This window comes from Rutidosis leptorrhynchoides, chromosome 9 (genome assembly GCF_046630445.1).
Source record: "Rutidosis leptorrhynchoides isolate AG116_Rl617_1_P2 chromosome 9, CSIRO_AGI_Rlap_v1, whole genome shotgun sequence".
In the NCBI taxonomy this organism is placed as follows: domain Eukaryota; kingdom Viridiplantae; phylum Streptophyta; class Magnoliopsida; order Asterales; family Asteraceae; genus Rutidosis; species Rutidosis leptorrhynchoides.
Genome location: NC_092341.1, coordinates 186518052 through 186590140, shown reverse-complemented (window position 1 = coordinate 186590140; position 72089 = coordinate 186518052).

The following is a 72089-nucleotide window of genomic DNA, read 5'->3' as shown; positions in this document are numbered from 1 at the left end:
ATATTCGCATATGGTACTATTACAGAAAATTGAAAACGGTTCAATGGTTAAGTATGGTGTCGAGTTAGCTAGTGGTCACGGGTTCGAGCCCTGTCTGTGACAATTTTTTTTCTGAAAAGCTTACACTTGAGGTAGTTATTAAATTTTTATTATTACTTCCTTATTATTATTATTGTTATGTTATTATTATTAATTGTGATTTATTATTATTAATTATGATTATTATTATTATTATCATTATTAATATTATTATAAATAGTATTAGAATAAGTGTTATTAGTATTATGATTAGGAGTATTGATATTAGTAAAATTATTAGTAGCATCATTATTATTAAACTTATTTTTTTATAAAATTTTTAGTGTTACTAAAAGTATCATTATTATTATTAGTAAAATCATTATTTTTAAAGTTATTATTATTAGTATTCATTATTATTAAAATTAACATTTTTATTAAAAGTATCATTTTTACTAAAGTTATCATTTTTTTTATCATTAATACTAAAAGTATCATTTTTAACTCTATTATCATTATTATAATTTTAACTACTAATATTATTTTAGTATTATTATGATATAAATATATACAAAGATATATTTGATACACATAACATAACAAAATTTATATTTTACTTATTTTAAATATATAAAATGAATATATGAAAACATATAGGTTATTAATATAAAAAAAATGATATAACTAATAAAATTTATATATACATATATAAATTTGTTCGATTACAATATGAGTGTTAATATATACATAAATGATATAGGTTCGTGAATCCGAGGTCAACCCTATATTTGTTCAATGACGTCATATGTATTTTTATTACAAAATACAGTATGGTGAGTTTCATTTGCTCCCTTTTTAATTGCTTTTGCAATATATATTTTTGGGCTGAGAATACATGCGCTGCTTTTATAAATGTTTACGAAATAGACACAAGTACTTAAAATATATTCTACGTTGAGTTGTACCACCCTGCATATCTTCCCTGTAGCTTGGTAACAACTATTTACATGGGTATTGTAAACGCGAATCCTGTTGATAGATCTATCGGGCCTGACAACCCCAACCGGACTGGACGACCAGTATTCAACGGTTGCACAGTACTTCGTTTCGTGACTACTCTTGGTACAGTGTAGTGAGATTTCATAATAAAGGGAATATGCGATGTTGATTATATTAAGTATGGTTACCAAGTGCTCAACCACTTAGAATATTTTTATACACTTGCGAGTGTACATATATTTATAAATGGAAATCTTGTGGTCTATTAAGATGTTGAAATGATTGTTATGATAAACCTATGAACTCACCAACCTTTTGGTTGACACTTTTAAGCATGTTTATTCTCAGGTACGAATTAAGTCTTCCGCTGTGCATTAGCTCATTTTAAGGACATTACTTGGAGTCAATCATCGCAATGGAACCAAATGTTGATGACTTCGTCCAGGTGGATAAGGACGGGTCTTCACAGGTGGTATCAGAGCGTTGGTCCTAGTGAACCAGGTCTTGCATTAGTGTGTCTAACTGGTAGTTGTTTGGATGCATTAGTGAGTCTGGACTTCGAACTAGTAGTTGTTAGGATATATTAATAAGTCTGGACTTGAACCTGGTCTGCATGTTAAAAGTTTTGCTTATCATTTCTAGTGGAAAATTACCTGCTTATCATTCCTAAGTTTAGACACGACTTCCTGCACTTATTTGATGAATAGTGTATTGACAAAATTCATATCTTAGGGTATTTGCTAAATATGTTACTGTAGACCTTATCTGACACGTTTCCTTAATACCCTTCGTAATCTACGGGATCTTCTGTACTATGTATAGGTATTCTATGTAATTAGAATATCATCTGATATCCGAAATTCTTTTAATATCGAAAACCCTTTATCTAATCGTACGAAATGGAACTCACCACTAGTTCAAGTCCCTCGAATTCCTATATGGAGTCCCACTCCAGCCCCAGAAGCAGCGTCACCGGAATGGATCAACCAATCATCCATCCCCAATTCATCTGATGTGTTCGTAGTTGACTTAATCAATGGAGACGAGAAGAAGGCGATCCTTTCCTTCCACCCACCGAATTCACCTCTTGGCGAAAAACCTGAATCACTTACCGACGAACCAGTTCGAAACACCATCTTCACTCTCATTTCCAGAATATCTCGCAACGATTATATAATATCTCAAATTCTAAACCTTATCCATCCCCTTGTTCAAACCGCCAATCATCCCGGAATAATAGAAGAAGTCAACGAATTTCGCGCTCGAATTGTAGCTTTGGGAAAATATAGTGCAGAACCTACCAGCTTCAGCAACATCACCGGCAGCAACAGTACCATCAACAACATCAACATCCGCATCCCACACCTCATCATTAAAACTCTTTACGACGAACATCAACATCATACGCACCATATATACCAAGGAGTACCAGCAACAATGAACAATGAAGTATTGAACCATAACTTCATTAATATTCTGCGAACAATATGTGGTTCCTAATAGTTTTAGAGAATACTTATTCTAGCTCAAATCGAAAAGCAAATGAGATTAATATCATATTAACTCATTAAATCCATGATTACATCTGAAGAAAATATATATGTATGTATATTTTCATAAAGATTGTAATTAAAAATTCTTTTGTACAAACTGTTAATGGTGAAAAATATTTTAACGGGTAGGTAATACCCGAGGAATATTTAGATTTCACATTAATAAGTTACACTGTACATTCTTCGAATCTGATTCAACAAATCATTTACTATACTACCTACATTCACAGATATATGTATCCGTTCACTGCAGAATAACCATTGCTTTTCAATTTTATATTTGGATTTTGACCTATCAGAATCTAACAAGTGGCATAATGAAGAAAACATTGGACAAAAAAATAAAATTTGTTAGAAACAAACGAATTAACTAATTGAAATATTGTTAAGAATCCACGCTAACTGTTCCTAGCTAACTGGTTACATTTTATTTACCGCAATTTAATTATCGCAATTTATATTCTCGCAATTTTATTTATCGTCATTTAATTTCTGTTATTTACTTTTACGTACTTTAAATAACGGGACACGTATACAAGGTTTCGACATATCATATTGACCCATCAATATATCTATCTTGGAATAACCATAGACACTCTATATGCAAATGATGGAGTTAGCTATACAGGGTTGAAGTTGATTCCAAAATATATATATAGTTTGAGTTGTGATCAATACTGAGACCGGTACACGGGTCACGATACGTATTAATTAATTTGAATGTTATATATTAAACTATATATGAACTATTGGACTACTAACTTTGGACAATTAAAAAGAATTAAAATATCAATTATAACATATGAAACTAAACAATTCTTCAAGTTTGCCAATTGATTTCATCTTAAACCTCATTTGTATCTTAACGATTATAATCAGCATTCAAACCTTTCACGATTCTTGAAAACACCTCAATCGAGAGAATGAGCCAACCGTACTTCATCTATGAAAGAAAAGATTGATGCATATAGTTATGCACCTAAAAAACTCTCGAAAACTGAGTAATCGTTTAACACATAGCTGTGCTATTTCTTTTAGTGTTATTATTACCCAAAATAATTTGGGTAATCCCTTTCAAATTAGCCAATTTTGTCACAGCTCCAGCAGAGCAACTTCGACCTTTCATTCGAATAAGTCTTATTATAACTTTGATATATACGATTGGCTTTCCTCATCGTTACCGGAGAACCTTTTATATTCCACCATATTACCATCAGCGTTTAATCATATAAAACCAAAATTCTCCTGAAACCACCTCGGTTTGATAACCGATGACCCAGATCCGTTAACTTTGAAAATGCTGACGAAGCAGCAAAAACTGTAGATGGTCTTAATGGCCAAAAGTTTGATGATAAAGAATGAAGTGTTGGAAACGCTCAACAGAAAATTGATACTTGAAAACGAATGGAGCAAACCATGAAGGAGACTGTGGACAAATCACAAGGGTAAACATGTACTTAACGAATCCAGATGATTCAGTATCTGCTGAAACCTTTAAACGAATATCTTGCTCCTACTTATTCTAATCCATGCGGAAGGATTTTCTTTATCAACCTTCGATCTTTGAAATTCCAAAATATCGTTATAAATATCTTCGATATTTCTGAAAATATATTTATAAATATTCTTGTCCGAAATTATCTATCTCTTCGTGCTATCTGTGTTACATCCTAAAAGAAACTGTTTTAGTTTGTATATTCTTTAAAATTCAAGTTAAATTATGAATGATTTCCTAGAGAAGTGTTGGGAATTGAAGCATGAGTTAGTATAATATAATGACGTCAGGCCAACGTGGTTATATTACAGTAAGTCATGCTAAATTTCTAATGGAATGTGATGATGGTTCACAGATCTTACCCTCATCATGTGCCATGTTACACGACTCTTTCATTCTATTTAATCTCTAAGCATATCACGAAGATATTTCCTTGATATTTTTGTTCTTCTGTAATTCCAACAATTGCTAATAAATCGTGCTATCACATTTTCTTGCTGATTAGAATATTTCTTTAAATTTCTTGAATTTCGAAAATCCACTGTGACTACGTCAAAAAGTTAAATCTCTATCTCAATCTTTTGTGACAGCTTCATTCGTACGCTTCACATGATCGAATCATTTTATCTATATTACTCAATGATGATAAAACTATTTTTATCAACTCATATTCGTCATGAAAAACACTTTTATTGTTAGCCATGACCACCTCTATCAAATTTCGTGGACGAAATTTCTTTAACGGGTAGGTACTGTGACGACCCGGGAATTTCCGACCAAATTTAAACTTAATCTTTATATGATTTCGATACGATAAGCAAAGTCTGTAATGTTGAGTCCTGAAATTTTTGAACTGTTTAGATGGATTCATTTGACCTTTGACTACTCTCGACGGTTCACGAACAAATATTTGTAAAAAGATACATATATAAGTAAAAATATAAGTATATGAAATATAATATAATAATAGATAATTTGATTATAAAAAAATTAAGTCGTAAATTAATAAACGATATAATTAAGTTATTATGAATCTATATATATGTAAGTATATATATAAGTAGATTAAAAATAATAATTAATTGATTGTAATATTCGTTTGACGTTTCGATTATTATTTAGGGAAGTTTAAATGGAACTTATATGATTTTAAAATAAACGGTGATCCGAAAATGATATTTTTCTGCAATACTTTTATCCGCCACCGATTAACAGCGGAATACGAAATCCAGTCCCTAAAAAGGCGACGACTATTATATTCTCATGTTCTTATTCTGAATTATATTATATTATTATAATTATTATTATTATTATTATTATTATTATTATTATTATTGAGATTGAGATGTAGAGTCACGGATGTGTACTGTGTTACTTTTCCATCTATTTCCATCTTATATATGCACAAACACAACACATTCATATAAGATGTATCTATATATGTCATTTACATGCGTTACAACTGTCATCAATTAGTCTAAAGTTCTTCAAGGAACATCTCCATCTTCATTTTCTTGTATCTTCAAGTACACTATGTCCATCACCATTCAAAACCAACAATCGTCGAATATTAATTACTTTCCACCATCATCTATAACCACGGACCACTACGTAACCATAATTTCTTCCGGGTTCTTCTTGTTTGTCAAAACACCACTCTACAACCACTTGCACACACAACAACCATACACGATCACAAACACCACCATGAACATCACAGCTAACCTGTTTGACTTATTTACATACAAATCAAACACCCTTACCATGAAAAAAGCACTACATTGTACGTGTTCTTCTTTCTGTTTCTGTTAGGGACTCAACGACCATCACATCACCACCGTGACGCAACCTTAGTTATCTTAAACCATATCACCACTTCCATCCCTACCATCACCCACTCCACTGTCTAGTCACCATGAACCTTCCACCTTCATCATGTGAACCACCACCACCACGTAAACCATCAACCACCACATCATAAAGTCACTACTACTGCTCGCTGCCATGTTACTTTCTGTTTCTATCGAAAACAGCTGGTGTATCATCATTGGATATAATTGAAAACCACCATGATATTATTTTTCTTTATCCTGTAGCTATTGCAGCTGCTACAACGTTTTTACTTCTGTTTCCTGTTTAAAACCATCATTAGAACCTCCATTAAACCATTGATCACCTCCATCTTCAACCCACCTGTACACCATCGCCTCCGCCCTTATCATCAACCGCCACCTCAATCTCTTTCCTCTCTCTCTTAAACTTAATCATGAAACAAATCACCTTGCACCACCATAACACCACGTAACCCTGCAACTGCTACAACACCACTGCTATACCTATTGTTTTGTAGTTACTAATGTCGTCGGACTAAACTACCATCCAAAACCACCATAAACCCGTCACCCTTCTCTCTCTCCTTACCACTATATCTCTATCCTCTTCGTGAATTTCATCACCACCATGATCCGGTTCCTGTTTTAATTCACCAAGACACCTTGAATATTAAACCTTTGTTTCTTCCGTAACGAGTACATATGATCATAATGATCCTGATATATGATAAAATATCTAGGCATGACTTTATGATAACAAGTGGATAAATGATGATGTTTAATGATGCGTACATTTTTTTTCTTTAAATCAACGTGAGTGGGGACGAGGGGGTTCAAGATGTGGACGTGTGCTTTGGATTCCAATTCCCACGAACCACTGAATCAATTTCCATATTGTATATGCAAATGGATTAAAGTGTTAATAGGCTACACAAGTGGATTTAGATAATTTAAATGGTGGGCCGAGATATAAATCCTAATTATGGTGTCGATTGAGCTGTGAATGATGATGATAACGTCCAAGATGATGACGATACACAGCTATGTTAAACGATGAGGATGAAACATTGATTAGGGCATGTGTATATTTTTTTTATGTTCTGCCCATTTGCAATTCAATTACCAGATCAAAAAGCCACCAAGTTTGGTTTTTTGGGCCAAAATAAAATGAAAACGGGTTTTATATTCGCATATGGTACTATTACAGAAAATTGAAAACGGTTCAATGGTTAAGTATGGTGTCGAGTTAGCTAGTGGTCACGAGTTCGAGCCCTGTCTGTGACAATTTTTTTTTTCTGAAAACCTTACACTTGAGGTAGTTATTAAATTTTTATTATTACTTCCTTATTATTATTATTGTTATGTTATTATTATTAATTATGATTTATTATTATTAATTATGATTATTATTATTATTATTATTATTATCATTATTAATATTATTATAACTAGTATTAGAATAAGTGTTATTAGTATTATGATTAGGAGTATTGATATTAGTAGCATCATTATTATTAAACATATTTTTTTATAAAAATTTTAGTGTTACTAAAAGTATCATTATTATTATTAGTAAAATCATTATTTTTAAAGTTATTATTATTAGTATTCATTATTATTAAAATTAACATTTTTATTAAAAGTATCATTTTTACTAAAGTTATCATTTTTTTATCATTAATACTAAAAGTATCATTTTTAACTCTATTATAATTATTATAATTTTAACTACTAATATTATTTTAGTATTATTATGATATAAATATATACAAAGATATATTTGATACACATAACATAACAAAATTTATATTTTACTTATTTTAAATATATAAAATGAATATATGAAAACATATAGGTTATTAATATAAAAAAATGATATAACTAATAAAATTTATATATACATATATAAATTTGTTCGATTACAATATGAGTGTTAATATATACATAAATGATATAGGTTCATGAATCCGAGGTCAATCCTATATTTGTTCAATGACGTCATATGTATTTTTACTACAAAATACAGTATGGTGAGTTTCATTTGCTCCCTTTTTAATTGCTTTTGCAATATATATTTTTGGGCTGAGAATACATGCGCTGCTTTTATAAATGTTTACGAAATAGAAACAAGCACTTAAAATATATTCTACGTTGAGTTGTACCACCCTGCATATCTTCCCTGTAGCTTGGTAACTACTATTTACATGGGTATTGTAAATGCGAATCCTGTTGATAGATCTATCGGGCCTGACAACCCCAACCGGACTGGATGACCAGTATTCAACGGTTGCACAGTACTTCGTTTCTTGACTACTCTTGGTACAGTGTAGTGCGATTTCATAATAAAGGGAATATGCGACGTTGATTATGTTAAGTATGGTTACCAAGTGCTCAACCACTTAGAATATTTTTATACACTTGCGAGTGTACATATATTTATAAATGGAAATCTTGTGGTCTATTAAGATGTTGAAATGATTGTTATGATAAACCTATGAACTCACCAACCTTTTGGTTGACACTTTTAAGCATGTTTATTCTCAGGTACGAATTAAGTCTTCCGCTGTGCATTAGCTCATTTTAAGGATATTACTTGGAGTCGATCATCACAATGGAACTAAATGTTGATGACTTTGTCCAGGTGGATAAGGACGGGTCTTCACATTTAATATCATATTAACTCAATGAATCCATAATTACATCTGAAGAAAATATATATGTATATATGTTTTCATAAAGATTGTAATTAAAAATTCTTTCGTACAAAGTGTTAATCGTGAAAATATTTTAACGGGTAGGTAATACCCGAGGAATATTCAGATTTCACATTAATAAATTACACTGTACATTCTTCGAAGCTGATTCAACAGTCGTTTACTATCCTACTTACATCCACCAATATGTGTATCCGTTCACCGCAGAATAACCATTTTTTTATTCAAATTCATATTTGGATATTGATTTATCATAATCCAAAAAGTGGCATAATGAAGAAAACATTGGACACAATAAAATTTGTTAGAAACAAACAAATTAACTATGAGAAATTTTGTTAAGAACCCACGCTAACTGTTCCTAGCTAACTGATTACATTTTATTTATCGCAGTTTATTTATCGCAATTTAATTATCGCAATTTTATTTATCGTCATTTAATTTCTGTTATTTACTTTACGCACTTTATTTATCGTCATTTAAATTCTGTTATTTATTTTACGCAATTTAAATGTCAGGACACGTATACAAGGTTTTGACATATCATATCGACCCATCTATATATATTATTTGGAATAACCATAGACACTCTATATGCAGTAATGCGAGAGTTAGCTATACAGGGTTGAGGTTGATTCTACAACAATATATATAGTTTGAGTTGTGATCGAGTCTGAGACATGTACACGGGTCACGATACGTATTAATTAATTCGAATATTATATAGTAAACTATATATGAATTATTATTTGTACACTGCTAACTTTGGACTATCAACTGAGGACTATCAACATTGGACAATTAAAATGAATTAAAATATTGACTATAACATATGAAACTAAACAATTCTTCAAGTTTGCCACTTGATTTCATCTTAAACCTCATTTGTATTTTGATGATTAAAATCTGCGTTTAAACCTTTCATGATTCTTGAAAATACCTCAATCGAGAGGATGAACCAACCGAACTTCATCTACGGAAGGAAAAATTTATGCATATAGTTATGCACCTAAGAAACTCTCGACAATTGAGTAAAAGTTTAACACGTAGCCGCATCAGATCCTTTGACATTTATTAGCAAAAATAACTTTGCGATCCCTTTTCAAAGTAGCCAATTTTGTCACAGCTCCAGCAAGTCAACTTCGACTTGTCATTCGAAGTAGCCTTACTATAATCCTGATATATACGATTACCCTTTTGATACCGGAGAATTCTTTTATATTCCACCATATTACCAGCAGACGTACCAGCAATCTCGTTGCTTCTTGGCATAAATCTCTCTGACAAATCATTATATTTATTCATTGAAACCCTATCATATAATAATCTGTATCTTGTAACAAGAACTGCCATACCAATTACCGAGAATTAGCAATCAGTACTTTGAAAACTCACAGCATATCTACATCAACAGTTATATGTATGACATTTATCTCTAAGAATTATGATCTCTCATTCTGAAATTCTGAAAAAGCACTCAGTCACAAATCAATACTCTGAATGTTGAAAAAGCTGAATGAAGCAGCAGAAACCATAGACAACCGTAAACGACCTTAATCATCGGAAGTTTAATGATAAAGAATAGTATGTTGGAAAAGCTCAGAAAAATTGGAACTGGAAAACGGATTGAGCTAACCATGAAGGAGACCAAGGATAAATACAAGGACCATACCATATATTCAAAGAATCCAGGTAATTCTGGATCCGATGAAACCTTCAACGAATATCTTGCTCCGTACTCATGTTAAAAATCTTGCGGAAAATCTTTCTTCATCAACCATCGAACTTAGAAATTCCAAAATATCATCATAAATATCTTCGATATTTCTGAAGATATTTTCATAAATATTCTCGTCCGAAATTATATACCTCTTCGTGTTTTCCTGTGTTTCATTATATTGGAAACTTCTGTAAAATCTAAATTTAATTTATGAATGAATCCTGGAGAAATGTAAAGAAATTGATGCATGAATTAGTATAATATAATGACACTTGATCAACGTGATTATATTACGGTAAGTCATGCCGAGTTTCTAATAAAACTTGATGATTCACAGACCATAACTTCATCAGGTGCCATGTTACATAACTTCTTCATTCTAATTAACTTCTGAACATATCAAGAAAATATATTCTTGATAGTTCTATTTTCAGTGATTCAAGTAATTTGACAAATCAAATCGTGCGGTAACGTTCTTTCTTGTTTATAACATTAAGTTCATTCAAAACTCCATGCTTACGAATTCTGAACCGTTACTCGCTTTACTAGAGGTCGGGAGGATAATAAAAAGGCAAAGGGCTCCAAAATATAAGAGAAAATATAAAGCCCAATAACAACACGTAGGTTACAAAAGAATGGATATTAATAGGAATATCAAAATAAAGACACGACATAATTAATAATAGTATCACCCCAGGGTAAAAGTAAAAGTAAACAAATTTTTCTGGTGGAAGATTGAAAAGAAGAATGACAGATATGAAGGTTAGGAAAGTATCAAGGATTAGAACTGGACTAAGCATTTTCACAATCTTTTGGATGTATGAACTAAGAAAGGAAGTATAGGAATGGTGAGAATAATGGGACATAAGAGCTTAATTTATAATGAAAATAGCAGACAGAGTAATCGAGGCAGATCACCGTATTAAATAATAGAGATCTTAATTTCCTTACTCACCGAAGAATCAAATCTTTTAGATTTTGAAGATTTTCTTTAAATCCCTTGAATTCCGGAATTCAACCCTGATTCTGTCAAAAGTTAAGACGAATCTTTACTTTTCCTATCTCAATCTGTTGTGACAGTTTCATTCATACGCTTCACCTAATCAAATTTTTTTATCTGTATTATACAATAGTAATAAAACTCAATTTATCAACTCAAATTCGTCATGAAAACATTTTTATTGTTAGCCATGACCACCTCACTCAAATTTCGGGACGAAATTTCTTAAACGGGTAGGTACTGTGACGACCCGAAAATTTCCGACCAAATTTAAACTTAATCTTTATATAGTTTCGACACGATAAGCAAAGTCTGTAAAGTTAAGTCTCAAAATTTTGGAATTGTTTACATGAATTCATTTACCTTTCGTCTGCTCTCGACGATTCATGAACCATTAATTGTAAATAGATATGTGTGTATGTATATATAAATAATAATTCGAAATATATCTTGAAGTATTATAGGTTGTTGTTATTAAAAATTAATAAAATAAAAATAGGATATTATAATAATTATTATTTAAAATATATCCCTACATATAAATAAAATATATTAAAAATAAATATTAAATGATTGTAATACTCGTTTGATGTTTCGATTGATATTAAGCAAGTTAAATTTAAACTTAAGAAAATTTAAAATTAAAGGTGATCCGAAAATGGGTTATATAAGTCATAGGCTTATTAAAATTACATTTAGGATCTAATTATTTAATTTTAACACTTTTTATATTTCACCCATAAATGAGAAGGACAGTTGATGTAATTTTTGTTTAACCAATTTTGGATCGAATTTTATACCATAATAACCAAAATAAATAAATATAGTTAATTTAAAAATATGAATTTTTTTTCTGAAGACTTTTATCCGCCACTGATTTATCAACGGAGCACGAATTTCAGTCCGTAACAATTTACACGTTTATAATTTTAATATTATTATAATTATTATTATATTAATATTATTAATTATTAGATTACTTTTAGTTATATATATACATCACTCATTGCTGTACATGTTTAAAAAAGGAACTATCACAAATTTTCGTTTCTTTTTCCTTGCCTAATTGATACTTTATATCATGTCATCTATCATATTACTTTTAGTCACTGTATTTGTATGTGATATATGCATTTATAAATATAGATAACCTCCAGCTAACACCATTATTTAACATACTTGAAGACCACCACCTTTACTACTTGCAAGTCAATCTCCACACAATAACCAAATCATTCTTGCTATATTGCTCCTATTCTAGCCAAACACCAAACCATATGCAGCTCAATTTCGGAACCCATATCACTACCTCAATCGTCATCTCAAACCACCGGTTACCTCGCACTACCTCGCATCACCTTCTAGCCAACCAAGATTATCGTGGACTACTGTTATTACTGCAACTTCTGTTCTGTCACCACAAAAACTCGACATCAATTATGACTATTACTACACTTAGTATATATATATTTTTTCTTGTTTCTTTGTCTCCATCGCCAAAACCATCACCGTATGCTTCAACTACTGCTGTACCTTTTCCTGCTGCTGTTTGAAATCGTATCACCATCAAACCACCATAGGCCACTGCTACACTGCTGAATACTTCTATTTCTCTGTTTTATAACTGTAAACCACCACAACTCGCTGTTTTCGTTCATTCCTATTATTAATGATGATGATGATGATGATATAGTGGAAAAATGATGAAGATGCTGATGTCCGTCGCTGTTTCTAGTTTAGATAATGACTACCACTGAAAACCATCGTGTTGTTGCCGCTTTTTGTTCGAGGACCACCCAAAAATCGTACCTGTTGATATTTTCATTTCTGGTACTGTTTGGAGCCGAGACCAACACCTACACCATCATATTAGGTATAAGACTTGAAATTATATTCATGATTATTAATTATGATATGGTTACATTATTAAGTTAATGATTATGATTAATAAGTTTATAAAAATGATTATGAATATGATATACGAATATGATTAGAGTTATGTCATAATGATGATGATGTTAAGAAGTTGATGAACGCGATGAGAAATTAAGATAATGAAAATGGATCATGAAAATGTTGAGTTGATAGTCTATAAGAATGATGATAGTATTTATGAAGATGGTTATGATTTAATGCTTTAATGATAATAATATATAGAGAAGACGATGATGAGAAGAGGTGAGGAATTCATGAGGAAATTGATAATAGTTTGTATAGTTTAAATACATAAGAACGCAACTTAATACCTGAAATAAATAATGGTTCAACGGTTGGAGCTGTATTTGTGGAACGAGAGGTCGTGGGTTCGAATCTAGGCAACAACATTTTTTTTAGGATTAGAAGTTGTGTGGGTTATGTTGAAAGCTTGGGCCATTATTTAATTATTGGGCTACAATGATCCAAGTGTTTGTTGGGCCCTTAAATTGCTTTTAGACTTGAGGAGACAACGGGTTAAAGAAATATAGGGCCGAATTAAAACAGAAAGAAATGATTGGAAGAATGGTTGGGTGATGTGTCGGGTTAACGAGAGGTCTTAGGTTCGAGCCCTGTCTGAAGCATTCTTTTTAGGGAAAAAGCTTTTAAAGGTAGTTTCAAGTATTATTAGTTTTATTGTTATTATTATTACAGTATTATTATTACCACAAACAAAACAGCTATTATTATTATCAAAATTTTTTATTGTCATTATAACTAATAAGATTATTACTATTAATTTTCTAAATAAATAATCTATATATATAAGAAAAATATATTACATAACTACATTGGTATTTTTTTAATTAATTATCTAAAGTATATAAAATAAATAGAGATAACTAAGTTATTAATGAAACACATAATTTATTAAGATAACATTTACAACACTAAAAATATATAAACTTGCTCGATCACGATTATATGTTTTAATATATATAATTGATATAGGTTCGTGAATCCGATGCCAACCCTGCATTGTTCAGTTGTTCAATATAGTCATATGTATTTTTACTACAAAATACATTAGGTGAGTTTCATGTGTTCCCTTTTTACTCATTACATTTTTGGGCTGAGAATACATGCAAATGCTTTATTAACTGTTTTACAATATTTATATGCGTGAGTTTCATTAATCCCTTTTTAAATGCTTTTGCAATATATGTTTTTGGGACTGAGAATACATGCGCTGTTTTCATAACTGTTTTACGAAATAGACACAAGTACGTGAAACTACATTCTATGGTTGAATTATCGAAATCGAATATGCCTCTTTTTATTAAGTCTGGTAATCTAAGAATTAGGAAACAGACACCCTAATTGACGCGAACTCTAAAGGTAGATCTATCGGGCCCAACAAGCACCATCCAAAGTACCGGATGCTTTAGTACTTCGAAATTTATATCATGTCCGAAGGAGGATCCCGGAATGATGGGGATATTCTTATATACATATTGTTAATGTCGATTACCAGGTGTTCAATCCATATGAATGATATTTTTGTCTCTATGCATGGGACGTATGTTTATGAGAAATGGAAATATGAAATCTTGTGGTCTATTAAAGTTATAAAATAATTATTTATGATAAACTAATGAACTCACCAACCTTTTGGTTGACACTTGAAAGCATGTTTATTCTCAGGTACGAAAGAAATCTTCCGCTGTGCATTTGCTCATTTTAGAGATATTACTTGGAGTCATTCATGTCATATTTCAAAAGACGTTGCATTCGAGTCGTCAAGTTCATCAGAATTATTATTAAGTCAATTATAGTTAGATATATTATGAAATGGTATGCATGCCGTCAACTTTTGATGAAATGAAAGATTGTATCTTCAAAAATTTAATGCAATGTTTGTAAAATGTATCATATAGAGGTAATACCTCGCGATGTAATCAATGATTAGGACGGGTCTTCATAGTACAAACTGAAGAAAAGAGCATCAATGATGTTCCCGTCGTAAAAGAATTTCCCGATGTATTTCTGAAAGAATTACCGGGAGCTTGTACCAGGAACTGCACCAATAGCAACGTACAGACTCGCACCCAGTGAGATGAAAGAACTGCAAAGCCAACTGCAAGAAGTATTAGAACGTGGTTTCATTCGACCAAGCACATCACCATGAGGAGCTCATGTTGTGTTTGTCAAGAAGAAGGATGGTACATTTAGGTTGTGTATTGACTACAGAGAGTTGAATAAACTTACCATCAAAAACCGTTATCCACTGCCGAGAATTGATGACTTATTTGATCAACTACAAGGCTCGTCGGTTTATTCGAAAATCGATTTACGTTCTGGATATCATCAAATGCGAGTAAAGGAAGATGATATTCTAAAAACTGCTTTTAGGACGCGTTATGGTCATTACGAGTTTATGGTTATGCCGTTTGGATTGACTAACGCACCAGCTGTGTTCATGGACCTTATGAACCGAGTGTGTGGTGAAATGTCCCGTTCATATTGATTATAAACGTTCCATATTAATTGATTTCGTCGCGAGGTTTTGACCTCTATATGAGACGTTTTTCAAAGACTGCATTCATTTTTAAAACAACCATAACCTTTATTTTATCGATAAAGGTTTAAAAAGCATTACGTAGATTATCAAATAATGATAATCTAAAATATACCGTTTACACACGACCATTACATAATGGTTTACAATAAGAACATATTACATCAAAAATAAATTTCTTGAATGCAGTTTTTACATAATATCATACAAGCATGGACTCCAAATCTTGTCCTTATTTTAGTATGCAACAGCGGAAGCTCTTAATAATCACCTGAGAATAAACATGCTTAAAACGTCAACAAAAATGTTGGTGAGTTATAGGTTTATCCTATATATTATCAAATCATAATAATAGATCACAAGATTTCATATTTCAATATACATCCCATACATAGAGATAAAATTCATTCATATGGTGCACACCTGGTAACCGACATTAACAAGATGCATATAAGAATATCCCCTATCATTCTGGGAAATCCTTCGGACATGATAAAAACGAATTCGAAGTACTAAAGCATCCGGTACTTTGGATGGGGTTCGTTAGGCCCAATAGATCTATCTTTAGTGATCAATCCATAATTAGCGATGTTACTTAATTACGGATTGAGTGCAATAAGAATGTAATGCAGGATGGAATGTTTGATGATTATTTTAGGCCCCGATGATCGTCTTTCACTTTAACTATCAAGTGATCAACCACCCCGACCCGGTCTTGATTGTTAATTAGCTTAATTCACCTTTGCGCGGTGTAAAAATCCCTTGGGCAAGATCACAAGTGGAAATTACAAAGGCTTAGGCAAAATGGCAGAGAATCAACAACCTATAAATGAGAGGCCAAGCTCTCTATTTAGAGTGTTCGAGATAACCGCGATCCGTGGATTGCTAATCCTTCCGCGAAAACTCAGCGGATTGAACCGCAGTCCTCGATTAGTGCGAAAATACAGCTGCTATGCTTATTTTCAGTGGATACTTCATGACTTTGTATTATAATCGACATAACTCTGCTCTTGGCTTTTGGCAAATAAAATATACATATACAATGCTATGTATATGATCAAGGTCTCCCCAGTTCATTATGATACATTTTCGTGAAGCCAATGCTTTTGGGATTTAACAAGTTCCATTATTTCTAAAACCATTTAGTAAATAAGATAAGGCGGAAGCATGTAATTACCATTTTAGAACATGTTAAACTTTAACCATTTAAAGTTAAATCCCAATTAGGATCAAGTTGTGAAACATACTTACAAACTACAAGCAAGAAAAGAGTTTATACCTACTCCAAGCTTGTTGATGAGTGATGAAGATGATGATGATGAATGGAGCTCCAAAAGTATGAAACCTCAAGTAGTTATACCCCAAACTTGTCACCAACACCTTGTACTTTGGTTAGGATTTACTAACACTTGAATTTAGCTTGCAAAGATCAAAACTTGAACCCTCTTTGACCCCTCAAATGCTACGGCATTCAGCAGCAGCCACAAGGGTTTTGTGCAGTTTTTTTCTTTATTTTTGATGTGTATGTGCAAGAATGTCCTTGGAATAATTCAAGTCTTGCATGTTATAGAAGTATGGCCCTTGTAATTGACCAAGAAAAGGGATCTTATCATGTGTGCTCTAACTCCCATGTCACTCCCATTATATTTTATAAAGAATAGTTTTTATAAAATTTAAATTTTATAAAACTAGTTTTATAAAACTTCCATATTATTATATACATTTTATTATATAAAACCAATTTATATATAAAATGTAACATAAATAAATTAATTATTTAACCTATAAATAATTAAATCCATAATATATAAATTATTCCATAATTTATATAATACACATCAAATAATATTTAAGAAAACCATTTTTCTTAAAGTTCAAGTGTCGCGTATTTGATCAATGAACCAATCGTTAAAATCAAATACAAATAAGGTGTCGGTAAGTTTGTTATTGGGTATGACCCGACTTGGATCATAACACGTCAGCCACGTTAATTTAATATGTCTCTCGGGCATACGAAATACCTTCAATCTCCCACTTGCACGAGAAACATAAGAAATTAATGCAAGTGATGGATACAGCCTAACACACCGTCCATCACCCCTAATATGTTATGACTTTGTGCCATTCAATAACATCATCCCTTTCGAGTTCCCATCTCGAATATGATTAGGTGAATCTTTCATTATTTCCTTTCGTCCTAGACGTCATGTTAAATCCAAGAGATACAGAGTGATCACTCTCTTATAGATTTAACTTTTCAGGCCTTAGACATCTGACTCTCAACGAATAAGAGGGACAAATTCCATCTTGACTACATACGTCCTAGATATACACTTTGTAATATACCTGAGTTCTTCCTTATGTACTACCATGTTTCAGAATAGCGAAGGAAAGAATCAAGGCACAGTACTTGGTGAATATCCGAACCCAATATGTATCTCAGGTCAGAGGATACAATGATATTCGCCTTTACTCAAGATTACATGTGATCAACCACAAAGGCTCTATACAGTAATTCTTGAGAGCGGGTCTTCCAATATTTGTTTCCCACAAATATCTATGGACCTTGGTTGCAACCTTGCCCCACATTCAACCTATGAATGTATACCAATCCGAGTTCATAATAGTCTAAACCTCACACTTGTTCCCACAAATGTGATCGACTACGGAATTTAGAATAATAGTTTATTCATGGATAAAATATGCAAAATTGGAACATGACTCATAATTAAATTAATACCATAATTATATTAATGAGTTTGAACTAATTCGTTCCGTTACAATACATAAAGTAGATCAATTCCAATCACTAGAATATCGAAGCCCTAACGCACAAACATGTCCCTCATGTTTTGGCCCATGTAAAAGCTTCGTGAGTGGATCCGCAACATTATGATCTGTGTGAACTTTGTGAATACATATCTTTCCCTTTTCAACCTCATCCCTGATGTAGTTGAATCTCCGCTCAATGTGACGAGTCTTTTGATGAGCACGAGGTTCCTTGATTTGAGCAATCGCACCCTCGTTGTCACAAAAGATCTCAAGAGGGTCCTGAATGGAAGGGACCACTCCTAAGTCGTCGATAAATTTCTTCATCCATGCAGCTTCCTGAGCTGCCAGTGAGGCGGCAATGTACTCCGACTCTGTAGTGGATAACGCAACAACCTCCTGTTTCGAACTCTTCCAAGAGACCGCACCACCATTTAACATGAAGACATAACTGGATTGTGATCGAGAGTCATCTCGATCAGTTTGGAAACTCGCGTCCACGTAACCTTTTACGGCGAGTTCCTCCTCACCAGACCCATATATTAGAAACATATCCTTAGTTCTCCTAAGGTATTTCAATATACTTTTAACAGCAATCCAATGACTGTTTCCTGGGTTATTCTGGTATCTACTTGTCAAGCTTAGAGCGCATGACACATCCGGTCTAGTACATATCATCGCATACATGATAGACCCAATAGCAGATGCGTATGGGACTTTCTTCATTCTCTCTTGTTCATCTTTCGTGGTAGGACACTGAGATGAATTGAGAACGGTTCCTCTTTGAATAGGTACCAAACCTTTCTTAGAGTTTTCCATCTTGAACCTTTTCAAGATTTTATCAATGTATGTACTTTGACTTAAACCTATCAATCTCTTGGATCTATTCCTATAGATCCCTATCCCCAATATGTATTGTGCGTCTCCAAGATCCTTAATGGAGAAGCAACTCTTTAGCCAAGTTTTGACTCCTTGCATTGTGGTAATATCATTCCCAAATAATAATATATCATCCACATATAGCACAAGGAATATTATAGAGCTCCCACTAGCCTTCTTGTACACACAAGCTTCATCACCATTTTTAATGAAGCCAAATTTATTTGCCTCTTCATTAAAGCGATGATTCCACATTCTAGATGCTTGTTTCAATCCGTAGATTGATTTCTTCAACTTGCATACCTTTTTAGGATTTTTCGGATCAACAAAACCTTCGGGCTGTACCATATAGACATCTTCCTCAAGATATCCATTTAGGAAAGCGGTTTTGACATCCATTTGCCATATTTCATAGTCATAGTGAGCAGCAATGGCAAATAATATCCTAATAGACTTTAGCATTGCCACTGGCGAGAAAGTTTCATCATAATCAACCCCTTGAGTTTGAGTGAAACCTTTTGCTACAAGTCTAGCTTTGTATGTATCCAAGTTTCCATGTATGTCGGTTTTCTTCTTGAAAAGCCATTTGCAATCAACTAGCTTGGAGCTAGGAGGTTGCACAACAAGTTCTCAAACTTGGTTTTCATACATGGATTGCATCTCGGCGTTCATGGCTTCCTGCCATTTATCTTTATCAATTCTTGATAAAGCATCTTTGTAGTTTGTCGGTTCATCCAAATCAACCGTATAGCAACCTTCCACGAGAAACCCATATCTCTCGGGAGGATTACTAATCCTACTAGATCTTCGAACGTCTTGTGTACATTGATCATCCACTTGATCATTTTCAACATCCTCATGTTGAGTACTAGTGCCAACCAATTGTGTATCATCGGCTTGATCTTGTACCTCTACAAGATCTATCTTCCTTTCACCATCACCTTCCATAAGGAACTTGGTTTCAAGGAATTCCGCTTTCCGAGCAACAAATACGGTTTGCTCGGATGGATCATAGAAGTAATATCCCATGTCATCTTTGGGATATCCTATGAAGATACACTTTGTGGATCGAGCACGTAGCTTATTTGCTACATAACGCTTAGGATAAGCTTCACATCCCCATACTTTCAAGTATGAAAGAGAAGGAGGGTTTCCAAACCACATCTCATGAGGAGTTCGTTCCACCTTCTTGGTTGGGGCCATATTTAAAATACGAGCCGCGGAGCTTAGACAATAACCCCAAAATGATAGAGGCAACGAGCTTCTTGCCATCATAGATCGAACCATATCCATTAGGGTTCGGTTCCTCCTTTCGGAAACTCCATTAAGTTGGGGTGTTCCGGGTGGAGTAAGTTGTGAGATAATCCCACAACTCCTAAGATGAACTTGGAAGGCATCGCTTAGGTATTCACCTCCTCTATCGGTACGTAGTACCTTAATTGTCTTATTGAGTTGATTTTGTACTTCGTTTTGATATTCTTTGAATGCTTCAAACGTTTCGTCCTTGTGTCTTAATAAGTAGACATATCCGAAACGACTAAAGTCATCAATGAAAGTAACAAAGTATCTTTCACCTTTCCTAGTCATGGGTTTAAAGGGTCCACATACATCCGAATGTATTAATCCCAATAAATCTATAGCCCTTTCATAGGTCCCTTTGAAAGGTGCTTTAGTCATCTTGCCTTGTAAACAAGATTCACATACTTCAAACGAATCCATTTCATTTGATTTCAAAAGTCCATTCTTTTGAAGTGTATGTATTCGGCTCTTGTTTATGTGACCAAGGCGACAATGCCATAAGTAGGAATCACTCAAATCCCTTTTGAGTTTCTTGGTGCTTGTATGGTACATTGAGCTACTAGATGATGTGTCATCATGAACCAATTCATAAATTCCATTTGAAGGCGAAGCCTTGAAATAGAATACATTATCTTTAGAAACATGAATATCATCATCAATAAAATTAACAACGTAACCACATTGTTTTAAGCGAGAAATAGAAATAATGTTTCTACACAAATCCGGAGCATACAAAACATTTTCTAAAATAAGTTCCAATCTGCTTGGAAGCTTCAAAATAAAATCTCCTTGAGCTTTAACATGCACCTTTGCACCATTGCCCATATAGAGACTTGATGTTCCCGCCTTATGATCACTTCTTTTGAACCCCTGCAAAGAATTGCAAATATGAGTTCCACATCCAGTGTCTAATACCCATGTATTAGAAGAAGTAATACTTAGCTCTATATATACCATATATATATTACCTGAGGTTTGCCCTGCATCCCTCTTGTCCTTCAACTCCTTAAGGTAGACCGGACAGTTTCGTTTCCAATGACCCATCTCACCACAACCGAAACATGGGTCTTCCTTGGGGTTTGCCTTCTCGGTGACCTTTTGCTTCTTGGCCTTGTTGATGGTTGGGGTAACCATCTTCCCCTTCCCTTTGCCTTGATAGGCGGGTCCTTTTCTCTTAGCCACCTTTGGCTTAGAGGTGTTACCTTTGGACCCACCTTGATCGATTGCTAACACGGGTAAAGCCCTTTTACCCATGCTAGTTTCCGCCGTTCTAAGCATACCGTGAAGCTCACCTATGCTCTTATCCATCCCATTCATATTGTAATTAATTACAAATTGATCAAACCTTTTTGATAGGGAATTAAGGATAAGATCGGTGGCTAACTCATTTGATATGTTTAGGTTAAGACGGTTAGCACGATCAATAAGGCTCTTCATTTTGAGGACATAAGAGGAGACGGATTGGGTGTCATCCATACGACATGCATGTAGCGCTCGAACCGTTTCGAAGCGCTCGACACGTGCTTGTTGAAGGAACATCTCCTTCAATTGCGTAATCATGTCATATGCACTATGATGTTCGAAATCCTTTTGGAGTTCGGGTATCATAGTCCCAAGCATTAGACAAGCGACTTGCACCGAATCGGCGCAATACTTGTCATAATAAGCCATGCCCTCTATATCTTCCTCATCCGGTTGGTCGGGAATAGGGTCCTCCAACACATACGCTTTGTCCTCAAGTTTGAGGACAATCCTAAGATTACGGAACCAATCCATAAAGTTCGTATGGTTGAGTTTGTCTTTCTCGAGGAGAGACCTTAATGATAGGTTGTTTAGGTTAAGTGGTGCATTTTGCATGTTGTTGTTAATTGCGGCCATCTACAAAATTTAACAAAGTCCTTTTAAGTATCGATTTTAAATTTAATAAACAATACCCTTTTATTTTTAATTGTTTTATTAAATCTTAGAACCCAACGGTAAATCAAATTTCGGTTAGGTGACCTTTATCCCGTTATTTGATTTAGCTAGGTAGTCATTTATGTGACAATTGCAATCCTTTTGCAACTTCTAAGTTATGGGATCATGCAATCCTTTTGCATGGCATATTTATCCCATCAACGCCTATTTGTTCCTCATGCTTCGGTGACCCTAAGTTCATGATTCCTAAATCAAGTCGTCCTACTTGTGTAAACATGTAGACTTAACATACAAGTGGTTAGGTGACCTTTATCCCACATGTATGCGAAGTGTACCTTATTCATATTAGTTCACTCATGACGGTTAGGTGACCTTTATCCCATCAAGAGATTCCTAATATGTCTAAGTGTTTCCACAAAAGGATGGCGTTTAACTTGTTTACCTTGTTTTAGTTAAGGGATTTTAAGTTTTCATAAATTCTAGTTTAAGAAAACATTTGCCATACACCAACATGCATTTGGTGTATAGTTCATTATGAAAAGCCAATTTCATGTCTATAAACCATTTTATATATATGATCCTAATCATGATCTTAATAACCGTTTATTAATGTCCTTTTAGCCATTTTTAATTTAACCATTTAAATTGACGTTTTGCATGTCGTTAATTAATGTATAATTTAACCAATTAAATTGCCATTTTGCTTGTTGTTAACTTGTGTGATTAACTTGTAGCATACAACCATACAATCCACAATCATACAATAAACAACCATGCATGCAAAACAAAAATGTTCACAATCAAGCCATTTTGGTAGACATTTGTTTAGCCGAAAACAAATGCCACCGGATAAGGGGTTATAACACAAAGTAGGAGATTTCAAATCTCCCACTTAACCTTGCATCCAAATGCTTCTTCATGTGTTCTTCAAGTCTTCATCATTCTTCATCATTTTACAAAATATATCCTAATACATTTTGTCTAAAAAAATGAAATTACAACCTAATCTATTTTACATACCAAATATAAAATAAATTACATAACCAAATGAATTATTACATGTCAAATGAATAAATATTATTACAAACCAATTGAATAAATATCAATCAACCATGCATGCAACCAAACACAAGGTCAAGGCTTAGATTGTGAACATCATCAACATAAGTGATAGGCAATACAGAATCACAAGTGATTGGAAACACAGAATCACAAGTGATCTGCAACACAGAATCACAAGTGATTGGCAATACAGAATCACAAGTGATCGGCAACACAGAATCACAAGTGATTGGCAGTACAGAATCACAAGTGATTGGCAGTACAAAATCACAAGTGATTGGCAGTACAGAATGCAGAATCACAAGTGATTTTGGCCAAAATGACAACCACCCAAAACCGAAAATTTTACATTCTACTTCATGCATGTTCATAGAATGCAAAATTATAGTGGGTTTAATAATCATCTCGAAGCATATTTCAACAACTTCGGCTCTAGATACCATTGTTGGGATTTAACAAGTTCCATTATTTCTAAAACCATTTAGTAAATAAGATAAGGCGGAAGCATGTAATTACCATTTTAGAACATGTTAAACTTTAACCATTTAAAGTTAAATCCCAATTAGGATCAAGTTGTGAAACATACTTACAAACTACAAGCAAGAAAAGAGTTTATACCTACTCCAAGCTTGTTGATGAGTGATGAAGATGATGATGATGAATGGAGCTCCAAAAGTATGAAACCTCAAGTAGTTATACCCCAAACTTGTCACCAACACCTTGTACTTTGGTTAGGATTTACTAACACTTGAATTTAGCTTGCAAAGATCAAAACTTGAACCCTCTTTGACCCCTCAAATGCTACGGCATTCAGCAGCAGCCACAAGGGTTTTGTGCAGTTTTTTTCTTTATTTTTGATGTGTATGTGCAAGAGTGTCCTTGGAATAATTCAAGTCTTGCATGTTATAGAAGTATGGCCCTTGTAATTGACCAAGAAAAGGGATCTTAGCATGTGTGCTCTAACTCCCATGTCACTCCCATTATATTTTATAAAGAATAGTTTTTATAAAATTTAAATTTTATAAAACTAGTTTTATAAAACTTCCATATTATTATATACATTTTATTATATAAAACCAATTTATATATAAAATGTAACATAAATAAATTAATTATTTAACCTATAAATAATTAAATCCATAATATATAAATTATTCCATAATTTATATAATACACATCAAATAATATTTAAGAAAACCATTTTTCTTAAAGTTCAAGTGTCGCGTATTTGATCAATGAACCAATCGTTAAAATCAAATACAAATAAGGTGTCGGTAAGTTTGTTATTGGGTATGACCCGACTTGGATCATAACACGTCAGCCACATTAATTTAATATGTCTCTCGGGCATACGAAATACCTTCAAATGCATCATGATAAACTCTAAAAATAAAGAAGTGTTTCTTAAAATATTTCGCAAACAATATTTAATATATTTTTTTACTGCCCATTGATGTCAAAGCAGAGGGGTATATAATACTATTAAATTTTAGCAGGAAATACTATTAAATACGATACAATTTTACACAAGATATTTATTTATTTATAGAATGGATATACTTAAACCTTGCTACAACACTTATAGGCAGTGTACCTAATCGTACAGTAGTGTAGTTTTTAGTAAGTCCGGTTCGTTCCACAGGGAAATCTTTAAACAAAGCTCAACGCTATATTAGTTAACTTTTATAAAAATACAAATATATATATAGGTAATATTATTATTATAAAGGGGGGTTTTTACCGTTTAATGACCGGTTTGTCGATTTTAAAACTTTAGTCGCAGTTAAAACCTAATGTAAAATATAAAATAAATACAAGACTTTAAATTAAAGCGTAAAGTAAATAACGATAATGAAATTGCGAATAATAAAAATGCGATAAAATTAAATTGCGATAATTAAAAAGTACGATAATTAAAAGTGCGATAAAATAAAATAACAATGAATAAAAGTGCGATAATTAGAAGTGCAATTAAATATAAAATAAAGGAAATTAAATATGAAATAAAAGAATTATGCTTATTTAAACTTCCGTAATCATGATGTTTGACGTGTTGATTTTAGTTTTATGCCCATGGGTTAATTGTCCTTTGTCCTGGATTATTCAATATGTCCGTCTGGTTTTTGTCCATAACAGTCCATCAGTCATAAATATAAATTGCAAGTGTCCTTGTCAAATTATTATTATACCCGAAGATAAATATTCCAACTAATTGGGGATTCGAATTGTAACAAGGTTTTAATACTTTGTTTAATGAATACACCAGGTTATCGACTGCGTGTAAACCAAGGTTTTACTACTTTGTTAACAATTACACCAATTACCCTTGAATGTAATTTCACCCCTGTTTTAATTATTCTAGTGGCTATTAATCCATTCCCGTGTCCGGTTAAATGAACGATTATTCGTACATATAAATACCCCGCCCATCGTGTCCGATCGAGTGTATATGGTAATTTATAGGGACGCCCAATTGTAAATCTTTATATTAACATTAACAAACTTTCATTTAGTTAAACAAATATAAAGCCCATTAATAGCCCATAGCCTAGTTTCCACAAGTGTCGTTCTTTTATCCAAACCCCAATTATGGTACAAAGCCCAATTACCCAATTTTAGTAATTAGCCCAACATCATGATTACTTCGTTTTAAATAAGCATAATAATAACTTAGCTACGAGACATTAATATAAAAAGGTTGAACATAACTTACAATGATTAAAAATAGCGTAGCGTTACACGGACAGAATTTCGACTTACACCCTTACAACATTCGCTAACATAACCTTATTATTAGAATTATAATTAAAATTAAAATATAAATTATAAATATAAATATATTACGTATATATTGAGAGAGATTGAGAAAATAAGATGATAAATTCGATCAGAATTCGGTTGGCTTTATAGCCAGATTTGATTTTTGGGGCTCCGCGACTCGCGGCAAAAAGCCCTTCAAACTCCGCGAGTCGCGGAGAGGTATTTTCAATTCACACCCTTGGAGTTTCTGGCTGCCGACAGTTTTTAATATATATATATAATAAATATATAATTAATATAATTAATTATATATTATATTATATTTATATACATAGTTAACTTGTAATTTTTAGTCCGTTGCGTCGAGCGTTAAGAGTTGACTCTAGTCCCGGTTCCGGATTTTCGAACGTCCTCGCGTACAATTTAATATCTTGTACTTTGCGTTTTGAATCTTGTACTCTTGTGATTTTGAGACGTTTCTTATCAATAATTGGAACCTTTTTGATTGTCTTTTGTTCTTTTGAGCTTTTTGGTCGTTTGCGTCTTCAAATCGTCGAATCTGTCTTTTGTCTTCACCTTTTATTATTTAAACGAATATCACTTGTAAATAGAACAATTGCAACTAAAAGCTTGTCTTTCTTGAGGAATAATGCTATGAAATATATGTTCGTTTTTAGCATTATCAAATATTCCCACACTTGAGCGTTGCTTGTCCTCAAGCAATATTGTCTTTGAAATACTAGAATCACTTTTTTATTCTTCACACTTTGTACATCAGTGATTTCTATACGGCGGTATAAACAATGGTAGTAACGATATGGTTTACAGTCCCACATGACTATAAAAATTTAGATCCATTAAGGAAATTGGATCTTTATGAAAACATTTGATCTTTTGAAAATTAAATCTAGTTTTTACCCTAGATAAGTTTTCCGGAATAACCCTTTACCGGTGTTTGCAAAATATTTTTGTGGGTTTGGTGGGTTTCAGATTTGAAAATTTTAGCTCAAAACTTGCGGTTTTGTGTCACCCACTTGCTAACCTTGTATTTGGAAAGCAACACGTCCAGTTTACTTGTTCCGTATATTACCTTTCGGTAAACTACCGTCCGGTTGTAAAGGAAAGCGTTGAACAAGCAACTGTTAAGGCAATGTCCCGTGACATGCTTTTGATTATGGTCTATAACGTGTCGGACGCAATTACTATCCTTGGTAGGAGCAATAGTAAAGCTCACCCTTATAATTTGTCGGTCTGGCACAAGGTCCTGTCTTTGACCATGCTATGCAACCACCGTTCTTACGGTTGACACCCGATTTAGTTCAGGTGACCTAATGAATTCCAGGTGAATTCCTAGGATTTTACGTTCAATGGTAATGAATGCATTGAAAATAGGGTTTTCAGAAAACAAATCGGTTTGTAATTTTGATCAAAATATTTTCTCGTTTAAGCTCGAGTTTAGATATCATTGAATTCCATGAGTTTGTAATTCTCAATCTTTAAGGTCAATCTCAAGGATTGAGTAATATCAGGCTTAAAAGCTGATTTTTGATCTTTAAGGAGATTATCCTTTCTGGGGATCTGATTCATTAGTCTTATCCAGCTAATTTGCACGGTGCCCCCCCATTGTACGAGATAAATCCTTCTCATGGTTGGGATAAATCTGACCACTTGGCGACCCTGTTTAATGCTGAGGTCCGTGGATTTCCTGCTGATTTTAGTGATGACTTTTCTAGATTTTTCGTCAACCTACAGCTGGTCTGAACGACAACTTCATGACCTAAATCAAGAAGCGCGTGTCTTTTTCGGAAGACTTTACTTCCTTTTAATGATGGAATTGATTCATCGTGTAGATCCATCTCTTCTTTTCTTTCATCGGGTAAAACAGTTTAGTTTAGTTCAAAGCAAAAGTATTTTCAGTTATTTGTTACAAATATATGTGACATATGTTTAAAATAACTTGGTAAATTTTCCCACACTTGGCTTTTTATTTTTCTTTTTATCGTCCTCTATTCCATTTTAAATGAATTTTGACGTTTTAGTTTGTTTCTCAATTTATGTCCTTTTTGAGGTAACAATAATTTCGGTGTTAAAACCTAGTTTTATCGTTCATAAATATGTATAAACATGATTTTGAATTCATTTAATTGAAAATTTTGAAATCTTTTACTAGAATTGGGTAGTCAGTATATAAGACTAGGGCTGTTCTTTTTTATCAGAGAGCACTAGATTCTAATACAACTACTGCTTTACTAGTATTTTAATGGTAACCAAGTGTTTAATATAAAAATTTTAAAATCCGAAAGAATTTAATCCCTTCCCACACTTAAGATCTTGCAATGCCCTCATTTGCAAGAAATCAGTAACAATTTAAATTATTGAGGGTGATTAGTGTGAAAATGATTAAATTTTTACCAAAGTTTCCAAATATATTGGCGTTTGTTTGCTGAATGATAAATGGTGCACGTCATTTGTTCATTCCGTCTTGTTGTTATTTCACATACATTTTGCATCATTGTCGTCAAAATTACTTGCTTTTGCTGAACTTAATGCCAGTCTTTGAAAATGCGTTGTTTTACCCTGTTGTGTACATAAGATAAACTGCAAACATATATACATATTTTTGAAGTTTGGTTTATTACCCCACATTCAAAAATTATTAAAATCTAAGAATAAAAGTTAGAAATTATAAAAATGATTACAATATTAACAAAAATATTAAATATATCAATAATTACAAATTACAAAATAAAAATAAAAATAAAAAAAAACTAAGGATGATATTGGTACCAATAGGGGTTCCACGCATAACCATAAGTGCTATAGAATGCTTCGGCAGGGTCATACGTAGGATATGGTGGCTGCATCTCTATCGACCAAGGAGGGAAGACGGGTTTCGGTGTAGGAATATAGTTTCTACCTATGTGTTGGCAATGCGCTATGATCTGGTTCTGATGAACTTGCCAATCTTCAAATGCTCTCTGTCTAGCATTTTCGTATTCCTGAGAAGCTATAAACCTATGTATTTCTTGCCCCCCTCCTACATTACCTTGTTCCTGGTTTCTCTCTACCTGTGGATGTCTACCATTGTATCGTACTGCGGCGTTGTTTCGCCGCTTCAAAACTTTCGCACCATGGTACACATTTAAACCTATAGTGTCGCGGGGTTCCGGCTCTTCTACTAATAATCCCCCCCGACTTATATCCACACCGAGATATTCACCAATCAAAGTAATAAAAATACCACCTCCTATTATGCTATGTGGACGCATCCCTCGAACCATAGCTGATAAATAATAACCCACACAATATGGTATACTTACAGCGCTGTGTGGGTCTCGAATACACATATGGTAAAACAAATCTTGTTCATTTACCTTTTCTTTGTTTTTACCCCTTTGTGTAATCGAATTAGCTAAAAACCTATGTATTACTCTTAATTCGGCTCTATCTATATCCAAATAAGAGTAGTTTCCCCCTTTGAAACGGTGGTGGCTTGTCATTTGACTCCACACACCGTGTGTATCAAAATTTTCATCTATTTTCCTACCGTTTAGTATCAATCCTCTACAATCGGCAGACGCTAACTCCTCAGGCGTATATATACGTAAAGCCTGAGCCATGTCTAGTAAAGACATGTGGCGCATCGAACCGCCTAACAAAAATCTAATAAAAGAACGATCGGTTAAACTAGCTACCCGATCATTCAACTCTATACTACATAACAACTCTTCACACCATACTTTATATACAGGTCTGCGTATGGTGAATAAACATATCCAGTCATTAAAAGAAGAATTACCATACCTCTGTACCAGTAATTCCCTAATTGGCCCGGCCAATTCTACAGCTTCCAAGGGTCCCCATTCTATGACCCTCGGTACCTCAACAACCTTGGAATGAAGAGTATGCAAACCCCGTTGATATTTTGGATAATCTATCCAAAGTCTGTCAAATCGCAGGTTCGGGTGCAACTGTTCCAAGTGCATATCTGAAAAGGTCATGACTGGATGAGGTACATCCTGCTTGTAGTAGTTATCTACCTCCTGTTGTTCCAAGTTCTCAGCAGGAGCATGACGGGCTTGGGATGAAGATTCACCCCTTTCATTCTGCAAAACACATCAAACACAAATTTTGTGCATCCAAATATGCATTAGTGTCAGCAAAATCATCAATTAAAATAATTACAATGACATTATTAATTTATATCAAACTTAAGCTTATTTCCACATTTTTATCAAATCTACACTTTTTCAAATAAGCATATACGAAAATTTTCGCCAAGTTCATAAGCATTCAACTCAAATAACATGTCAAAATAATCATTACTAGCAAATAAACAAGTCTCAAATGGCATTATCTTTCAAAAATCAAGTTCATGAATTTTGGACTTGAAAAAGTCCACTTTAATTCTCAAAATCATGTTTAGGCTCAAAGTTTGGATCTTTTAACTACCTAGACATGTTACACTACTCAATTTAGCAACAATTCATGACAAAAATCGGCCATAACCTGTTTATATCAAAAAGCCCCAAATTGCTCAAGAACACAAACCCTAGATTCTAAAGATTTTGAAGTTTTTGGCTTCAAATCATGTTAACAAGCATCAATCTAGGTTATACATGCATAATATACTAACAATTTAACACTAATTACACTAAAAATTAACAAAATTCAAATTATGAAAATATGCTCAAGAACACACTAAAATTCGGATTTAAAGGTGATTTGGGGTGTAATTGTACCTGTTTTCTTGAGTAATTCTTAGATAAGATCCTCCTTAACATGATTGTAGTGAAAAATTTGAAGATTAACGGTGAAAAATCGAGTTTTTGGGATGATTTTCGTGGGTTTTCGGGTTCTGTTCGAGCTGTATTTGGGTGTTTATGTGTGTGTGAGAGTGATCAGTTCGAGCAGCTAGTTTTATTTTTTTTTCTGTAATTTTGTCCCTCCGCGAGTCGCGGAGGTTTTTACTGAAAACTCCGCGAGTCGCGGAGTTACCCTTTTTTTTTTTTTTTTTTTTTTTTTTTTTTTTTTTTTATCTAATCTTTAACTTATAAAACAATCAAGTATTTAATTTTAAAATTTTGTTTCCCTTGTTATTTAGGACGAGGTCGTTTCGGATAGATGTCCTAGTCCGTCCCTCGACAAAATTTTAAAATTTGTCTTTTTGTAGCGATTGTTTTAAAAGCTAAGATTTTTGGGTTTTTTAATGTTTTTGGCATACTTTAAATCAATAAGATTAAAAATAATGATAATAAAAGTTCTCGTCCCTCCCTCGGGTAAAGCAATTTCGGTTCAAAGACCTAGTCTTCAACTTACGACGAATTTTAAAATCATATTTTTAACTTAATGAGATAAAGTAAATTTTTGTTTTTAAATTCACACAACATAAATATAAAATTCAAAATTAATATTAAAAATTAAAAATTCACACCAAACTCAAAATTTAAAATGCATAAAATTAAAATTTCATATTTTAAAAATTAAAAATTCATACCAAACTTAATTTAAAAATTCATATTATAAATTCACACCAAACTTATTTTAAAAATTCAAATATTCATACCAAACTTATATTAATTTTTCAAATATTTACAATTTTAAAAATATTGTTTTTACAAAGTTTACAATATTAATTTAAGATTTAAATATTAAGATTAAAAAAAACATGGTAAAAATAAAATTAAAAATCTTTTTGTCTTTTTATCCCACTTTAATCAATCAAATATTATCAAAAATATGCGCCCCTCTTTTCGGTAAAGTAATTTCGGTTCCAAGACCTAATTTAACTCATGACGAATTTTTGAAATATTTTGGGTTGATTGATTAAAGATATTTATACCTTAAGAATAAACGTTAAATTTCGCAGTGATGTAATAAATTTTTGAAGGATATCAATAATTTCGGTCGCCAAACCTAATTTTATTTAATACCAATTTAATACTTTTTAGCGAACAAATTAGCGTTTATTATCAAAAGGTTAAAAATAAAAATAAAATAAAAATAAAAACTGTACAGACATACCTGTGAAATAGATTTCTTAGTTATATGATCTATTATATTCATAAGATAGTCGGTTTAATTGGTTTTCCATGGCTGCATAGGCGTAACCTCGAGCATTCATTGTCTTTTCTTCTAAACATATGAACGGTCCGTCTCTGCATAAAGTAACAAATTCGGTATTTGAATAGGTTTGATTATTTGAACATTTACCTCCATGTGACCATTTTCCGCATTTGTGACATTTTTCTAGGTGTCGTGCTCTTCTTTTCGCTGCGGATTTTGATTTTCCTTTACCAAATTGTAACTTATTATCTTCGCATCTGGATCCTTTTCTAACTCCGTCCATTCTTTCTCTGATTACTGATACTATTTCACTCGGTAGTATGTCATTATTTCTTTTAGTGATCAAAGCGTGTAGCATTAGACCATGGTTTAATTCACAGGCAGTCTTCATTTTGTAAAAACCTAAAAAAAAATAAAAATTCAGAATGGGGGGAGAAGACTAGTTCTTTAGGGTCTGCTAGGGAAAGACCATACGTGTTCCATTTTCGAGAACTACACGAAAACAGACAATCTAACTCTAACAGAAATACATATTATCCTTTAAAGACTTGATTCTCCCCACACTTAGTTAGCTGTGGTATCGAAATTGTGATTAACTTCGTTGTTGACTTCCATCGGACCATGTATGTAATGTTTAACTCTGTGACCATTAACTTTAAATTCAATCCCATTTGAATTTATTAATTCTATCGTTCCGTATGGGAAAACTCTTTTGACTATGAATGGTCCAGACCATCTTGATTTCAATTTTCCAGGAAATAGCTTGAATCGTGAATTGAAAAGAAGAACTCTGTCTCCTTCTTTAAATTCTTTTGAACTTCTGATTCTTTTATCATGCCATTTCTTTGTTCTTTCTTTATAGATTAACGAATTTTCGTATGCTTCATGTCTTAATTCTTCTAATTCGTTTAGTTGACTTAATCGTAGACGTCCGGCTTCATGTAAATCAAGATTACATGTCTTCAAAGCCCAAAATGCTTTGTGTTCAATTTCTACTGGAAGATGACATGCTTTTCCATAAACAAGTCTAAAAGGTGTGGTTCCAATTGGAGTTTTGTAGGCTGTTCTAAAAGCCCAGAGTGCATCCTCCAATTTAATCGACCATTCCTTTGGATTTGATCCTACGGTTTTCTCTAGAATACGTTTTAAAGCTCGGTTGGTATTTTCAACTTGTCCACTTGTTTGTGGATGATATGCGGTGGAGATTTTATGAGTTACTCCATATCTTTTAAGAACTTTCTCAAGTTGATTATTACAGAAATGAGTACCCCGATCACTTATTAAAGCTTTCGGTGTTCCAAACCTTGCAAAAAGACGTTTTAAAAAGTTGACTACAACTCGTGCATCGTTAGTTGGGAGAGCTTGTGCTTCCGCCCATTTAGATACATAATCAATGGCTACGAGTATATATAGATTATTATGAGATTTTGGAAATGGACCCATAAAGTCAATACCCCAAATGTCAAATACTTCACATACTTGGATGACATTTTGTGGCATTTCATCACGTTGACTTATTCTTCCGGCCCTTTGACATGCATCACAGGATTTGCAAAGAAGGTGTGCGTCTTTGTAAATTGTAGGCCAATAGAATCCAGCTTCATAAACTTTTCTTGCTGTTAGTTGAGGCCCATAATGCCCTCCTGTTGGTCCTGTGTGACAATGGTTTAAAATTTTACTAGCTTCATCTCCAAATACACATCGGCGTATTATTCCATCGGGACAACTTTTAAACAGATGTGGATCTTCCCAGAAATAGTGTTTTATATCACTGAAGAATTTCTTTCGTCTTTGGTACGATAATCCTTTTTCAAGGAATCCACAAACTAAGTAGTTTGCATAGTCTGCAAACCATGGGATTTCTTTATAATCTATCTTCAATAGATATTCATCAGGAAAGTTGTCTTGTATGGCCGATTCATTTAGAACTTCTAATTCGGGATTTTCAAGACGAGAAAGATGATCAGCGGCGAGATTTTCTGCTCCTTTTTTATCTCGGATTTCAATATCAAACTCTTGTAAGAGTAAGATCCAACGGATTAATCTTGGTTTAGCATCTTGTTTTGAAAATAGGTATCTAAGAGCAGAATGGTCGGTATAGACCACCGTTTTTGCTAGAACGAGATATGATCGAAATTTGTCAAAAGCAAAGACAATAGCAAGGAGTTCTTTTTCAGTAGTTGTATAGTTCGTTTGTGCTCCTTGTAACGTCTTACTAGCATAATATATAGGTTGAAATCGTTTTTCAATCCTTTGTCCTAAAACGGCTCCCATTGCAAAATCACTTGCATCGCACATTAGTTCAAATGGTAGATTCCAATTTGGTGTTATCATGATCGGTGCATTAGTGAGTTTTTCTTTAAGAATATTAAAAGATTTGATACATTCATCTGAAAAGATGAATGGCGCATCCTTTTCTAGGAGTTTATTCATAGGAGTGGCAATTTTTGAAAAATCTTTTATGAAACGTCGGTAAAAACCGGCATGCCCTAGAAAACTCCTAACTCCTCTAACATTGGTGGGATGTGGAAGTTTAGCAATTACATCTACTTTAGCTCTATCCACTTCAATTCCTTCTTTTGAAATTTTATGTCCAAGAACGATGCCTTCTTTAACCATGAAATGGCATTTCTCCCAATTAAGTACTAGATTTGATTTTTCGCATCTAATTAGCATTCGTTCCAGATTTACTAGACATGATTTAAATGTATCACCGAAGACTGAAAAGTCATCCATGAATACTTCCATGCATTCTTCTATCATGTCGTGAAAAATCGCCATCATACACCTTTGAAAGGTTGCAGGGGCGTTACAAAGTCCAAATGGCATGCGTTTGTAAGCAAAAGTACCATAAGGGCACGTGAATGTGGTTTTCTCTTGATCTTCGGGTGCTATTGGAATTTGAAAATATCCGGAAAATCCATCTAGGAAACAATAGTAACTATTTCCGGCTAATCTTTCCAACATTTGATCTATGAAAGGTAAGGGAAAGTGATCTTTTCTGGTGGCGTCATTTAATTTTCTATAATCAATACATACACGCCATCCTGTTACAGTCCTAGTAGGAATAAGCTCATTTTTCTCATTTGTGATGACAGTCATGCCACCCTTCTTAGGCACGCATTGAACTGGGCTTACCCATGGACTATCAGAGATTGGATATATCAAACCTGCATCTAGCAGTTTAATAATCTCTTTCTTAACTACATCTTGCATATTAGGATTTAGTCTTCGTTGGCGTTGCACATACGTTTTATGACCTTCTTCCATAAGGATTTTATGTGTGCAATACGAAGGACTTATTCCTTTAATATCATGAATCTTCCATGCAATGGCTGGTTTATGAGCTTTCAACACAGAAATGAGTTGTGATTTCTCATTTTCAGTAAGAGAAGACGATATTATTACAGGTAATTCAGATTCGCCATGTAATTAAGCGTATTCCAAATGGTTTGGAAGTGGCTTTAATTCTAATTTCGGAGGTTCTTCTATCGATGATTTATATCGATATCTGTCTTCTTCTTTTAGCATTTGAATTTCTTCTGTTGTTGGTTCATATCCATTAGCTATAAGTGTAGCTAACATTTCAGCTTCATCAATTGGTTCATTACCTTCTCCTAAAGAACATTCTCCCGTTCCTTGTAATTCTGGAAATTCTTCTAATAATTCTGCATGTGCATCTATAGTTTGAATATAATAACATGTATCATCTGCAGATTGTGGTTGTTGCATTGCTCTATCAACTGAAAAGGTAACACTCTCATCCTCTATACTTAGGGTCAGTTTCTTACCGAACACGTCTATCATTGCTTTAGCCGTGTTTAAGAATGGTCTTCCTAATATGAGAGGAACTTGAGAATCTTCTTCCATGTCCAGAACAACAAAATCTACTGGAAATACTAAAGTACCAACTTTAACTAGCATGTTCTCCATTATCCCTCTAGGATATTTTATTGATCTATCGGCTAGTTGTATGCTTATTCTTGTTGGTTTTAATTCTCCAAGGTCTAGTTTAGCGTATAGTGAATACGGCATTAGATTTATACTAGCACCTAAATCAGCCAATGCTTCTATTGAACTAAGACTACCCAGAAAACATGGAATTGTGAAACTTCCTGGATCAGATAGTTTTTCTGGTATCTTATTCAACAGCACTGCTGAACAATTAGCATTCATAGTAACAGCTGAGAGTTCTTCCATTTTCTTTCTATTCGTGATTAGATCTTTCAAGAATTTAGCATATCTTGGCATTCCTGAAATTACATCAATGAAAGGAAGATTTACATTTATTTGTTTAAACATATCCAAGAATTTGGATTGCTCGGCTTCAAGTTTTTCTTTCTTCATTTTACTCGGGTAAGGAAGTGGTGGTTGGTATGGTTTAACATAAGGTTTATCCTTAACTGTGTTATCTTTATTAACCTTTTCAACTACCGGTTCTTTTTCCTTATCCTGATCAGGTTGTGGTTCTTGTGGAGTAGGTATAGTTTCATCAGAAGTTACAGGTATTTCAGGTGGTTTAAGTGTTGTACCACTTCTTGTGGTAATAGCTTTAGCTGTTTCATTCCGGGGGTTAGCATTCGTATCACTAGGTAAACTTCCCGGTTTTCTTTCACCTATTAACCTTGCTAGGTTACTTACTTCTTGTTCCAGATTTTGAATAGAAGCTTGTTGATTTCTAAATGCTTGAGCATTTTGTTCATTGGTTTGTTTTTGAGATGTGAAAAACTGCGTTTGAGTTTCAACTAGCTTCGTCATCATATCTTCTAAATTCGGCTTTTTATCATCGGTTTGTTGTGGTGGTTTGTTTTGAAAATTCGGTCTTTGCTGATTGTAAGTATTATTGGATACTTGTTGATTGCTAGGACCTTGTTGGTTGTTGTATGGAATATTTCGGTTATAATTCTGGTTTTGATTGTAAATCGGTCTTGGCGGTTGATAATTATTCTGATAATTATTTCCAGGCCTTTGGTTTATGTATGAAATATTCTCTCTTTCTTCCATTGTTAATTCAATACTGAGACAATCTTTTGTCAAATGTGGTCCTCCACACTGCTCACAACTAATTCGTATAGCATGAATATCTTTAGTCATCTTTTCCATTCGTCTCTCGAAAGCATCTATCTTTGCCGAAATGGAATCTAAGTCATGGCTAGAATCGGCTCTAGCTGCTTTAGATGATCTAATGATATCTTTTTCTTGGTGCCACTCATGTGAGTGGGAAGCAGTATTATCAATAATTTTGTAAGCATCAGTTTCGGTTTTCTTCATAATAGAGCCACCAGCTGCTATATCTATGTCTTTTCTTGTAGTGATGTCGCATCCTTGGTAGAATATTTGTACTATTTGACAGGTGTCTAAACCATGTTGCGGACATCCTCTTAATAACTTTCCATATCTTGTCCACGCCTCATATAGAGTTTCATTTGGTTTCTGTGTGAACGTAACAATTTCTGCTTGAAGTCTTACGGCTTTAGATGCAGGAAAGAATTGTTTAAGAAATTTGTCAATTAAAACGTCCCATGTATCGATCGCCCCTTCAGGTAACGATTCCAACCAATCTTTGGCTTCTCCCTTTAAAGTCCAGGGAAATAACATGAGATATATCTGTTCATCCTCCACTTCTCGTATTTTAAATAGTGTGCAGATCCTATTAAAGGTACGTAGATGTTCATTTGGATCTTCCTTCGGCGCACCACTAAATTGGCATTGATTAGTCACCATGTGTAGAATTTGTCCTTTGATTTCATAATCTGGCGCATTAATGTCTGGATGAGTAATTGCGTGACCTTGGCCAGTGCGTTTAGCTCTCATTCGGTCTTCCATACTTAAAGGTTCCAGATTCTCCATAATTGAATTTGTTGAATCGGTATCACTAGATGATTCTGATTTAATGGTTCGTTCCTCAACAATCTCTGTTTTAATGATTGGTGGTTCCGGAGGAAAGTTTAGTGGTTCAGGATCTACGAACCGTTCCTGAATATTTTCTGGATTCTCAATTGTGAGGTTTGTTTCAAAAACTGGATTATCGGAAATTTGAACTGAAGTACTTGGTCGACTGGATGACGATTCTAAAGAAAAATCAACGGCGGTTATATTTGTTAAACGATGTCTTGATCGAGTTACAGGTGGTGAACGTACAAAAGGTGATGAACGTCTTGCTCGGTGCATTCACAGAATATCTTATTAGTTTTTAAAAGGAAAGAAAAATTATAATAAGTTATCCAATCAATAGACTTTTCTGATTTTGCCCACGTTTCGAATAGCCAAAAGATGCAGCAGAGGGGCAGGATTCGTTTGGTCTCAATATAATTGAGGACTGTTTGGCTCCAATAACCCGGTCCACGTACAAATCCAACTATTACTACGAACCAGAAAATTTTGATGTCTATTAATTTAACTACTCAAAATAAATTTTCGTAATTTTTAGAAATTTAGATAAGAAGTAGAAAAAATTCTAAGTCCTAAAACTAGAATAGCGAGAAATAAGAGAGACAAAGAGTTCGTCGCAAAAGGTCGAAAAAGAAAAATGGTTGAAAAAAAATAAAAGGTGACGGAAAAATAAAAGAAACTTAAAAATACTTAACTAATTTAACCTTATTACTACAACTAACTTAAAATTATAATCGCAAATTGAAATTACTAATTGGAATGATAATTGATACATAGTAAAAAGTCTAAAAATATTAAAACTTACAGGAAAAACTAAATCCCAAATGGAAATAACTTAAAAAGAAACTAAAACTTAAAAAGGCGTCGCAAAATTCTAAAGCACCTAAATCTTAGTCTAAAGAAAAAGCACTTAAGGAATTCTACGGCAAAGCCTAAAAATCTAGGAGTAAAAATAACTATAGCAAAAACTAAGTTTAAAATTAATTATGAGCTAAAAAATACAAATATTATGCTACAACGATTAAAAAGGTACAAAATATAAAAATATACAAAAAGTTGTAAAAAGTACAATTTTTATAAAAATATTATTTTTATATTATTTATTTAATAAAAGTACTAATTTTATAATTTAATTAAACTTATTTAAACTAAATACATAAATTAAATAAAAATAAAACTTAAAACTAATAATAATAATAATAATAATAATGTTTAAATAATAATAATAAATAATAACCCGTGATTAATGCGGTTTTAGGGTTTTTGTCCGTGTGTCAGAAGCCCTCCGCGAGTTGCGGTGAATAAAGAGGAAAACCCCGCGAGTCGCGGGGTTCAGGAATTCAGTTGACAGGTTTTGTTTTTACGCGTTTTTTCTTTTTATTTTTTTTTTTTTTATTTTGTTTTCTGTTTTTTTAAATAATTAAAAGATTTTAAAATTAAAACTTATATTTTTATAAACTAAAATAAAAATAAAGAAACTTATAAAACTTAAATATTTAACGAAATCCTAAAAATACTAATATTTTTGTTTTTCTTTTTATATTTTTAAAATTTAACTAATATTTTTATATTTTTATATTTTGGTAGATAGTCCCCGGCAGCGGCGCCAAAAATACTTGATGTCAAAGCAGAGGGGTATATAATACTATTAAATTTTAACAGGAAATACTATTAAATACGATACAATTTTACACAAGATATTTATTTATTTATAGAATGGATATACTTAAACCTTGCTACAACACTTATAGGCAGTGTACCTAATCGTACAGTAGTGTAGTTTTTAGTAAGTCCGGTTCGTTCCACAGGGAAATCTTTAAACAAAGCTCAACGCTATATTAGTTAACTTTTATAAAAATACAAATATATATATAGGTAATATTATTATTATAAAGGGGGGTTTTTACCGTTTAATGACCGGTTTGTCGATTTTAAAACTTTAGTCGCAGTTAAAACCTAATGTAAAATATAAAATAAATACAAGACTTTAAATTAAAGCGTAAAGTAAATAACGATAATGAAATTGCGAATAATAAAAATGCGATAAAATTAAATTGCGATAATTAAAAAGTACGATAATTAAAAGTGCGATAAAATAAAATAACAATGAATAAAAGTGCGATAATTAGAAGTGCAATTAAATATAAAATAAAGGAAATTAAATATGAAATAAAAGAATTATGCTTATTTAAACTTCCGTAATCATGATGTTTGACGTGTTGATTTTAGTTTTATGCCCATGGGTTAATTGTCCTTTGTCCTGGATTATTCAATATGTCCGTCTGGTTTTTGTCCATAACAGTCCATCAGTCATAAATATAAATTGCAAGTGTCCTTGTCAAATTATTATTATACCCGAAGATAAATATTCCAACTAATTGGGGATTCGAATTGTAACAAGGTTTTAATACTTTGTTTAATGAATACACCAGGTTATCGACTGCGTGTAAACCAAGGTTTTACTACTTTGTTAACAATTACACCAATTACCCTTGAATGTAATTTCACCCCTGTTTTAATTATTCTAGTGGCTATTAATCCATTCCCGTGTCCGGTTAAATGAACGATTATTCGTACATATAAATACCCCGCCCATCGTGTCCGATCGAGTGTATATGGTAATTTATAGGGACGCCCAATTGTAAATCTTTATATTAACATTAACAAACTTTCATTTAGTTAAACAAATATAAAGCCCATTAATAGCCCATAGCCTAGTTTCCACAAGTGTCGTTCTTTTATCCAAACCCCAATTATGGTACAAAGCCCAATTACCCAATTTTAGTAATTAGCCCAACATCATGATTACTTCGTTTTAAATAAGCATAATAATAACTTAGCTACGAGACATTAATATAAAAAGGTTGAACATAACTTACAATGATTAAAAATAGCGTAGCGTTACACGGACAGAATTTCGACTTACACCCTTACAACATTCGCTAACATAACCTTATTATTAGAATTATAATTAAAATTAAAATATAAATTATAAATATAAATATATTACGTATATATTGAGAGAGATTGAGAAAATAAGATGATAAATTCGATCAGAATTCGGTTGGCTTTATAGCCAGATTTGATTTTTGGGGCTCCGCGACTCGCGGCAAAAAGCCCTTCAAACTCCGCGAGTCGCGGAGAGGTATTTTCAATTCACACCCTTGGAGTTTCTGGCTGCCGACAGTTTTTAATATATATATATAATATATATATAATTAATATAATTAATTATATATTATATTATATTTATATACATAGTTAACTTGTAATTTTTAGTCCGTTGCGTCGAGCGTTAAGAGTTGACTCTAGTCCCGGTTCCGGATTTTCGAACGTCCTCGCGTACAATTTAATATCTTGTACTTTGCGTTTTGAATCTTGTACTCTTGTGATTTTGAGACGTTTCTTATCAATAATTGGAACCTTTTTGATTGTCTTTTGTTCTTTTGAGCTTTTTGGTCGTTTGCGTCTTCAAATCGTCGAATCTGTCTTTTGTCTTCACCTTTTATTATTTAAACGAATATCACTTGTAAATAGAACAATTGCAACTAAAAGCTTGTCTTTCTTGAGGAATAATGCTATGAAATATATGTTCGTTTTTAGCATTATCACCCATTTATTACCGTTATTTTTGTTAGGCTTAACACGTAATTACAACAGTAATTTTTCGCCATTCTGTCAAATCAATATGCTGTGACGGCTACAAAATTACCGTTTACACGTTGCGGTAATTTTAGCCGTTTAAATGTAATCATTACCTTTCCAACTTACTCGCCCTACTTCCAATTATAAATAACGAAATAATCCGTATAAAAACTTTACTCTTTCTCTTTCGATTTCATCTGCAATCAAATTCCTTGAATCACAATCGTACCGTGCAATTAACAATTCCAACCTTTAATTTCTTCAATTTTATCATCTAATTTATTTTCCTTATTGCAAATGGTGTCGTCTTCATCTATGCATACTCCCGGAGGTTATGTTTCCTATATGACAGAAACAAAACTTCAAACCCTACAAGAATGGTATCCGCCACTTGCCCAATTTGTCCTACCACGCCTGCGGCAGAACAGTGAGCCGATACTCCCCCTAAAGGGATGATTTCTTTACGAGGCTGCCATTTCTCAAGGCAACCTTCGATTTCCACTTACCCCCTTTTTAGTGTTGGCGAATACTATAAGATTGCCATGGCACAGTTGCATCCGAACGCGATTAATAAAATTGTGCTGTTCGAGATGTACTGCAATGCCACCAGCCAACCACTGCTGCTGAACGTGTTTCGTATGTGGAATAGCCTGGTGCTATACAATGTGGGGTGGTTTTCTTTCCGCAGTAAACTTGGCATAATGACTTCGCCAAAAGATTCAATTGGCAATTGGCGCAGTTCCTTCTTTTATATTAACGACACCGCCTTTTTGGACAGTGCTATTCCCAAAGCTTGGTGTACAGAGCTTAATCCCGAGCTCAATGAGAGGCCTGTACTCGATGATCTTGAGAATGACACTCTCAAGACACTAAAAAACGCAGGCCTAATTCTACGAGCTTATTTGAATGTACCACTGTACATTGGCAGAGTGTCAATTCAATGGCCATGGAGCGACCATGATGCACTTTTGGTTGACCAATCAAAAAATGGTATGCCGCTGAAATTTATCGCAGTATATTAACATAATACACTTACATTTTTCGCAATATTTTTGCTTTGCATAACACTATGCCCTTTTATTTTTACAATGGTTGCACTTGACCTTATCATGAGGTCCGCTGATATAAGCAGGATTAGCCCTGCCCGTCGCCTAAAGAATGGCGACGGCGACATTATTCTTATTGATGAACCGATCATCAATACATGTTATATTGCTGGAGGCGAGGACCGCGGAAAGCGTAAGGTTGAGGCAACTACCCCCACTCCACACAAGAAACGTCTGCGCTCTCATTCTGAACAAGAAGCAAGTAAGCAAATGTAATTTCGCAGTATTTATTTTATTACGCATTGTTTGTTTTAGCATAAACTTGATATATTTGCTTATCTGTTTACAACTATTCTTCCAGAGTCATCCGCTGAAGCTGCACCGCTTTACAACATTAGAGGGAGAATCCTTATAAATGTTCTTAATGAACCCGGGAATGAAGATTTATCTCTTTCATCTGACGCAGAAACGTCCAACCAGGAAGAGGAAGGAGAAGTTGATGCGGAAGAAACTGCAGCAGCAAATCGGGCCTTTAGACTATACCAAAGGCTTTATAAATTTGTTCCTGAAGAAACAAGGGAGCAATATCGCAAATTGTCTTATCCCGAGGCTGCCAGACAATGACTACATAATTGCTACAATACAATTTATCTGACAGTCGACAGCATGGAGCGTTTCACCGAGATGTCAGACGAGTATGATAAAGCAGTGAAAGCCGCCAATGCACAAGAGAGAAGGGCGCAATGAAATGTCCCGTTCTTATTGATTAAAAACGTTCCATATTAATTGATTTCGTTGCGAGGTTTTGACCTCTATATGAGACGTTTTTCAAAGACTGCATTCATTTTAAAACAAACCATAACCTTTATTTCATCAATAAAGGTTTAAAAAGCTTTACGTAGATTATCAAATAATGATAATCTAAAATATCATGTTTACACGCGACCATTACATAATGGTTTACAATACAAATATGTTACAACGAAATAAGTTTCTTGAATGCAGTTTTTACACAATATCATATAAGCATGGACTCCAAATCTCATCCTTATTTAAGTATGCAATAGCGGAAGCTCTTAATAATCACCTGAGAATAAACATGCTTAAAACGTCAACAAAAATGTTGATGAGTTATAGGTTTAACCTATATATTATCAAATCATAATAATAGACCACAAGATTTCATATTTCAATACACATCCCATTCATAGAGATAAAAATCATTCATATGGTGAACACCTGGTAACCGACATTAACAAGATGCATATTTAAGAATATCCCCATCATTTCGGGACACCCTTCGGATATGATATAAATTTCGAAGTACTAAAGCATCCGGTACTTTGGATGGGGTTTGTTAGGCCCAATAGATCTATCTTTAGGATTCGCGTCAATTAGGGTGTCTGTTCCCTAATTCTTAGATTACCAGACTTAATAAAAAGGGTCATATTCGATTTCGATAATTCAACCATAGAATGTAGTTTCATGTACTTCTGTCTATTTTGTAAATCATTTATAAAACCTGCATGTATTCTCATCCCAAAAATATTAGATTTTAAAAGTGGGATTATAACTCACTTTCACAGATTTTTACTTCGTCGGGAAGTAAGACTTGGCCACTGGTTGATTCACGAACCTATAACAATATATACATATATATCAAAGTATGTTCAAAATATATTTACAATACTTTTAATACATTTTGATGTTTTAAGTTTATTAAGTCAGCTGTCCTCGTTAGTAACCTACAACTAGTTGTCCACAGTTAGATGTACAGAAATAAATCGATAAATATTATCTTGAATCAATCCACGACCCAGTGTATACGTATCTCAGTATTGATCACAACTCAAACTATATATATATATTGGAATCAACCTCAACCCTGTATAGCTAACTCCAACATTCACATATAGAGTGTCTATGGTTGTTCCGCAATATATATATATATATATATATATATATATATATATATATATATATATATATATATATATATATATATATATAGATGGGTCGATATGATAGGTCGAAATATTGTATACGTGTCTATGGTATCTCAAGATTACATAATATACAATATAAGTTGATTAGGTTATGGTTGGAATAGATTTATTACTAACTTTCAGGTAGGTAAAATGAGTAGTTTTTATCAATCTTGTTTTACTCGCCATTTCTTCGTTTCTAATCCGTTTTGAGTGATTCCAGTGGCCACGGTTTCGTATTGAACTTAAATTTATGAATCTAAATAGAAAAAGTATAAGTTTATAGTCGGAAATACAAGTTACAAGTCATTTTTGAAAGAGGTAGTCATTTTCGTCGAAAGAACGACATCTTGATGACCATTTTGAAAAACATACTTTCCCTTTGAGTTTAACCATGATTTTTGGATATAGTTTCATGTTCATAAGAAAAATCATTTTTCCAGAAGTATAGCTTTTAAATCAAAGTTCTTCTTAGCTTTTAATTATCCCAACCAAAACAGCCCCCGGTTTTACTACGACGGCGTATATCCAGTTTTATGGTGTTTATCGTGTTTCTGGGTTTTAAATCATTAAGTTAGCATATCATATAGATATATATCATGTGTATAGTTGATTTTAAAAGTGTAGTTAGAAGGATTAATTTTATTTGCGAACAAGTTTAGAATTAACTAAACTATGGTCTAGTGATTACTAGTTTACCACTTCGAATATGATAGCTTTTTATGTATGAATTGAATGATGTTATGAACATCATTACTACCTTAAGTTCCTTGGATAAACCTACTAGAAAATAGAAAAATGGATCTAGCTTCAACGGATCCTTGGATGGCTCGAAGTTCTTGAAGCAGAATCATGACACGAAAACAAGTTCAAGTAAGATCATCACTTGAAATAAGATTGTTATAGTTATAGAAATTGAACCAAAGTTTGAATATGATTAATACCTTGTATTAGAATGATAACCTACTGTAATAAACAAAGATTTCTTGAGGTTGGATGATCACCTTACAAGATTGGAAGTGAGCTAGCAAACTTGAAAGTATTCTTGATTTTATGTAACTAGAACTTGTAGAATTTATGAAGAACACTTAGAACTTGAAGTTAGAACTTGAGAGAGATCAATTAGATGAAGAAAATTAAAGAATGAAAGTGTTTGTAGGTGTTTTTTGTCGTTGGTGTATGGATTAGATATAAAGGATATGTAATTTTATTTTCATGTAAATAAGTCATGAATGATTACTCATATTTTTGTAATTTTATGAGATATTTCATGCTAGTTGCCAAATGATGGTTCCCACATGTGTTAGATGACTCACATGGGCTGCTTAGAGCTGATCATTGGAGTGTATATACCAATAGTACATACATCTAAAAGCTGTGTATTGTACGAGTACGAATACGGGTGCATACGAGTAGAATTGTTGATGAAACTGAACGAGGATGTAATTGTAAGCATTTTTGTTAAGTAGAAGTATTTTGATAAGACTCTTTAAGTCTTTCAAAAGAGCATGAATACATATTAAAACACTACATGTATATACATTTTAACTGAGTCGTTAAGTTATCGTTAGTCGTTACATGTAAGTGTTGTTTTGAGACCTTTAGGTTAACGATCTTGTTAAATGTTGTTAACCCAAAGTTTATAATATAAAATGAGATTTTAAATTATTATATTATCATGCTATTATGATATATTAATATATCTTAATATGATATATACATTTAAATGTCGTTACAACGATAATCGTTACATATATGTCTCATTTCGAAATCCTTAAGTTAGTAGTCTTGTTTTTACTTATGTAGTTCATTGTTAATACACTTAATGATATATTTAATTATCATATTATCATGTTATATATAATATAACAATGTATTAATATGCTTCATATATATTTAGTAAGACGTGGTTATAACGATAATCGTTATATGTATTGTTTCGAGCTTCATACGTCAATAGTCTCCTTTTTAAGTATATAAATTATTGTTACTATTTTTAATGAGATACTTAATGATTATTATATCATGTTAAACATATATATTTATTCATTTATGTATCATCATGTCATATACAACTTATAGCGTTCGTGAATCATTGGTCAAACTGGGTAATCAGACGTTTACAAAATTTCCGTTTCAATTAACCAAGTCTTAACAAGTTTGATTGCTTAACATGTTGGAAACATTTAATCATGTAAATATAGTTTTCATTAAACATATAATCATAGAAAAGTTCAGAAAAGTTCGGGTGACTACAGTACCTACCCGTTAAATAAATTTCGTCCCGAAATTTTAAGCGATTGGAGGTGTTGGCTCATCTTCTAGAAATAAGTGCGGGTACTTCTTCTTCATCTGATATTCTCATTCCCAGGTGAACTCGGGTCCTCTACGAGCATTCCATCGAACCTTAACAATCGGTATCTTGTTTTGTTTAAGTCTCTTAACCTCACGATCCATTATTTCAACGGGTTCTTCAATGAATTGAAGTTTTTCATTGATTTGGATTTCGTCCAACGGAATAGTGAGATCTTCTTTAGCAAAACATTTCTTCAAATTCGAGACGTGGAAAGTGTTATGTATAGCCGCGAGTTGTTGAGGTAACTCAAGTCGGTAAGCTACTGGTCCGACACGATCAATAATCTTGAATGGTCCAATATACCTTGGATTTAATTTCCCTCGTTTATCAAATCGAACAACACCTTTCCAAGGTGCTGTTGGAATTTGACAAACCTTTAAAATAACATGTTCTACATTTTAACAAGTTCATAAACCCATTTTATGAAGATAAAGTGAGCGGAAGCATGCAAGTACCATGTTACAAGTTAACCATTTTAAAAGACAAATTCCATAATAGATCAAGTCATGAAGATATGCTTACAAATAACAAGTGGGATTAGATGTATTACCTCCTCAAGCAAGTTGAGGGTTAATCAAGAGGATGAAGAAAAGGATGATGAAATGGAGCTTCAAAAGTATGAAACCTCAAGTTGTAATACCCAAAGCTTATCACCAACACCTTGTACTTTAGTTAGGATTTGATTAACACTTGAAAATAGCTTGAAAAATTAACTCAAGAACCCTCTCTTCACCCCCAAAAGTTTCAGCCAGCATGCAGAAAAATGGAGAGGTTTTTCAAGATTTGAAATGTGTATGTATGTGTAATGTGCCCAAAAGAAGTCTAGGTACATACATATGGAAGTGGGATTCAAGTGACCACTCAAAAGAGTCTAGGGGAAGCAAACTACTACTTCCAAGGCCACCCATAATTTTATTAAATAAAATTAATAAAATTAGATTATATAAAATGTATTATATAATACTTCCATTTTAATTTGTTATGTGTACATTACTATATATAAAACCTATTTATATATAAATGTAACATAACTTATTAATTATTTAGCCTATAAATAATTAATTCCTTATCATATAAATTAATCCATAATTTATATATACACATATCAAGTGATATTATTTTAGAAACCATTTTCTAAAATCCAAGTGTCACGTATTCTAATCAACGATCCAATCGTTAAGATCAAATACGAATAAGGTGTCGGTAAGCTTGTTATTGGGTATGACCCGACTTGGATCATAACACACTAGCCACATTAATTTAATATGTCTCTCGGGCATACGAAAACCTTCAATCTCCCACTTGCACGAGAAACATAAGAAATTAATGCAAGTGATGGATACCACCTAACGACCGTCCATCACCCCCAATATGTTATGACTTAGTGCCATTCAATAACATCATCCCTTTCGAGTTCCCTCTCGAATATGAATAGGTGAATCTTTCAATATATCCTTTTGTCCTAGATGTCATGTTAAATCCAAGAGACATAGAATGATCACTCTCTTATAGATTTAACTTAATCAGGCCTTAGACATCCGACTCTCAACGAATAAGAGGGACACATTCCATCTTGACTACATACGTCCTAGACACTACACTTCGTACCATACCTGAAGCCTCCCTTATGTACTACCATATTTCAGAATAGCGAAGGAAAGAATCAAGGCACAATATTCGGTGAATGTCTGAACCCAATATGTGTCTCAGGTCAGAGGATATAATGATATTCTCCTTTACTCAAGATTACATGTGATCAACCACAAAGGCTCCATATAGTAAATCTTGAGAGCGGGTCTTCCAATATTTGTGTCCCACAAATATCTATGAACCTTGGTTGCAACCTTGCCCCACATTCACCATTTGAATGTTAACCAATCCAAGTTCATAATAGTCTAGACCTCACACTTGTTCCCACAAATGTGATCAACTACGGAATTTAGAATAATAGTTTATTCATGGATAAAATATGCAAAATTGGAACATAACTCAAAATTAAATTAATACCATAATTATATTAATGAGTTTGAACTAATTCGTTCCGATACAATACATAAAATAGATCATTTCCAATCACTAGAATATCGAAGCCCTAATGCACAAACATGTCCCTCATGTTTTGGCCCATGTAAAAGCTTCGTGAGTGGATCCGCAACATTATGATCTGTGTGAACTTTGTGAATACATATCTTTCCCTTTTCAACCTCATCCCTAATGTAGTTGAATCTCCGCTCAATGTGACGAGTCTTTTGATGAGCACGAGGTTCCTTGATTTGAGCAATTGCACCCTCGTTGTCACAAAAGATCTCAAGAGAGTCCTGAATGGAAGGGACCACTCCTAAGTCGTCGATGAATTTCTTCATCCATGCAGCTTCCTGGGCTGCCAATGAGGCGGCAATGTACTCCGACTCTGTAGTGGATAATGCAACAACTTCCTGTTTTGAGCTCTTCCAAGAGACCGCACCACCATTCAACATGAAGACATAACCGGATTGTGATCGAGAGTCATCTCGATCAGTTTGGAAACTCGCGTCCACGTAACCTTTTACAGCGAGTTCCTCCTCACCAGACCCATATATTAGAAACATATCCTTAGTCCTTCTAAGGTATTTCAATATACATTTAACCGCAGTCCAATGACTATTTCCTGGGTTATTCTGGTATCTACTTGTCAAGCTTAGAGCGCATGACACATCCGGTCTAGTACATATCATTGCATACATGATAGACCCAATAGCAGATGCGTATGGGACTTTCTTCATTCTCTCTTGTTCATCTTTCGTGATAGGACACTGAGATGAACTGAGAACGGTTCCCTTTTGAATAGGTACCAAACCTTTCTTAGAGTTTTCCATCTTGAACCTTTTCAAGATTTTATCAATGTATGCACTTTGACTTAAACCTATCAATCTCTTGGATCTATTCCTATAGATCCCAATCCCCAATATGTATTGTGCTTCTCCAAGATCCTTAATGGAGAAGCAACTCTTAAGCCAAGTTTTGACTTCTTGCATTGTGGTAATATCATTTCCAAATAATAATATATCATCCACATATAGCACAAGGAACATTATAGAGCTCCCACTAGCCTTCTTGTATACACAAGCTTCATCACCATTTTTAATGAAGCCAAATTTCTTTGCCTCTTCATTAAAACGATGATTCCACATTCTAGATGCTTGTTTCAATCCGTAGATTGAGTTCTTTAACTTGCATACCTTTTTAGGATTTTTCGGATCAACAAAACCTTCGGGCTGTACCATATAGACATCTTCCTCAAGATATCCATTTAGGAAAGCGGTTTTGACATCCATTTGCCATATTTCATAGTCATAGTGAGCAGCAATGACAAATAATATCCTAATAGACTTTAGCATTGCCACTGGCGAGAAAGTTTCATCATAATCAACCCCTTGAGTTTGAGTGAAACCTTTTGCTACAAGTCTAGCTTTGTATGTATTCAAGTTTCCATGTATGTCGGTTTTCTTCTTGAAAAGCCAATTGCAATCAACTAGCTTGGAGCTAGGAGGTTGCACAACAAGTTCCCAAACTTGGTTTTCATACATGGATTGCATCTCGGCGTTCATGGCTTCCTGCCATTTATCTTTATCAATCCTTGATAAAGCATCTTTGTAGTTTGTCGGTTCATCCAAATCAACCGTATAGCAACCATCCACGAGAAACCCATATCTCTCAGGAGGATTACTAATCCTACTAGATCTTCGAACGTCTTGTGTACCTTGATCATCCACTTGATCATTTTCAACATCCTCATGTTGAGTACTAGTGCCAACCAATTGTGTATCATCGGCTTGATCTTGTACCTCTACAAGATCTATCTTCCTTTCACCATCACCTTCCATAAGGAACTTGGTTTCAAGGAATTCCGCTTTTCGAGCAACAAATACCGTTTGTTTGGATGGATCATAGAAGTAATATCCCATGTCATCTTTGGGATATCCTATGAAGATACACTTTGTGGATCGAGCATGTAGCTTATTAGCTACATAACGCTTAGGATAAGCTTCACATCCCCATACTTTTAAGTATGAAAGAGAAGGTTGAAATGTCCCGTTCTTATTGATTAAAAACGTTCCATATTAATTGATTTCGTTGCGAGGTTTTGACCTCTATATGAGACGTTTTTCAAAGACTGCATTCATTTTAAAACAAACCATAACCTTTATTTCATCAATAAAGGTTTAAAAAGCTTTACGTAGATTATCAAATAATGATAATCTAAAATATCTTGTTTACACACGACCATTACATAATGGTTTACAATACAAATATGTTACAACAAAATATGTTTCTTGAATGCAGTTTTTACACAATATCATACAAGCATGGACTCCAAATCTCGTCCTTATTTAAGTATGCGACAGCGGAAGCTCTTAATAATCACCTGAGAATAAACATGCTTAAAACGTCAACAAAAATGTTGGTGAGTTATAGGTTTAACCTATATATATCAAATCGTAACAATAGACCACAAGATTTCATATTTCAATACACATCCCATACATAGAGATAAAAATCATTCATATGGTGAACACCTGGTAACCGACATTAACAAGATGCATATATATAAGAATACCCCCATCATTCCGGGACACCTTTCGGATATGATATAAATTTCGAAGTACTAAAGCATCCGGTACTTTGGATGGGGTTTGTTAGGCCCAATAGATCTATATTTAGGATTCGCGTCAATTAGGGTGTCTGTTCCTTAATTCTTAGATTCCCAGACTTAATAAAAAGGGGCATATTCGATTTCGATAATTCAACCATAGAATGTAGTTTCACGTACTTGTGTCTATTTTGTAAATCATTTATAAAACCTGCATGTATTCTCATCCCAAAAATATTAGATTTTAAAAGTGGGACTATAACTCACTTTCACAGATTTTTACTTCGTCGGGAAGTAAGACTTGGCCACTGGTTGATTCACGAACCTATAACAATATATACATGTATATCAAAGTATGTTCAAAATATATTTACAACACTTTTAATATATTTTGATGTTTTAAGTTTATTAAGTCAGCTATCCTCGTTAATAACCTACAACTAGTTGTCCACAGTTAGATGTACAGAAATAAATCGATAAATATTATATTGAATCAAACCACGACCCAGTGTATACGTATCTCAGTATTGATCACAACTCAAACTATATATATTTTGGAATCAACCTCAACCCTGTATAGCTAACTCCAACATTCACATATAGAGTGTCTATGGTTGTTCCGAAATATATATAGATGTGTCGACATGATAGGTCGAAACATTGTATACGTGTCTATGGTATCTCAAGATTACATAATATACAATACAAGTTGATTAAGTTATGGTTGGAATAGATTTGTTACCAATTTTCGCGTAGCTAAAATGAGAAAAATTATCCAATCTTGTTTTACCCATAACTTCTTCATTTTAAATCCGTTTTGAGTGAATCAAATTGCTATGGTTTCATATTGAACTCTATTTTATGAATCTAAACAGAAAAGTATAGGTTTATAGTCGGAAAAATAAGTTACAAGTCGTTTTTGTAAAGGTAGTCATTTCAGTCGAAAGAACGACGTCTAGATGACCATTTTAGAAAACATACTTCCACTTTGAGTTTAACCATAATTTTTGGATATAGTTTCATGTTCATAATAAAAATCATTTTCTCAGAATAACAACTTTTAAATCAAAGTTTATCATAGTTTTTAATTAACTAACCCAAAACAGCCCGCGGTGTTACTACGACGGCGTAAATCCGGTTTTACGGTGTTTTTCGTGTTTCCAGGTTTTAAATCATTAAGTTAGCATATAATATAGATATAGAACATGTGTTTAGTTGATTTTAAAAGTCAAGTTAGAAGGATTAACTTTTGTTTGCGAACAAGTTTAGAATTAACTAAACTATGTTCTAGTGATTACAAGTTTAAACCTTCGAATAAGATAGCTTTATATGTATGAATCGAATGATGTTATGAACATCATTACTACCTTAAGTTCCTTAGATAAACCTACTAGAAAAGAGAAAAATGGATCTAGCTTCAATGGATCCTTGGATGGCTCGAAGTTCTTGAAGCAGAATCATGACACGAAACAAGTTCAAGTAAGATCATCACTTGAAATAAGATTGTTATAGTTATAGAAATTGAACCAAAGTTTGAATATGATTATTACCTTGTATTAGAATGATAACCTACTGTAAGAAACAAAGATTTCTTGAGGTTGGATAATCACCTTACAAGATTGGAAGTGAGCTAGCAAACTTGAAAGTATTCTTGATTTTATGAAACTAGAACTTTTGGAATTTATGAAGAACACTTAGAACTTGAAGATAGAACTTGAGAGAGATCAATTAGATGAAGAAAATTGAAGAATGAAAGTGTTTGTAGGTGTTTTTGGTCGTTGGTGTATGGATTAGATATAAAGGATATGTAATTTTGTTTTCATGTAAATAAGTCATGAATGATTACTCATATTTTTGTAATTTTATGAGATATTTCATGCTAGTTGCCAAATGATGGTTCCCACATGTGTTACGTGACTCACATGGGCTGCTAAGAGCTGATCATTGGAGTGTATATACCAATAGTACATACATCTAAAAGCTGTGTATTGTACGAGTACGAATACGGGTGCATACGAGTAGAATTGTTGATGAAACTGAACGAGGATGTAATTGTAAGCATTTTTGTTAAGTAGAAGTATTTTGATAAGTGTATTGAAGTCTTTCAAAAGTGTATAAATACATATTAAAACACTACATGTATATACATTTTAACTGAGTCGTTAAGTCATCGTTAGTCGTTACATGTAAGTGTTGTTTTGAAACCTTTAGGTTAACGATCTTGTTAAATGTTGTTAACCCAATGTTTATAATATCAAATGAGATTTTAAATTATTATATTATCATGATATTATCATGTATGAATATCTCTTAATATGATATATATACATTAAATGTCTTTACAACGATAATCGTTACATATATGTCTCGTTTAAAAATCATTAAGTTAGTAGTCTTGTTTTTACATATGTAGTTCATTATTAATATACTTAATGATATATTTACTTATCATAGTATCATGTTAACTATATACATATCCATATATATGTCATCATATAGTTTTTACAAGTTTTAACGTTCGTGAATCACCGGTCAACTTGGGTGGTCAATTGTCTATATGAAACATATTTCAATTAATCAAGTCTTAACAAGTTTGATTGCTTAACATGTTGGAAACATTTAATCATGTAAATATCAATCTCAATTAATATATATAAACATCGAAAAGTTCGGGTCACTACAGTACCTACCCGTTAAATAAATTTCGTCCCGAAATTTTAAGCTGTTGAAGGTGTTGACGAATCTTCTAGAAATAGATGCGGGTATTTCTTCTTCATCTGATCTTCACGCTCCCAGGTGAACTCGGGTCCTCTACGAGCATTCCATCGAACCTTAACAATTGGTATCTTGTTTTGCTTAAGTCTTTTAACCTCACGATCCATTATTTCGATGGGTTCTTCGATGAATTGAAGTTTTTCGTTGATTTGGATTTCATCTAACGGAATAGTGAGATCTTCTTTAGCAAAACATTTCTTCAAATTCGAGACGTGGAAAGTGTTATGTACAGCCGCGAGTTGTTGAGGTAACTCTAGTCGGTAAGCTACTGGTCCGACACGATCAATAATCTTGAATGGTCCAATATACCTTGGATTTAATTTCCCTCGTTTACCAAATCGAACAACGCCTTTCCAAGGTGCAACTTTAAGCATGACCATCTCTCCAATTTCAAATTCTATATCTTTTCTTTTAATGTCAGCGTAGCTCTTTTGTCGACTTTGAGCGGTTTTCAACCGTTGTTGAATTTGGATGATCTTCTCGGTAGTTTCTTGTATAATCTCCGGACCCGTAATCTGTCTATCCCCCACTTCACTCCAACAAATCGGAGACCTGCACTTTCTACCATAAAGTGCTTCAAACGGCGCCATCTCAATGCTTGAATGGTAGCTGTTGTTGTAGGAAAATTCTACTAACGGTAGATGTCGATCCCAACTGTTTCCGAAATCAATAACACATGCTCGTAGCATGTCTTCAAGTGTTTATATCGTCCTTTTGCTCTGCCCATCAGTTTGTGGATGATAGGCAGTACTCATGTCTAGACGAGTTCCTAATGCTTGCTGTAATGTCTGCCAGAATCTTGAAATAAATCTGCCATCCCTATCAGAGATAATAGAGATTGGTATTCCATGTCTGGAGATGACTTCCTTCAAATACAGTCGTGCTAACTTCTCCATCTTGTCATCTTCTCTTATTGGCAGGAAGTGTGCTGATTTGGTGAGACGATCAACTATTACCCAAATAGTATCAAAACCACTTGCAGTCCTTGGCAATTTAGTGATGAAATCCATGGTAATGTTTTCCCATTTCCATTCCGGGATTTCGGGTTGTTGAAGTAGACCTGATGGTTTCTGATGCTCAGCTTTGACCTTAGAACACGTCAAACATTCTCCTACGTATTTAGCAACATCGGCTTTCATACCCGGCCACCAAAAATGTTTCTTGAGATCCTTGTACATCTTCCCCGTTCCAGGATGTATTGAGTATCTGGTTTTATGAGCTTCTCTAAGTACCATTTCTCTCATATCTCCAAATTTTGGTACCCAAATCCTTTCAGCCCTATACCGGGTTCCGTCTTCTCGAATATTAAGATGCTTCTCCGATCCTTTGGGTATTTCATCCTTTAAATTTCCCTCTTTTAAAACTCCTTGTTGCGCCTCCTTTATTTGAGTAGTAAGGTTATTATGAATCATTATATTCATAGATTTTACTCGAATGGGTTCTCTGTCCTTCCTGCTCAAGGCATCGGCTACCACATTTGCCTTCCCCGGGTGGTAACGAATCTCAAAGTCGTAATCATTCAATAATTCAATCCACCTACGCTCTCTCATATTCAGTTGTTTCTGATTAAATATGTGTTGAAGACTTTTGTGGTCGGTATATATAATACTTTTAACCCCATATAAGTAGTGCCTCCAAGTCTTTAACGCAAAAACAACTGCGCCTAATTCCAAATCATGCGTCGTATAATTTTGTTCGTGAATCTTCAATTGTCTAGACGCATAAGCAATCACCTTCGTTCATTGCATTAATACACAACCAAGACCTTGCTTTGATGCGTCACAATAAATCACAAAATCATCATTCCCTTCAGGCAATGACAATATAGGTGCCGTAGTTAGCTTTTTCTTCAATAACTGAAACGCTTTCTCTTGTTCATCATTCCATTCAAATTTCTTCCCTTTATGCGTTAATGCAGTCAAGGGTTTTGCTATTCTGGAAAATTCTTGGATGAACCTTCTGTAGTAACCAGCTAGTCCTAAAAACTGGCGTATGTGTTTCGGAGTTTTCAGGGTTTCCCACTTTTCAACAGTTTCTATCTTTGCCGGATCCACCTTAATACCTTCTTTGTTCACTATGTGACCGAGGAATTGAACTTCTTCCAACCAAAATGCACACTTTGAAAACTTAGCGTACAATTCTTCCTTCCTCAATACTTCTAACACCTTTCTCAAATGTTCACCGTGTTCTTGGTCATTCTTTGAGTAAATAAGTATGTCATCAATGAAAACAATGACAAACTTGTCAAGGTATGGTCCACACACTCGGTTCATAAGGTCCATGAACACAGCTGGTGCATTAGTTAAACCAAATGGCATGACCATAAACTCGTAATGACCGTAACGTGTTCTGAAAGCAGTCTTTGGAATATCATCTTCTTTCACCCGCATTTGATGATACCCGGAACGTAAGTCAATCTTTGAATAAACAGACGAGCCTTGTAGTTGATCAAATAAGTCGTCGATTCTCGGTAGTGGGTAGCGGTTCTTGATGGTAAGTTTGTTCAACTCTCGGTAGTCGATACACAACCTGAATGTACCATCTTTCTTCTTGACAAACAAAATAGGAGCTCCCCACAGTGATGTGCTTGGTCGAATGAAACCACGCTCTAAAAGTTCTTGTAATTGGCTTTGCAGTTCTTTCATCTCGCTGGGTGCGAGTCTGTAAGGAGCACGAGCTATTGGTGCAGCTCCTGGTACAAGATCTATTTGAAATTCAACGGATCGATGTGGGGGTAATCCCGGTAATTCTTTCGAAAATACATCGGGAAATTCTTTTGCAACGGGAACATCATTGATGCTCTTTTCTTCAGTTTGTACTTTCTCGACGTGTGCTAGAACAGCATAGCAACCTTTTCTTATTAGTTTTTGTGCCTTCAAATTACTAATAAGATGTAGCTTCGTGTTACCCTTTTCTCCGTACACCATTAAGGGTTTTCCTTTTTCTCGTATAATGCGAATTGCATTTTTGTAACAAACGATCTCTGCTTTCACTTCTTTCAACCAGTCCATACCGATTATCACATCAAAACTCCCTAACTCTACTGGTATCAAATCAATCTTAAATTATTCGCTAACTAGTTTAATTTCTCGATTCCGACATATATTATCTGCTGAAATTAATTTACCATTTGCTAATTCGAGTAAAAATTTACTATCCAAAGGCGTCAATGGACAACTTAATTTAGCACAAAAATCTCTACTCATATAGCTTCTATCCGCACCCGAATCAAATAAAACGTAAGCAGATTTATTGTCAATAAGAAACGTACCCGTAATAAGCTCCGGGTCTTCTTGTGCCTCTGCCGCATTAATATTGAAAACTCTTCCGCGGCCTTGTCCATTCGTGTTCTCCTGGTTCGGGCAATTTCTAATAATGTGGCCCGGTTTTCCACATTTATAACAAACAACATTGGCATAACTTGCTCCGACACTACTTGCTCCGCCATTACTCGTTCCGACACCATTTGTTCCTTTCGTTCTATTAACCCCTGGTCCGTAGACCTCACACTTGGCCGCGCTATGACCATTTCTTTTACACTTGTTACAAAATTTGGTGCAGAACCCCGAGTGATACTTTTCACACCTTTGGCATAGCTGCTTCTGATTGTTGTTGTTATTGCGGTTATTATTGTTGTTGGGATGATTGTTGTAGTTGCTGTTGTTGTTGTTGTTGTTGTTGTTGGGCCGTTTGTTGTAGTTGCGATTGATGTTGCGATTGTTGGGATAATTGCTGCGATTATTGTTGTAATTGCTGTTGTTGTTGTATTGGTGATTCTTATCACCGTTTTCCTCCCACTTTCTTTTGACTTGCTTCACATTGGCCTCTTCAGCAGTCTGTTCTTTAATTCTTTCTTCAATCTGGTTCACTAGTTTGTGAGCCATTCTACATGCCTGTTGTATGGAGGCGGGCTCGTGTGAACTTATATCTTCTTGGATTCTTTCCGGTAATCCTTTCACAAACGCGTTGATCTTCTCTTCCTCATCTTCGAATGCTCCCGGACACAATAGGCACAATTCTGTGAATCGTATTTCGTACGTGGTAATATCAAATCCTTGGGTTCGTAACCCTCTAAGTTCTATCTTGAGCTTATTGACCTCGGTTCTGGGACGGTACTTCTCGTTCATCAAATGCTTGAATGCTGATCACGGTAGTGCGTACGCGTCGTCTTGTCCCACTTGCTCTAGATAGGTATTCCACCATGTTAACGCAGAACCTGTGAAGGTATGCGTAGCGTACTTCACTTTGTCCTCTTCAGTACACTTACTTATGGCAAACACCGATTCGACCTTCTCGGTCCACCGTTTCAATCCGATCGGTCCTTCGGTTCCATCAAATTCCAAAGGTTTGCAGGCAGTAAATTCTTTGTAGGTGCATCCTACACGATTTCCCGTACTGCTAGATCCAAGGTTATTGTTGGTATGTAGCGCAGCCTGTACTGCGGCTATGTTTGAAGCTAGAAAAGTACGGAATTCCTCTTCATTCATATTCACGGTGTGTCGAGTAGTCGGTGCCATTTCCTTCAAAATAGTCAAATGGAACAAGTTAATCATACAGAATATTAAGAGTAGTTAATAGTATTTCGTAGCATAATATGAACTCATTTATAAAAGCTTTTTCTTCATATTAGCGTTTTATAAGTTTAAATTCGGGTAGTACCTACCCGTTAAGTTCATACTTAGTAGCTAATATACAATTCAACTACTACAATTCTATATGAAAAACTGATTATAATAATATTTCGCGTTCAAACTTTTACACAATATTTTACAAACTTACAATACCGCTTATTTTACATATAGCATGAAATATAGCACACAATAAATTTGATACAAGATGGTTGTGAAGATAATTCTAGCTAGTACACAAGTCGTTCAGCAAAGGCAATAAAGACACGTAATTCATACGTCCAGAAACAAGTCATGCATTCTGGTTTTACTAGGATTACTTCCCATCCTTGGTCTTGTGGAACATAACCGTTATGGCCGTTGATAAGACAGCGTGTTGTAACGTCGTCAAAGGGACGAGGGTTACGTAATGTCCAACAGTCCCGTAATAATCTAAAAACCTCATTTCTTACCCTAATTACCGACTCCGTCACTTGTGGAAACGTTTTGTTTAATAGTTGTAGCCCGATGTTCTTGTTCTCACTTTGGTGAGAAGCGAACATTACTAATCCGTAAGCATAACATGCTTCTTTATGTTGCATGTTAGCCGCTTTTTCTAAATCACGAAGTCCAATATTCAGATATATTGAGTCAAAATAATTTCTTAACCCGTTGCGTAAAATAGCATTTGGGTTCCCCGCAATATATGCGTCAAAGTAAACACATCGTAACTTATGGGTTTCCCAATGTGATATCCCCCATCTTTCAAACGAAAGTCTCTTATAAACCAAGACATTCTTGGAACGTTCTTCGAATGTCTTACAAACTGATCTCGCCTTAAATAGTTGTGCCGAGGAATTCTGGCCGACTCTAGACAAGATTTCATCAATCATGTCTCCGGGTAGGTCTCTTAAAATATTGGGTTGTCTATCCATTTTGTATTTTTAAACTGTAAAATAGACAAGAGTTAGATTCATAAAAAAATACTTATTAATACAAGCAATTTTTACATATATCATAAAGCATAAGAACACTATATTACATATATTACATCACACGAATACAACTATCTTATTCCGACTCGCTCGTTTCTTCTTCTTCGGTTTTGGTTCGTTTTGCCAAGTTTCTAGGGATATATGATGTTCCCCTAATACTAACTGTCGTTTTCCACAACGGTTTAGAAAAACCTGGTGGTTTAGAGGTTCCCGGGTCATTGTTACAACTTAAGGACTTCGGGGGTTGACGATACATATAAAGTTCATCGGGGTTGGAATTAGATTTCTCTATTTTTATGCTCTTTCCCTTATTATTTTCTTTTGCCTTTTTAAATTCAGTTGGGGTAATTTCTATAACATCATCGGAATTCTCGTCGGAATCCGATTCATCGGAGAATTGGTAATCCTCCCAATATTTTGCTTCCTTGGCGGAAACACCATTGACCATAATTAACCTTGGTCGGTTGGTTGAGGATTTTCTTTTACTTAACCGTTTTATTATTTCCCCCACCGGTTCTACTTCTTCATCCGGTTCTGATTCTTCTTCCGGTTTCGCTTCGGGAACTTGTGAATCAGTCCACGAATCATTCCAATTTACATTTGACTCTTCATTATTATTAGGTGAGTCAATGGGACTTGTTCTAGAGGTAGACATCTATCACATAATATCAAACACGTTAAGAGATTAATATATCACATAATATTCATATGTTAAAAATATATAGTTTCCAACAAAAATGTTAAGCAATCATTTTTTAAAGAAAACACGGTCGAAGTCCAGACTTACTAATGCATCCTAATAAACTCGATAAGACACACTAATGCAAATTTTCTGGTTCTCTAAGACCAACGCTCGGATACCAACTGAAATGTCCCGTTCTTATTGATTAAAAACGTTCCATATTAATTGATTTCGTTGCGAGGTTTTGACCTCTATATGAGACGTTTTTCAAAGACTGCATTCATTTTAAAACAAACCATAACCATTATTTCATCAATAAAGGTTTAAAAAGCTTTACGTAGATTATCAAATAATGATAATCTAAAATATCTTGTTTACATACGACCATTACATAATGATTTACAATACAAATATGTTACAACAAAATATGTTTCTTGAATGCAGTTTTTACACAATATCATACAAAGCATGGACTCCAAATCTCGTCCTTATTTAAGTATGCGACAGCGGAAGCTCTTAATAATCACCTGAGAATAAACATGCTTAAAACGTCAACAAAAATGTTGGTGAGTTATAGGTTTAACCTATATATATCAAATCGTAACAATAGACCACAAGATTTCATATTTCAATACACATCCCATACATAGAGATAAAAATCATTCATATGGTGAACACCTGGTAACCGACATTAACAAGATGCATATATATAAGAATACCCCCATCATTCCGGGACACCCTTCGGATATGATATAAATTTCGAAGTACTAAAGCATCCGGTACTTTGGATGAGGTTTGTTAGGCCCAATAGATCTATCTTTAGGATTCGCGTCAATTAGGGTGTCTGTTCCCTAATTCTTAGATTACCAGACTTAATAAAAAGGGGCATATTCGATTTCTATAATTCAACCATAGAATGTAGTTTCACGTACTTGTGTCTATTTTGTAAATCATTTATAAAACCTGCATGTATTCTCATCCCAAAAATATTATATTTTAAAAGTGGGACTATAACTCACTTTCACAGATTTTTACTTCGTCGGGAAGTAAGACTTGGCCACTGGTTGATTCACGAACCTATAACAATATATACATGTATATCAAAGTATGTTCAAAATATATTTACAACACTTTTAATATATTTTGATGTTTTAAGTTTATTAAGTCAGCTGTCCTCGTTAATAACCTACAACTAGTTGTCCACAGTTAGATGTACAGAAATAAATCGATAAATATTATCTTGAATCAATCCACGACCCAGTGTATACGTATCTCAGTATTGATCACAACTCAAACTATATATATTTTGTAATCAACCTCAACCCTGTATAGCTAACTCCAACATTCACATATAGAGTGTCTATGGTTGTTCCGAAATATATATAGATGTGTCGACATGATAGGTCGAAACATTGTATACGTGTCTATGGTATCTCAAGATTACATAATATACAATACAAGTTGATTAAGTTATGGTTGGAATAGATTTGTTACCAATTTTCACGTAGCTCAAATGAGAAAAATTATCCAATCTTGTTTTACCCATAACTTCTTCATTTTAAATCCGTTTTGAGTGAATCAAATTGCTATGGTTTCATATTGAACTCTATTTTATGAATCTAAACAGAAAAAGTATAGGTTTATAGTCGGAAAAATAAGTTACAAGTCGTTTTTGTAAAGGTAGTCATTTCAGTCGAAAGAACGACGTCTAGATGACCATTTTAGAAAACATACTTCCACTTTGAGTTTAACCATAATTTTTGGATATAGTTTCATGTTCATAATAAAAATCATTTTCTCAGAATAACAACTTTTAAATCAAAGTTTATCATAGTTTTTAATTAACTAACCCAAAACAGCCCTCGGTGTTACTACGACGGCGTAAATCCGGTTTTACGGTGTTTTCGTGTTTCCAGGTTTTAAATCATTAAGTTAGCATATAATATAGATATAGAACATGTGTTTAGTTGATTTTAAAAGTCAAGTTAGAAGGATTAACTTTTGTTTGCGAACAAGTTTAGAATTAACTAAACTATGTTCTAGTGATTACAAGTTTAAACCTTCGAATAAGATAGCTTTATATGTATGAATCGAATGATGTTATGAACATCATTACTACCTTAAGTTCCTTGGATAAACCTACTGGAAAAGAGAAAAATGGATCTAGCTTCAATGGATCCTTGGATGGCTCGAAGTTCTTGAAGCAGAATCATGACACGAAACAAGTTCAAGTAAGATCATCACTTGAAATAAGATTGTTATAGTTATAGAAATTGAACCAAAGTTTGAATATGATTATTACCTTGTATTAGAATGATAACCTACTGTAAGAAACAAAGATTTCTTGAGGTTGGATGATCACCTTACAAGATTGGAAGTGAGCTAGCAAACTTGAAAGTATTCTTGATTTTATGAAACTAGAACTTTTGGAATTTATGAAGAACACTTACAACTTGAAGATAGAACTTGAGAGAGATCAATTAGATGAAGAAAATTGAAGAATGAAAGTGTTTGTAGGTGTTTTTGGTCGTTGGTGTATGGATTAGATATAAAGGATATGTAATTTTGTTTTCATGTAAATAAGTCATGAATGATTACTCATATTTTTGTAATTTTATGAGATATTTCATGCTAGTTGCCAAATGATGGTTCCCACATGTGTTAGGTGACTCACATGGGCTGCTAAGAGCTGATCATTGGATTGTATATACCAATAGTACATACATCTAAAAGCTGTGTATTGTACGAGTACGAATACGGGTGCATACGAGTAGAATTGTTGATGAAACTGAACGAGGATGTAATTGTAAGCATTTTTGTTAAGTAGAAGTATTTTGATAAGTGTATTGAAGTCTTTCAAAAGTGTATAAATACATATTAAAACACTACATGTATATACATTTTAACTGAGTCGTTAAGTCATCGTTAGTCGTTACATGTAAGTGTTGTTTTGAAACCTTTAGGTTAACGATCTTGTTAAATGTTGTTAACCCAATGTTTATAATATCAAATGAGATTTTAAATTATTATATTATCATGATATTATCATGTATGAATATCTCTTAATATGATATATATACATTAAATGTCTTTACAACGATAATCGTTACATATATGTCTCGTTTAAAAATCATTAAGTTAGTAGTCTTGTTTTTACATATGTAGTTCATTGTTAATATACTTAATGATATATTTACTTATCATAGTATCATGTTAACTATATACATATCCATATATATGTCATCATATAGTTTTTACAAGTTTTAACGTTCGTGAATCACCGGTCAACTTGGGTGGTCAATTGTCTATATGAAACATATTTCAATTAATCAAGTCTTAACAAGTTTGATTGCTTAACATGTTGGAAACATTTAATCATGTAAATATCAATCTCAATTAATATATATAAACATGGAAAAGTTCGGGTCACTACAAAGGTGGTTTTCCAAACCACATCTCATGAGGAGTTCGTTCCACTTTCTTGGTTGGGGCCATATTTAAAATACGAGCCGCGGAGCTTAGACAATAACCCCAAAATGATAGAGGTAACGAGCTTCTTGCCATCATAGATCGAACCATATCCATTAGGGTTCGGTTCCTCCTTTCGGAAACTCCATTAAGTTGGGGTGTTCCGGGTGGAGTAAGTTGTGAGATAATCCCACAACTCCTAAGATGATCTTGGAAGGCATCGCTTAGGTATTCACCTCCTCTATCGGTATGAAGTACCTTAATTATCCTATTGAGTTGATTTTGTACTTCGTTTTGATATTCTTTGAATGCTTCAAACGTTTCGTCCTTGTGTCTTAATAAGTAGACATATCCGAAACGACTAAAGTCATCAATGAAAGTAACAAAGTATCTTTCACCATTCCTAGTCATGGGTTTAAAGGGTCCACATACATCCAAATGTATTAATCCCAATAAATCTTTTGCCCTTTCATAAGTCCCTTTTAAAGGTGCTTTAGTCATCTTGCCTTGTAAACAAGATTCGCATACATCAAACGAATCCATTTCATTTGATTTCAAAAGTCCATTCCTTTGAAGTGTATGCATTCGGTTCTTGTTTATGTGACCAAGGTGACAATGCCATAAATAGGAATCACTCAAATCCCTTTTGAGTTTCTTGGTGCTAGTATGGTATATAGAGCTCGATGATGCGTCATCATGAACCAATTCATAAATTCCATTTGAAGGCGAAGCCTTGAAATAGAATACATTATCTTTAGAAACATGAATATCATCATCAATAAAATTAACAACGTAACCACATTGTTTTAAGCGAGAAATAGAAATAATGTTTCTACACAAATCCGGAGCATACAAAACATTTTCTAAAATAAGTTCCAATCCGCTTGGAAGCTTCAAAATAAAATCTCCTTGAGCTTTAACATGCACCTTTGCACCATTGCCCATATAGAGACTTGATGTTCCCGCTTTATGATCACTTCTTTTGAACCCCTGCAAAGAATTTCAAATATGAGTTCCACATCCAGTGTCTAATACCCATGTATTAGAAGAAGTAATACTAAGCTCTATATATACCATATATATATTACCTGAGGTTTGCCCTGCATCCCTCTTGTCCTTCAACTCCTTAAGATAGACCGGACAGTTTCGTTTCCAATGACCCATCTCACCGCAACCGAAACATGGGTCTTCCTTGGGGTTTGCCTTCTCGGCTACCTTTTGCTTCTTAGCCTTGTTGATGGTTGGGGTAACCATCTTCCCCTTCCCTTTGCCTTGATTGGCGGGTCCTTTTCTCTTAGCCACCTTTGGCCTAGAGGTGTTACCTTTGGATCCACCTTGATCGATTGCTAACACGGGTAAAGCCCTTTTACCCATGCTAGTTTCCGCCGTTCTAAGCATACCGTGAAGCTCACCTATGCTCTTATCCATCCCATTCATATTGTAATTAATTACAAATTGATCAAACCTTTTTGATAGGGAGTTAAGGATAAGATCAGTGGCTAACTCATTAGATATGTTTAGGTTAAGATGGTTGGCACGATCGATAAGGCTTTTCATCTTAAGTACATAAGATGAAACCAATTGGGTATCGTCCATACGACAAGCATGTAGCGCCCGAACCGTTTCGAAGCGCTCGACACGCGCTTGTTGGAGGAACATCGCCTTCAATTGCGTTATCATGTCGTATGCACTATGATGCTCGAAATCCTTTTGGAGTTCGGGTATCATAGTCCCAAGCATTAGGCATGAGACTTGAAGGGAGTCGTGGCAATACTTATCGTAAGAGGCCATTGCCTCCACATCATTCTCATCCGGTTGATCGGGAATGGGGTCCTCAAGTACATACGCTTTATCCTCTTGTTTGAGGACAATCCGAAGATTGCGGAACCAATCCATAAAGTTGGTATGATTGAGTTTGTCTTTCTCGAGGAGAGACCGTAACGATAGGTTGTTCATGTTAAGTGGTGCGTTTTGCATGTTGTTGTTGTTATTAGCGGCCATCTACAAAATACAACAAAGTCCTTTTAAGTATCGATTTTAAATTTAATAAACAATACCCTTTTAATTTGTTTTATTAAATATTAGAATCCAACGGTAAATCAAATTTCGGTTAGGTGACCTTTATCCCGTCATTTGATTTAGCTAGGTAGTCATAATGACAATTGCAATCCTTTTGCAACTTCTAAGTTATGGGATCATGCAATCCTTTTGCATGGCATATTAATCCCATCAACGCCTATTTGTTCCTCATGCTCCAGTGACCCTAAGTTCATGATTCCCAAATCAAGTCGTCCTACTTGCGTGAACATGTAGACTTAACATACAAGTGGTTAGGTGACCTTTATCCCACATGTATGCGAAGTGTACCTTATTCATATTAGTTCACTCATGATGGTTAGGTGACCTTTATCCCATCAAGAGTTTCCTAATATGTCTAAGTGTTCATACAAAAGAATGACGTTTAACTTGTTTACCTTGTTTTAGTTAAAGGGATTTTATGTTTTCTACATTCTAGTTTTAGAAAACAAAATGCTATACACCAACATGCATTTGGTGTGTAGTGTTTTATGAAAAACCTATTTTCATGTCCTTTTAGTAAACCAATTACTAGTTATAAACTATTTCATTATCTTTTAAATAAACCATTTTATTTAGGTCTAATAACCAATTATTAGTGTCATTCATGTTATGTTTTATTATAACCATTTAAAATGTATTTTGCAAGTTGTAAACATGTGAAATTGTTGTAGCAACCAAACACATACACAAAACCATACAAGCATGCAAAATAAAAGTCCACAATCATGCCTAAGTGGTAAGCACTTGTTTAGCCAAAACAAGTGTTACCTAAAGGGTTAAAACAAGTAAGAGATTTTAAACAAAATCTCCCACTTAATCTTGTAATCTTCAAAGCTCCATCTTGTAATCTTCTTCATGAATCTTCATTTTCTCTTTACAAAATTATATCCTAATACAATTCTTTTCTAGAAAATGAAATAACAACCTATTCTATTTTACAAACCAAATAGAATAAATTACATCAAGAAATTACAAGATTAATTACAACTTATTACAAACCAAAATGAATGAATAATTATTACAAACCATAAGAATGAATAATCAACCAAATCACACACAAATCCAACCACAAGGTCAAGGCATGATTGTGAACCAAAACAACAACAAATCTTGGCCAAACTTGAAGTCCCAAAACCCATTTTTGGGTTCAAAATTTCGGCCAAAACCAAAAACCCCACCAAAACTCAAGATTTTTACATTCTACTTTCATGCATGTTGGTAGATTGTAAAATAAATGAGTTTACTAGCCAAAAACAAGAAGCATATTAACAAGACTTTGGCTCTTGATACCATTGTTGGAATTTGACAAACCTTTAAAATAACATGTTCTACATTTTAACAAGTTCATAAACCCATTTTATGAAGATAAAGTGAGCGGAAGCATGCAAGTACCATGTTACAAGTTAACCATTTTAAAAGACAAATTCCATAATAGATCAAGTCATGAAGATATGCTTACAAATAACAAGTGGGATTAGAAGTATTACCTCCTCAAGCAAGTTGAGGGTTAATCAAGAGGATGATGAAATGGAGCTTCAAAAGTATGAAACCTCAAGTTGTAATACCCAAAGCTTATCACCAACACCTTGTACTTTAGTTAGGATTTGATTATCACTTGAAAATAGCTTGAAAAATTAACTCAAGAACCCTCTCTTCACCCCCAAAAGTTTCGGCCAGCATGCAGAAAAATGGAGAGGTTTTTCAAGATTTGAAATGTGTATGTATGTGTAATGTGCCCAAAAGAAGTCTAGGTACATACATATGGAAGTGGGATTCAAGTGACCACTCAAAAGAGTCTAGGGGAAGCAAACTACTACTTCCAAGGCCACCCATAATTTTATTAAATAAAATTAATAAAATTAGATTATATAAAATGTATTATATAATACTTCCATTTTAATTTGTTATGTGTACATTACTATATATAAAACCTATTTATATATAAATGTAACATAACTTATTAATTATTTAGCCTATAAATAATTAATTCCTTATCATATAAATTAATCCATAATTTATATATACACATATCAAGTGATATTATTTTAGAAACCATTTTCTAAAATCCAAGTGTCACGTATTCTAATCAACGATCCAATCGTTAAGATCAAATACGAATAAGGTGTCGGTAAGCTTGTTATTGGGTATGACCCGACTTGGATCATAACACACTAGCCACATTAATTTAATATGTCTCTCGGGCATACGAAAATCTTCAGGTACAACCTTAAGCATGACCATCTCTCCAATTTCAAATTCTATATCTTTTCTTTTAATGTCGGCGTAGCTCTTTTGTCGACTTTGGGCGGTTTTCAACCGTTGTTGAATTTGGATGATCTTCTCAGTAGTTTCTTGTATTATCTCCAGACTCGTAATCTGTCTATCCCCCACTTCACTTCAACAAATCGGAGACATGCACTTTCTACCATAAAGTGCTTCAAACGGAGCCATCTCAATGCTTGAATGGTAGCTATTGTTGTAGGAAAATTCTGCTAACGGTAGATGTCGATCCCAACTGTTTCCGAAATCAATAACACATGCTCGTAGCATGTCTTCAAGCGTTTGTATCATCCTTTCACTCTGCCCATCAGTTTGTGGATGATAGGCAGTACTCATGTCTAGACAAGTTCCTAATGCTTACTTAATGTCTGCCAGAATCTTGAAATAAATCTGCCATCCCTATCAGAGATAATAGAGATTGGTATTCCATGTCTGGAGACGACTTCCTTCAAATACAGTCGTGCTAACTTCTCCATCTTGTCATCTTCTTTTATTGGCAGGAAGTGTGCTGATTTGGTGAGACGATCAACTATTACCCAAATAGTATCAAAACCACTTGCAGTCCTTGGCAATTTAGTGATGAAATCCATGGTAATGTTTTCCCATTTCCATTCCAGGATTTTGGGTTGTTGAAGTAGACCTGATGGTTTCTGATGCTCTGCTTTGACCTTAGAACACGTCAAACATTCTCCTACGTATTTAGCAACATCGGCTTTCATACCTGGCCACCAAAAATGTTTCTTGAGATCCTTGTACATCTTCCCCGTTCCAGGATGTATTGAGTATCTGGTTTTATGAGCTTCTCTAAGTACCATTTCTCTCATATCTCCAAATTTTGGTACCCAAATCCTTTCAGCCCTATACCGGGTTCCATCTTCCCGAATATTAAGATGCTTCTCCGATCCTTTGGGTATTTCATTCTTTAAATTTCCCTCTTTTAAAACTCCTTGTTGCGCCTCCTTTATTTGAGTAGTAAGGTTATTGTGAATCATTATATTCATAGATTTTACTCGAATGGGTTCTCTGTCCTTTCTACTCAAGGCGTCGGCTACCACATTTGCCTTCCCCGGGTGGTAACGAATCTCAAAGTCCTAATCATTCAACAATTTAATCCACCTACGCTGCCTCATGTTCAGTTGTTTCTGATTAAATATGTATTGAAGACTTTTGTGGTCGGTATATATAATACTTTTGACCCCATATAAGTAGTGCCTCCAAGTCTTGAATGCAAAAACAACCGCGCCTAATTCAAAATCATGCGTCGTATAATTTTGCTCGTGAATCTTCAATTGTCTAGACGCATAAGCAATTACCTTCGTTCGTTGCATTAATACACAACCGAGACCTTGCTTTGAGGCATCACAATATATCACAAAATCATCATTCTCTTCAGGCAATGACAATATAGGTGCCGTAGTTAGCTTTTTCTTCAATAACTGAAACGCCTTCTCTTGTTCATCCTTCCATTCAAATTTCTTCCCTTTATGCATTAATACAGTCAAGGGTTTTGCTATTTTGAAGAAATCTTGGATGAATCTTCTGTAGTAACCAGCCAATCCTAAAAATTGATGTATATGCTTTGGAGTTTTTGGGGTTTCCCACTTTTCAACGGTTTCGATCTTTGTCGGGTCCACCTGGATACCTTCTTTGTTCACTATATGACCGAGGAATTGAACTTCTTCCAACCAAAATGCACACTTTGAAAACTTAGCGTACAGTTTTTCTTTCCTCAATACTTCTAGCACTTTTCTCAAATGTTCTTCGTGCTCTTGATCATTCTTTGAGTAAATAAGTATGTCATCGATGAAAACAATGACAAACTTGTCAAGATATGGCCCACACACTCAGTTCATATAAGTCCATGAACACAGCTGGTGCGTTAGTCAATCCAAACGGCATAACCATAAACTCGTAATGACCATAACGCGTCCTAAAAGCAGTTTTTGGAATATCATCCTCCTTTACTCGCATTTGATGATATCCAGAACGTAAATCGATCTTCGAATAAACCGAAGAGCCTTGTAGTTGATCAAATAAGTCGTCAATTCTCGGCAGTGGATAACGGTTTTTGATGGTAAGTTTGTTCAACTCTCTGTAGTCAATACACAACCTAAATGTACCATCTTTCTTCTTTACAAACAAAACAGGAGCTCCCCATGGTGATGTGCTTGGTCGAATGAAACCACGTTCTAATAGTTCTTGCAGTTGGCTTTGCAGTTCTATCATCTCGCTGGGTGCGAGTCTGTAAGGAGCACGAGCTATTGGTGCAGCTCTTGGTACAAGATCTATTTGAAATTCAACAGATCGATGTGGAGGTAGTCCCGGTAATTCTTTCAGAAATACATCGGGAAATTCTTTTGCGACAAAAACATCATTGATGCTCTTTTCTTCAGTTTGTACTTTCTCGACATGTGCTAGAACAGCATAGCAACCTTTTCTTATTAGTTTTTGTGCCTTCAAATTACTAATAAGATGTAGCTTCGTGTTGCCCTTTTCTCCATACACCATTAAGGGTTCTCCTTCTTCTCGTACAATGCGAATTGCATTTTTATAACATACGATCTCTGCTTTCACCTTCTTCAGCCAGTCCATGCCAACTATTACATCAAAACTCCCTAACTCTACTGGTATCAAATCAATCTTAAATATTTCGCTACCCAGTTTAATTTCTCGATTCCGGCATATATAATATGCTGAAATTAATTTACCGTTTGCTAATTCGAGTAAAAATTTACTATCCAACGGCGTCAATGGACAACTTAATTTAGCACAAAAATCTCTACTCATATAGCTTCTATCCGTACCCGAATCAAATAAAACGTAAGCAGATTTATTGTCAATAAGAAACGTACCCGTAACAAGCTCCGGGTCTTCCTGTGCCTCTGCCGCATTAATATTGAAAACTCTTCTGCGGCCTTGTCCATTCGTGTTCTCCTGGTTCGGGCGATTTCTAATAATGTGGCCCGGTTTTCCACATTTATAACAAACTACATTGGCATAACTTGCTCCGACACTACTTGCTCCACCATTACTCGTTCCGACACCATTTGTTCCTTTTGTTCTGTTAACCCCTG